The 72,089-nt window shown below is 37.9% G+C and overlaps 1 long non-coding RNA gene across 3 annotated transcripts; it reads right to left on the reverse strand.

Moving 5' to 3' along the window:
* Positions 1–8,920: 8,920 nt before the first annotated feature.
* Positions 8,921–38,524, reverse strand: LOC115287699. 3 transcript variants are annotated; one of them, XR_003906610.1, is made up of 5 exons: positions 38,436–38,524; positions 38,179–38,324; positions 12,450–12,667; positions 10,102–10,655; positions 8,921–9,191 (listed from the first exon to the last, which is right to left on the reverse strand). It is a non-coding gene; the product is annotated as an uncharacterized LOC115287699 (long non-coding RNA). The 3 variants fall into 3 exon arrangements; XR_003906608.1 differs by lacking the exon at positions 12,450–12,667; XR_003906609.1 differs by lacking the exons at positions 10,102–10,655; positions 12,450–12,667.
* Positions 38,525–72,089: the final 33,565 nt, after the last annotated feature.

Here is a 72,089-nt window from a genome sequence, read left to right on the forward strand (position 1 = left end):
AGTCAGATGCTTAACTGGCTGAGCCCCCTAGGTGCCCCAAAAGATTTTATTTTTAAGTAATCTCTCCACCCAGTATGGGGCTCGAAGTTACAATCCCAAGATCAGGAGTTGCACACTCCACCGGCTGAGCCAGCCAGGCACCCCAGTACTTCCATAGTTTAGCAATTACCAGGGTAGAAACATAGAGCACTCATTAATTTTTCCTACAACTTTATAATGTGTTAATCAAGTTAGCAGTAGTAAACATATTTCAAAATTTCTCATACTCTTTTTATCATCTAATTATCTTGAGTCTTTAAAGGAAGAAATATATATATTTCTGCAATATTGTTGCATGTCAAGGGCAGACATAATTTACTTAGGGATTGGTTGCTTTTGTCAACTTAACTTTTTTTTTAATGTTTATTCATTTTTGAGAGAGAGAGAGCACACCCGAGCAGGGGAGGAGCAGAGAAAGAGGCAGACACAGAATCGAAGCAGGCTCCAGGCTCTGAGTTGTTAGCACAGGGCCTGATGCGGGGCTTGAACCAACAGCCATGGGATCATGACCTGAACCGAAGTTGGATGCTTAACCGACTGAGCCACCCAGGTGCCCCTCAGTTTAACTTTTTGGAAAAGTTACTGGTTAAATTCTGGTTGGATTTATACATCTTTATAGTCTGGGGAAAAAAAGCCTCTTCATCTTTTTTTCAACTTGCAAAGCCGAGGACAAGGAACACCAAACAGGCTCTGCAAACACAGGGCTTATTAATCCAGGCTCATTTGTTGGCCCTTTTAATGTCGCTGGGCATCCAGTATTCAGCTGGGGACAGAAATCACTTTCTGTACAGACAGCACTAAATATAAGGGAAATGATGGGTACTTCTGGTTTGATAATCTGTTCTCTGTTCTTTTAGACCTTTTCAGGCTTCTAGCAAAGACATGTGAAGGAGTGCCTTTCCTTGTTTGAGCCTTCCTTTTAGACCTTGGTGGGTTAGCCACATTCATAAGACTTTTGTAGGTTAGCCTTCCACTGAAACAAATCACTCACCGGAGTGCCTGATTGGCTCAGTTGGTTAAGTGTCCTACTCTTGGTTTCAGCTCTGGTCATGATCTCAGTTTTGTGGTTTCAAGCTTCATGCTGGGCTCTGCACTGACTGTGCGGAGTCTGCTCGGGATTCTCTTGTCTGCCTCTCTTTGTGTCCGTCCTTGACTCACCCTGTTTCGGTCTCTCTCAAAATAAATAAATAAATTTTCAAAATAAAAAAAATAAAAATAAAAATTGTTTCATTAAGTGTCTTTAAAGTTGCTGAGTAGAAGGCACAGAGAGCAGTGGACCAAAAAGGCTCATGTGAGTGATTGTTTTTCAGAATGTACCGAAACCCAAAAAGAAAGATGAAATCAATGGTTTATGGGACATTTCATATATTGCTTATAGTATTTAACTGTGAAAAAGTTGTGATGAAATTGACTTGTATATATACTACTATAAGTTGTTTTTGGTGATACTGCCTATTTAAGACTCTGGGTGGCGTTTGTTGATATTCTCAGGTTTGAATGTTTTAAGGATGCTCATTATGTACGTGTGCAAAATATAGAGTTAAACATAAGAGCCACAAAATAATTCATTTTTTAAATCCATCATAATACTTAGAAGTTGACTGGACACTTTCAGTTATTTTCCTTGAATGAGAAGGGATTCTCAACTTGTCTCTTGACTCTCTTGGTTGACATTAAATGGATAAGTTATTTTAAAATAAGAAAAAGGATCAAGAAGGATTAATAGTACAGTAATACCAAAACGGAAATAGACATCACTGTACAGAAGGGAGACTTGCAGAATACTCAGAAACCGGTCATCCTGAATTTTTCGGACAGATGGCTCTGCAGTTTTCCGAAGGGACGGGGCCTTCCTGCCGTGCTGCCCCTCCCCTGCGGTTCCCGGTGTCTCCAGACAGAGGAGCTCCTGCTCTCCTTCAGTGTCCCTGCGTCTGCTTCCCACCCCGCTCCTCCTCCCCCCTCTCTTCCTCCTCCTCTGTCCTCCTCTTTGTCATCTTCTTCCTCTTTCTCTCTCTCTCTCTCTCTCTCTCTCTTCCTTTCTCAGGAAGGATGGGAGGGAGGGAGCAGTGACTGCACACCCATCTCAGAACGTAACTCCTATGGGGTGAGAGCTCATTCTGCTCAAGATGCCTTCTGATTTCACTCTCCTAATCAAAACTTTCCCTTCTGTTTTTCAAGTATAATAATTGACCTTAGGAAACAGAGGCATTTGAAAATATAGAAACATTTTTTGGAAATAATTTTCACTTAGTCAAAAGCTGATGGAAAAAATAATTAGCAACATTAGCAAAATGATATGTTCTAGGCTAATTTTGTTAAAACAGATGTGGGAGGCTATAGAAATGGAAATTGCTGTCAAATCGTAAGTCAACCTAGACTTTACCAAAGTAGTGCTCTCCCCTTTCTCCCCCAAGTAATTGGTCTTCCCCACCCCATAATGCAAATCTCCTTAGTTTTTCACACCAGCAGTAGGTTTGGGTTTCCCTTTGCAGCAGAAAGCTCTCTCAATTTTGCATCTCAGAACAGAGCTTAAAAAAGGTGATTATTCTGCAAACCTCCAGGTTTTGCTGCATCATGAACCAATAGCAGAACTGAGAGGAAGCACCTTTTCTGTAGAAAAGGGGGAAGAACCCTCATGCAGACAGAGTTGCTCTGTAGCCTGACCCTGAATGTCCTTAGGCACTCCCCCACCAAACAAGTACAGGAAAAGGAGCCCTGAAGGAAAAATCGAGGAAGTTGGAGAGAAAAAAATGTAAGCCGGGGCGCACAACTCAGATACAGATGGGTAACAGACAATAAGGAATGCCGAGGAATTTCCTAATTTTAAGTGTTGGTGTTTAATTTGGGCCTTTAAAAAATACTGTGTGGGACAAAACCTCCCACATCTTTGGGCTAATGGCAAAGCAACTCCAGGCCACTTGTAAATTTAGAATATTAATGTTTCTTCTTTAATAGTATATAAAGCAATAGAAGCATACTATTTCTAAAGTTTAAAGAGAATCATGTAAACATGACTTAGAGGGCATTCCCTTTCCTACTAGTCTTTCATTTTTTTGTTTTTGATTTTTTTCATCTTCATGTTCTGTGTACCTTAACTCCTAACACAATCTGTAAACTTTTACTTCTAAGACATGCGACACAAGTGCACATGCACGTGTGTACACGTACCCCCACACACATAGGGGGTTTATTTTAGAATTCTTGATAACTTTCTCAATTGAGTTTTTAGAAACAACAAAAGGTCTCTATTTTGTGAGGCACTGTTGTATGACTTTGCTACACTACAAAATTATAAGACTCATTCTAAGTTCTCCACTGCCTAGATGCCTTTTTAATTCCTTTGGTATCAGATTCTCAAGCTGCATTATCATGTACCGTCTCTCTCCAGCCTTAACTCCTGAGGCTGTTGTAAATATAAACTGTGATGGTTTGGCTGTAAATATGGCATCGAGTGCTTTAGAAGGAAGATCTTATCCCAAATCTACAAATATACTTTATTATAGTTATTGGTATTTGGACCCTGGAAAATGAACCATTAGAGAATACTTAGATTTAAATTAAAGTAACATTTTGAATATTGAAAATGATGTATTGAATAATTATAATAATTTGCTTCTAGAACTGTACTGATGAATAGAGTGAAAAATATTTCCTGGAAAGTCCACAAGATGGCGCTTCCCAACCGGTTTCCTCTGTTTTTTTCTATAGCATAACGATATTCATAACGATATTCAGCAACAAAGAAGGAACATCTAAATAATTTATCCTCAAAGTTTAGGTTTCCAGAAAGCTTGACTCCTTGAAATTGATGAGCTTCAGTTTAACATTTTGAAAAGTGTTAATTTCTATTATAGGTGTATTTGTTGAAGATTTTAAGGTTATTTTGAAAACACTAGGATCTGAGTAATACAAAGAGCTGTCTTCATTCCATTTGCCTTTAAACACTGATTTTTAAGAATATATATGATTTATGAGATGTATTGTTTATATGCATAGTTTCTGAGCCTTTAAAATATTGATGTTTATAAGGACCTGGCCATTAGTAATTGCTCTAAAATAATTGTTCTGTTGTCAGTTTAAAATCAGGAAGGTATACTTGGAATATAATTTAGAATGTCTAATTAAGAATTAAATTTAATAAGTGGAACAGTAATGAAGGGCAGCAGGAATCCATCCTATCATAATGTGGTTTGCATTAGGCTACTTTTTACCCCTGTACATTTAGCATTTAATTAGCACTATTTTACATGTTTACTGTTCACATTAACCATGTTGTTAGGGAAGGGAATTATATTGAAATTATGTTGAGGTTGCTAAGGGAAGTTTTATTTATTTATTTCTGCTGAGGGAAGTTTTCTATTTTTTTATTGTTTCCTGAAATCCTGATGATAATTTCAGTGAAAAGAGATATATAGCCACTAACAGTTAGAGCAAGTTAGGTTTAGGTCTATGGCATTCCATTGTCTGATTTTTCTCCACCTCATCAGACAGTGGTCAAGCAATAGAATCAAAGGCATATTATGGAATAAGAACAATAAAAGGAACTTTCTGGTGAAAATGAAATGAGACTTGAAAAAATTAAAGCTTAAACCAAATATTTCAGATGGTTGTGAAAGTAGTCACTTCTTTCACCATTCTTAGGAAGGTTTGGGAAGAAGAAATCTATTATATGTGAAGAATCACTAAAGGTTTCTTTTTTAAAACAATTATTGTATGTGCTAAGCTTGCATAACAAATACGTTCTGTGGGTAGGCCGCGCAGTGAACTCATTCCTTTGTTAGCATGCCCTTTTCTCTATCAAGGGTCTAGTGTTCCGTTTCATGTTGCCATCATTTACATCATACTGTTTTGCGCAAGATGTGCTTTAAATGGGCTTATAAAACACATTCTCTTTAAAGTCAGTAATTTTCACTGGATTTACGTAAACATTGAATTTAAGCTAACTCAGTCTCTGAGCTAAGGAACTTCTTGAGAACCCTCGGTCAGAGAAATGTAATAGGGAGCAGATGTAGCGGATGCACACATAGCACACAGTGCTGATTCACCCACTAGCATCTTTGAATACTGAGATCTTAAGATTTTATTTTTAAAGTGCTTTGATTTTCCATTGATAAAATGAAGATTGCACTTTCAAATGTGCCGGTTTCCAGTGTTAAAAAAAATTCAGCTGAGTAAATCTGAAGATGTAATTGGCTTTATTCAGAGATTCATGAATCCGGCAGCATCCCATCTAGCAAATACAAAGGAGCTCCAGAGAGCCGCAGAAGAGCAAAGGGTTTTAAAGGCGGAAAGGGGTAGGGCCAGGAAGTCACAAGTAGGTAAAAAAAAAAGAATTATTTCAGGCAAGGTCACCTTTTTTGGGGGGGACATAGGGCTCTCAGACGGTTTATCTAACCTGTGCTGACCAGGAAAATTCCACACTGATGGGTTAAGTTTTCATTCTTGGGGAAGGTTGAAACTGCAATTAGTTTTGGTGTTAGGTCTCAGTTTGGTGACGTGGACTTAGCACACGTGATTCCATTTTAGGCCTGTTGGCTTTTTTAAACACCAGTTATTTTTTTTTTTTAGAATTAAATTCTAGAATATTTCTGAAAATGAAAAAAAGAAGGCAGTATAATTCTTTCCTTCTGTCTTTAGATTCATATAGTACACATTGGAAAACAAGTGAAAATTAAGTAGCTTAAATTGAAATGTGTTCTTTGTGGGTCTTTTTCATCCCAGTTTTTGAAATTGTAGGTATGTATGTAAGTGTCAAGGAAAGGATTTGCTTTTTCAGTTAGTTGACTGATTGACTTGTTTTTTCTGAATGTGAGTTCCAAAGCTTGATTCTAGACTTAGATACATTTTTTTCTTATTTTTTTCTTCTATTCTGTAACTGTGGAATGCTAACTTTATGTGTGGAGCCTTCCTGAGATTTTTTTTTGGCCTGTGACAAGCACGTTTTGAAGTAATTATGTCACCCTCCTCAGACTTGGTCAGAAGGACGACCGATGTTGTACTAAGGAACAATGGAACTGTAAGGAGCCATACTTATTCCTCAAGGATTTTTTTCATTTTTAAGTGTATGTTACATGATACAATTTTAAAGTGTATGATACATACACATGAAAAATACATAATACATGAGCATATTTAAGTAAAATACACTAATCAGTAAACAAGGAAAATACAGAAGTCAAAAGCTTGGTGCTTTATTACAAAATGAACACACCTAGGTAACTTGTCCTCTGGTCAAGAAATGAGCATTACCGGCATCCTAGAGAGACCCGCTTGGAATTCCTTCTTGCCTCTCCCGTCATGTCTTCCCAGTTTATCACGATCCTCACATCCAACAGTAGAGACTACCTTTGCCCATTTTTTTCATACAGCTTTTTTTCTCCCTTTTTTTTGGTGATGATAATACTTTTTTATACTGGAGTCTTGGGTAGAATGCGGTTCAACCAAGTAAAGCACTTCTGACTATCATGGGAGGGGATATGTAAATGTAAGAGAACATTTTTTAAAAATACATTTTTAATGATAAATGAATACAGAATTTATTGGTATGTAACTATTTTAAACTACTGAAAGAGATCCGTAACAGGGGAGGGTAGGTGCTGTTGCCTACAGGAAAAGTAACTTACAGCAAGCAACATACCCTTACATTTGTTCTCATGCTTGCCACCAAAGGTAGAGGAGAATGAATGGGGTTAGAGATTGCTGGGAGACACTTCTGTGTCATAAAGTGCTAGAACTATAAGCATGATATTTCTTTGAATGAAATTTTATCTTAAAATTTTTTTTAAACATCTGTTCATTTTTGAGAGACAGAGCATGAACAAGTGAGGGGCAGAGAGAGAGGGAGACACAGACTCCAAAGTAGGGTCCAGGCTCTGAGCTGTCAGCATGCAGGGCTCGAACCCACGGACTGCAAAATCATGATCTGAACTGAAGTCGGACACTTAACTGACAAGAGCCACCAGGCGCCACTGAAATATTATCTTAAAAATTGGGAAATTTGGGAGCGCCTGGATGGCTCAGTTGTTTAAGCTTCCAACTCTTGATCTTGGCTCAGGTCATGATCTTGGCTCAGCCCATGATCTCGTGGCTCATGGGATTGAGCCCTATATCAGGCTCTGCACTGACAGCATGGAGCCTGCTTGCGACTCTCTTTTCTCTTTCTTCCTCTTTTTCTGACCCTCTCCTACTTGTAGGGGTGCATGTGAATTCATTCTCTCTCTCTCTCTCTCTCTCAAAATAAGCATTTTAAAAATTAGGGAATTTTGATATTCTCTGTAACGTGTCCATTTTAGATACAATGTTCTTCCATATTGGAAAAAAAAGTATTTACTATTGTTTTCTTTAGTTAATGGACAAAATGCTGATGAATTGTCACTTTTGGAAAACTGCACTGAATTAAAGAGTGTTCAGATTCATATACATCTGTTCAAATGGGATGAATTGTTTTATTGTTTGGTGAGATGTGTTCAGGCAGCCATCAGGAAGGGTGCTGGGTAGCTGGGGTAGTGTTTTTGTGCTTCTGTGAAGAGTTTCAAGAGGTGCCTCATCTGCTCAGAGGTAAACTGCTTTGTTGTATGGAAAAATGAAAGTCCCTTGTTCATAAGTTAACATTTTTCATCGTCTCAAAATTCCTTTGTTAAAGGAATACTCCGTGACAAAAGAGAATGGTTCTGTGAATGGTAAAGTGGCTTCTGGGGTGTCAGTGGCCTTGCTGACAAGCTTTCCACAGTTTAGCCTGTCTTCTTTTTAGCCCAATTACTGGATACATGCCCATGAATTGTTTTGTAGATCTCAAAACTCTCACTGTGTCATCAAACACTTTGCAAAATGACACGTCCGTGTAGATGTTATTATAAGTAGACGAGCAACTACCAAATTACTCACATTCTTACCCAACTTGAAGTTAAAGAGCCAGTTTAGCTTCCTCAGCCGCTGCTTAAATAGAACTTTGAGCACGTGGAAGGATGCCACTCGATGATGGCTCCTGGCTCTAATGTGGTTTCATCCGTTTGCCACGTGTGGATCTTACTACACCCAAAACACAATGTTTGGCCAAATTTTACATTTCACAGTGATTCTTAAACTTTTATGGCAGTTTTTAGTAGTTTTAAAGTTAGCTTGAGGTTGACCTTCTTTATTGTTTCTTGCTAAAACGTATTTATGGTTTAGTTTAAAAATATCTTTGGGATTTTTCCTTCCAAATTTACATGATTACAAACTACTACAATAATGATAGTTTAAAACATTTTTTAAAAATATTTTATTTAAAAATTTTTTAATGTTTATTTTTGAGAGACAGAGAGTGAGTGGGGGAGGGGCAGAGAGAGGAAGACCAGAATCCGAAGCAGGCTCCAGGCTCTGAGCTGTCAGCACACAGCCCAACGCAGGGCTTGAACCCACAAACCACGAGATTGTGACCTGAGCCAAAGTCAGATGTTTAACTGACTGAGCCACCCAGGCCCAGTATTGATTTGTTTTTGAGAAAGACAGTGAGAGTGGGAGAGGGGCAGAGAGAAGGAGACGCAGAATCCGAAGCAGGCTCTCCAGGCTCTGAGCTATCAGGACAGAGCCCAGTGTGGGGCTCAGACTCATAAATCATGAGATCATGACCTGAGCTGAAGTTGGACGCTTAACCAACTGAGCCACCCAGGCGCCTCAAAAGTGATAGTTTCATCTGCAGGTATTGTTTATCCAGATCTTTCTCCACTTAACAATGGGATTATGTTCCCAATAAACCCATTGTAAGTTGGAAATGCATTTAATACACCTAACTACTTACCGTCATTGCTTTACCTCACCTACCATAAAAGTGCTCTGAACACTTACATTAGCTTACAGTGGGGTAGAATCCTTTAACACAAACCTATTTTATAAGAAAGCATTGAGTATCTCATGTACTTTATTGAGTACTGTATGGAAAGTGAAAACCAGAATGGGTTGTAAGCTTATCAGCTGTTTGCCCTTCACGATCGCTGGCTGACTGGGAGCGGCCGCCACTGCCCAGCATTCCGGGACGATCCCCCTGGACGTGGCTGGCCCAGGAAGAGACCCGAATTCAAAACTCAAAGGATGGTTCTCCTGGATGCATGTTGCTTTCCCATCATCATAGAGTTGAAAAATCATAAGATGAACCATCTTAAGTCAAGGAGTATCTGCATATAAAAAAATGAAAAGATTCAGGTTCACTTTGTTAACAACAATTTGCTCATTTAAAAATCATTTTTTAAGTACATCTTATGCCTTTTGAGACGATGACTACAAATTATGACTGATTCATTAGTTGTGGTGAGGAAAAACCTAGCATCCTACTCACCAATAGAAAGCCAGTGTAGGGGCACCTGAGTGGATCAGTCCATTAAGCATCTGACTCTGGCTCAGGTCATGATCTCCACAGTTCATGAGTTCGAGCCCCACGTCAGGCTCTGTGCTGACAGCTTGGAGCCTGGAGCCTGCTTTGGATTCTGTGTCTCCTTCTCTGTCTGCCCCTCCCCTACTTGCCTTCTGTCTCTCTCTCTCTCTCTCTCTCTCTCTCTCTCTCTCTCTGCCCCTCCCATGCTCAAGCTCTGTCTGTCTCTCTCAAAAACAAACACTAAAAATATTAAAAAAATAAAAAAGAAAACCAGGTGTATACCTCATCTGAATTTATCTCTCTCTTTAAAATATTTATTGATTTTTGAGAGAGACAGAGTGTGAGCCTAGGAGGGGCAGAGAGAGAGAGAGAGAGAGAGAGAGAGAGAGAATGAATGAATGAATGAATGAATGAATCCGAAGCAGGCTCTGGGCTTTGACCTGTCGGCACAGAGCCCAGTGCGGGTCTTGAACTCACGGACTGTGAGTGAGATCATGACCTGAGCCGAGGTTGGATGCTTAACTGACTGAACCACCCAGGAGTCCCTGAATTTCTTTCTTTTAAATAATTTGTACTTCCACATGTACTGTAAGCTTAATTTTGTACTTTCTAACCATGCTTTCATTTGAAACCAGTTTTAAAATCATAATGAATACTGTAAACATTCACATGCAGAAACAGGACTCAGGTATTTTTATATTACAGGAACTCACGGCATCAGAGAAGTAGGGTTTATAAACCTGATGAAATGCAGTTGCAGCAGGAAATTGAACTGATGTGTGGGAGTTTGTGAGGGTTTTTGTTTCAAATAAATAAGCAAACAAAACACGGGTTCCTAGGGTGAAAACTTTTTTTCTTTTCTTCTTTATCTTGCTGTTGGGTCCTTCTGCTTTCTTGGTGAACTGAAGATTGCAAAGGTGGTGCTGGTCCATGTTACTAGCCTGTCTTTTTCTCAGAGCATTAGCTTTTATTGTTCACTTAGACTTGACAGCAAGAATAATACCCTAATAACAGAAAAGTGCCAGCGGTTCCAGTTAAGTTTTTGTTACGAAGTATTTCTATTCTTAGGGCTTTCATAACCTCCCCTTTCCCTAGGGAAGAGCAAGAGTCAGCTGGGATTACAAAACTTTCAAAGTTACAAATCTTAGCATAAAATTATTTTTAAAAAGACGTGCTGTGTTAATCCTGTGTACAGTCTAAATATTGCTTTGTACCCTGTGGGTTACGAGTGACTGGAGCCTGCTGATAGGCGGGTTTCCTGGGTTGACTGTAGAAAAAGAAGAACAGAGAGAGATTTTAGCTTGAGTGACATTATTAAGTTGATCTTGCTTTCTTTTAAAACACATACTTAGCATATCATCTGGAAAACCACCCATGACTCTTTTAGGTATTTTATCAAATGAAATAATAGCTCTGTGTATCAAGAACAAGTTATGGTTGATAATGATGATACCTCTCATTTTTCTATATCACTTCATAATTTTGTTACCAAAGCTCTTCCTCTTTTATTGTAACTCCACTGACTCCTACGTAAAATGTGCTGCATGTTCATAAAATTTAGTAAATGGCGGAGTCTGGGCTTGAAGTTGGCTCTCTTGGTATCCATTAGCAAGTCTATCATAGCATTGCTCACACATGACATATGTCATATCTTTTGTCAGCCCTAAACGATGGAATTCTCTAGCATAGGACTATGTTCTATTCATATTCCTTTCTGTCTAACTTAGTCCAAGGTCTCATCCATAGTTGGTATATGTTTGATGGGTAGGTGAATGAGATTCTATCTGATTGATGGTGGTGCACATTTTCTTTTCTTGAGTCACTAAAAGTTTGGCTATCACTTTGATTTCCAGGATATTTTGAAAACATTTTACATTATTAAATTATTCCAGTCAGTATGGAAGGGCAAGAGATAGTCTGTTGGGAACAATTTAAAATTCCTGTGTATCATTAACTACAGCTCACACCAGCTACTGTTTATCAAGATGTATGTGGAATCTAGAGTCTTTATTGCATTTTGACAAATGCTAGCGTAAGAAAAAAAACCAGAAGTCTTGATAAACTAGAACTGATTGGAGACGTATTTGACGTCTGGAATTAATATTTACACAATGGCCGTGTCTCCCAATGTGATGTGGTGGGCAGTCCACATCATCATCTCTGTGGTAGGCTTGCAGAAACGCTTAGCCTGAACCCTGGCTGGCGTGGTGGGTATGTGGACGTGAACAGTCGCACACTGCCCCACGCTCTGAAGACCTTGCTTTGCGTTTAATGCTGTGCTGTTGACGCCTTGCAATTCTTAATGATTTTTGAACAAGGGACTGGAACAGTATGTGACAGGTCCTGATCTGAATCATGGGGAAATAATCACAGAAATAGAGAATGTGGACCTTCTACAAGACAAGTGGTACAGATTTCTTACAAATGTCATTGTCACGAAAGATTTTTTTTAAAAGGTGGAGAGCAAGATTGTTCTTGCTGAAAGAACACTAAGAAGACATGGCAACCAAATGTGATGCTTGAACTTTGGATCCTGGATCAAAAAACTAAAGGACATTTTCACATAGTTGGGTATATTTGATGATATGTTTAAATCTTGATAGGCCATCAGAGTCCTTTATATTCAATATTAATTTTTGAGTTTCTTTTTTGGGAAGTTCTAACTATTTGTTAGGGATCTTCTAAAGAACAAAGGAAATTCTGCCTTTTAAAAAAACAGTATTTCACAACTACCGTATGGGTTTCTTTATACATCTAAGATACATGAAGGGATTTTTATGATCTGTTTTTCCTCTATCTTGGTAGTTGTGTTTTGTTAAAATTTCACTGAACACACTTTATTGAACACAATTAGAAATTTAGAATTTTTTATTTCCTGCGCATAATGGCAAAGAGTAGTATTTTGACAGAGGAAGACATTTCACACCTCTTAGATAAATCAGAAGGTGAAGAGATCGTAGTCCTCTAGACTTTAATGATGATGGTTAAATTTATCATACAGAAGAAACCTGAGAACATAAATTATCAAGTGATGATGTCCAGGGCTAGAAAGCCAGCTGACCTGTTTTCCGAAGTAAAGTTTTATTGGGAGAATAATGTTGTCTGGGGCTACTCCCCCACTGTACAAGCAGAGTTACGTAGTTGGGAGAGAGGTGGCTTGGCTTGCAGAGCTGAAAATATTTGGCCCCTTTCCTGGCCGCTTATAGGGGAAAAAAAAAGCCAGCTAATATGGTAGGTGAATTTTCTCAAACTCAAGAATTGACAATGAACAGTATGTATCTGTGGAGAAAAGGAAATCAGGTATTAATATCCAGTTAGTCGTTCAACAGGAAGGATTTCATTGCATCATATTTTGCAGCAAGAATCTGGACCATCCCATTTTGCTAATAGGACAGAGTGTGTGATTTTGTTCTTCTTTCCTGATGCCTCTGCACTGCAGCACACCTGAGACAGTTCTTGACACGTGCCCAAGACAGGTGTGTGTCCCAAGGTGACAGGAAGGAAAGAGATGATGTAGAAATGATCAACTTATTGTATGGATCATTTTAATTAGTTTTTATAACTCTAAAACATTTTGCAATTATGGAGCACAGAAGATGACTCTCTTCTCTCCGACAAAACTATGAGCCATCTGAGTTTTCAAAAGTGTTATGTTTTGAAGATGTAAGTGCAAGAGGAAGAACCAGAAATAGTTATAAGCTAGAACATTAACAAGATATTTTTATAATATGAAATACTGCATTTTGACAATGTAAGTGCAGGAAGAAGAGCCACCTCAGTGATAAGCTGAGTTCTGTTACAGATGTATTTGAGACCTGGGATCAGTACTTCCACAATGACTACGTAGACTGTTGGTGAGCAACTAGTTGCATTCAAAAAATAATATCAAGGCATATTATTTTCAGAGGAGAAATATACAGAATAACATTTGGGCTTGCCATGTTTAAATGTTTATTAAATTTATAGTAGGTTGTTTTTCACTCTCCTTTTAGTCTTGAGCTGGCAGATTATTAAGAAATGACTTAAATACACACACACACACAAGTTTCATGGACCCAGCTAGCAAATAGTTCTAATGGTTTTTCCTGGTTTACAGCGGGTTAATTTCTTGGGTGTGAGAATGGTATCGTGTACATGTAGGAGAATGTTTTTATTTTCAGGATATACATGCTAAACTATGTTTGAGTGAAGTTTTGTGATGCTTGCAACTCACTCTGAAATTATTTTGGGGGGATTAGAACAGGGAGGAGGCAAGAAATGGGGCGGATGTTAGCTTTTAGTGAATTTAGGTGGAAGATCCACTAAACAATGTACTTATTCTGTCATTTTTTTGGTAGGCTTGGATATTTTCAAAATAAAAAAATGGAGAAAAGAATTCACAGAAATGAAAATCCTCAAATAGATGAAAAACAAACCATTCCCCCCACACTTTTCTTTTAGAGGAAAGACTTGTATTTATATACAATAAGTACAAATATATATATTTTTTGACTATTAGTTTAGCTTGCTTCTGACCGTATCAGCATTTTACTGCTGAGTAGTATCTGAATAAAATGGGTGAAGGTAATAATATGCATTTGTTTGACACCAGTTTTCTTAGAACTTCTTGTGCTTTCAGGGGCGCCTGGGTGGCTCAGTTGGTTGAGCGTCCAACTTCAGCTCAGGTCCTGATCTTGCAGTTCGTGGGTTTGAGCCCCATGTTGGGTTCTGTGCTGACAGCGCAGAGCCTGGAGCTTGCTTCGGATTCTGTGTCTCCCTCTCTGCCCCTCACCCACGTGTGCTTTCTCTTTCTTTCTCTCAAAAATAAAGAAACATTAAAAAAATTATCAAAAAAAGAACTTGTGCTTTCAGAAGATATTGTGTACTAGTAAAATGCAAAGATTACCTTCCTTGTCTATCAGGCAAGTTTGTTAGGATGGTTAATGCCCAGTGCAGCTTCTGTCAGTATGTTCCCAGTCATTTTCATCATTTTTTCTGGCCTGTTTACATAGAAAATCAGGAGTTTTGTTGGTTTTTGCTTTTTTTAATTATAGGCACAAGGGTTGCCGGGTTGGCCCAGTCATTAGTTAAGCGTTGGACTCTTGATTTTGGCTCAGGTTATGACCTCACGGTTGGTGAGATCCAGCCCCATGTCTGGCTCTGTGCTGATAGCATGATAGCATGGGGCCTGCTTGGTATTCTCTTTCTCTGCCCTCCCCAGCTCGCTCGCTCACTTGCTCTCGCTCGCGCTCTCTCTCTCTCTCTCTCACACACACACACACACACACACAGAGTCACTCACTCACTCTCTCTGTCTCAAAATAAATACATAAACATTTAAAAAGTTACAGGCACATATTTTATGCTGAGAACTCAAATTTTCTGAAATTGTTTATTTCATGTGCACGTGTAATATACATGAAAGAATCCAGTCTCATGTATGTATATATGTTAATGATATGAATGAAATTACATTACCTTTAAATTTGAGCATTTCATTGTTGGGAAATCATTTACTACGTGCATATTTGCATTGACTTTCAAAGGAACACCAAATATTTTTAAATTTATGAGAAAACCGAATGTGATCTAATTGTCCCTTGTGAACTGTAAAAATTCATTTATTTTTGTTATATATTACAAGAATTTTGTCTTATTAGAGATAAACGATTCCTCTTTACAGACTGATAAAGGCACATGAAGTGGTTTTTCCTTTGTTGTCATTGCTCTGTGCTTCATGTTGATTTGAATCAGATACGTCTTTTTCATTTTCCAGTGACAGTGACCTTTTGTTCTCCAGTCCGTTGTACGCAGCGTCCTTGAGGGCATTCTAACAATGTTAGTGCAGTAAAGCATGCAGACAGTGTTTCAGACTAAATGCTTGTTCACCGCTGCATGACACGAATCATTCCATCTGCTTTTTCAGTAACAAATAATGTTGCTTATTAGAAAGCTGCATCAGGTCTGGAGTTAAACAAAGGAAGACTCTATTTAGATATTTAAAAATAAACTGATTATCTGGCTTTTCATTTTGGTAAAACTGTTGGACTGTAACATTTCATGTGTGAAGTGTGTTGGGCATTGGCACGGTATTCTTTCTGATCCTGAAGCAGAAGTGAGGGGAGAAAGAAGTGACATTTTTTACATAAGGACATTTGAAGTGTGGAATCTTGAGAGACTTCCAGGTACTCTGTTTACATGGTAGTAGTCCTCTCTTCCCATCAGAGCTGCTAGGAATTCACGGAGTCCTAGGTGTGTCTGGTTAAGGGATCCCTTCCACGGCTTTCACTCAAACATTTCTTCATGCAGCTTTCACCAGAACCTGTTTTTCTACTGTGTCCATCTTGATTTTATATATATATATCATTTATAATTACTGTATCTATAATTAATTATATATTTACAATACACTATTGGCATATATGTCATATGTTGTCATATATATAATTTCATGTTCATGGGGGTTGAAGTCTTACCAGAGAAATACTGGCTCGAATTGAATTAAACATCTTTGACTCCAAATCAAAGAATCACTTTCTGTTCAATTCTTTGCCACTTAAGCTACAGAAGATGTTCAGTAGCTTAGGAAATGCTGGTTGCAAGATGGCATTAATATTGTTATATAATGGCTCAGGCTATGTCATCTTACATGTTTTGAAGACTGTCTGTGAAAATCTCTAGTGACATCCACATTTCTTTCCCTACAGTTTTCCTTGATGTCAGTTGCTTCAGGAATCAAGTAAAAAAAATTTTATTTTCTAATAATAGCAGCTAGTGTTCATTTGCCCAGGGTGAGACGCACAGTTAGTAAGCACTAGTGGAACAGGTGCTTGTAACAGACTCCACACTTGTGACCAGTCCTGCAAAGCTAGTAGCGTAGCGCAGTGAGGCAGGTCCTCATTGTCCTTTCTGAAACTTAACACCCGCCTGGCAGACAATGTATCATTTCTCTTCTTCCTGGGTACTTGAGGGTCAAGCAACTGGCCATCCTTGTTCTTCTGAGTGTTTGATGTATTCGTAGAGAAATACCCTGCAACTTTGTTCCAGTCATTAACTTCCCAGACACTAGTGGATATGATGTTAGCTTCTGTTCCTGGTTTATGCCCTTCCTAAGAAAACTGTGTTTTGGGAATGGGCTCTGAGCAGCCTAGGTTGGTCCATTGCTGTCATGCAGGAAGACCGCAGTGTTCTGTGGAATCTAAAATACTAATAACTGTGTTTCATATACATGTTTTCTGTTTTATGATCCAGCAAAATGTTGACTTGCTGCAGTTCTCTATACCATATGTTGAAGCACAGGCAGTGAGGGAAGGAGGCATGATCATTGGACAGCAGCCCACTCAACTCTGGAAAATACCAGTGAGCATAGTCACTGTTACCCAGCATTCTCTTTCTGATCTTAGACTTTTACTTAGATGGTCCCATGTAGAAGAATTTGTGAGGAAATGAAGGTTTCTAGTGTTAGGATAATCCTCGCTCACTAGTGAAGCTATGAAAGCGCTCTTCATTTTCTTTTTATAGTCACTGAAATAAAATGAAGAAAGAAGACCAGAGAAAGAACATCAGTTATTATTCTTATCTTTTTATATCCTAGAAATTTTTTGAGATCTCCCAAAATTTTGAGAATATGCTTGTAAATTAATTTTTTTCATGGTTACAGATATTGTACATATTAAGAGGTTATATTTTTCTATTTCAGGTCTTCCATATGCATAGTTGAGTCCAAATTTTTCAAACCTCTCGGATAGGGCTATTAAGCTTAACTCCGCACAGTCTCAACACTGAGTGTATTAACACATGGGAACACTGTAACTGACTTTTGACCTCTGTCCCAACCGAGTGGGGAAAACCGTTCCCAGACTTGACTTTGCTTTGTTTTCCCTAAATTCCACTGTGGGTCTGAATGCCGCATCGCTACATCGTGGCTACTGCTCAACCACCCACTTCATCTTGTTTTCCTTCCCAATCCTAGATCACTCCCTTTTTAATCATCCTTAGCAAGAGTGATTCATGGTTTAAATATTACAGGAAGTAGAAATTTCAAGACTGTAGAAAAGTAGATCTGCGTATCCCAGCAGGAATTTTTAGCTTAGGAAAATTTGAAGCTCGGAAGAAATTGCTGTTCCTGGCCTTACAGGACTTTTTCATAAAATGCAGACATCAAGTGCCCTTCTTGTCACTCATCCAGTCAAGATGACAAAACTTCAGGATATCACTTTACTGTAGGCCTGAGAGGAGGCAGTTGGAGTCGATAGATTTAGCTCTCCCTGGTAGGTGGCAACGCAAATTGATAACATGGAAACTCTTTGAATGTGGCAACCAGAGAACATGCTGAACATTTCATTGAAGGTTAAACTCACACTTGAGCTACAGGGAACCTGATTGCAGTAAGAGGACTTTAATAGTGTCAGGAATGAATCTGACCTGAAGGGATTTATTATCCTTGGAAACTGGTCCAGAAGTGAAATAGACATCTCAGGGTTTTATTGTCCATTCTTCAGCCTGTGATCGTTGCTGTACCTTGTGGGCTACACTTGAAGTACTTCCTGAAACATGTGCGTTCTGCCTCCGAGCAGTGGGCCTGGCCTTTCTTCTGCTCACATGAACCTCCTTAGATGTCCTCCCTTCAATCCCTAACGCATTTCGCTTTTTATGTTGGCTCCTTCTCAGTGCCTTCATATTTTTAAGTTCGGTCACCTGGCTTCGCACCGCTGGTCTTGTTTCTAACGTCACGTACCTTTATCACAGTAAGGGTAGTGGCCAGAGGCCTGCGATCCCGAGTCTCACGATTTCAGCTCAAGGGCTGGCTCCACTGCCTCCAACTTGAAGCTCACGCCTGTGTCTTTCTCAAGTACTGGTTTTCTTATCTAGAAAATGGTGCTCGTAACAGTACCTTCTGGAGTTGTTTTTGAGGCATAAATGAAGTGAGAAAGCATTTAATAAGAGCCAAGCACAATGTAGGTGTGCAGTGCAATGAAATATACTGCTTTATACTAGTAATCGTCTTAGGCCACAGGCGCTCAAACTCATCCCAGTCCCCGTTGACACTCATAAACTTTACCGTGGAACCTAAGGAACATTTGTGTATGTGGGTTATGTGGATTTACTATATTTGAAAATAGAATTGGAAAGCTAAAAAAAAATTATCAATTGGTTTTAAAAGAATAATAAACCCATTATGTGTTAGCATAAAATATTATGAAAATAATTATATTTTTAACATAGTGAGAAGAGTGGCAGTCTTTTACTTTTTTACAAACTCTTTAGCTTATAAGAAAGCAAGCTCATATCTGTAGTCACTTGTTGTGTTGTTTTGATTAGAGAACATATGAAGAAAATCTGGCTCTATACAGTTATGTAGTTGGAAAAGAGGGAATTTTAATTTATTTCATTGAAAAATTTTTTAATGTTTATTTGTTTTTGAGAGAGAGAGGTGGAGCATGAGCCTGGGAGGGGCAGAGAGAAAGGGAGACACAGAATCCAAAGTAGGCTACAGTCTCCGAGCTGTCAGCACACGAGGAAAGAGGTAAGAGGTGAGCCTAGCGAGGTAAGAAGAACAGGTCTTCCAAGCTCTTGGGGGCCAGTGCCTCCAAAAGATCGCACGCATGCACGTCAGTTCGGGGTCTTGTGAAAATGCTGTTTCTGATTCGTAGATGGGAACTGGGTCCTGCAATTCTGCATTTCCAACAAATTACCAGGTGGTGTTATTTGAGTAGCAATCTTGTAGGGATTTGTAAAGAGTTACTCTGTGCGACATAGGAAGAGCCATTGGAGAGAATCTAGCAGAACAGTGTCCGCTATAAATGTTAATAACAGTAATGGATTTGTAATCCCTTATCAACAGATATGTGTTGGAATTTTTCAGATTTTAGAATAGTACTACATTTCATATATATGTATTTTATAACACTCCAGCAGTGCTTGAGAAAACACTCTAATCACACATTGATATTTCTGCAATGAAACAAATGAACAGTCACATTCAGTGGAATAAGTAAAGTCTGTCAATATTTAAGTTTATTTATTTATTTTGAGAAAGAGAGTGTGTGGGAGAGAGACAGAGACAGATGAAAAGAGAGAACCCCAAGCAGGCGCCACGTTATTAATGTGGAGCCTAATGAGGGGCTTGAACCCACAAACCATGAGATCGTGACATAAGCCAAAATCAGGAGTTGAATGGTCAACTGACTGAGCCACCTAGGTGCCCTAAGACTATAAATATTCTTCTATCCATTCAGGTGAGGTTTTTGCCATCAAATGAATTATAAAGAATTATGAAAATACTTTTAGGCTTAGGATGGACCAGTGTTGCCAAATGAGTTATAAAAATACTTTCACTTTTCAAAGCACTTGGAGCTTAGAATTGAGAAAAGATGGACCTTTGTTGCTCTTATACTTTCAGGTAGTTGCTTTTCATGTCCCTGCACTGTGGGACCTTTTAAGACAAATAAGTCTGTTACATGTTCATTTCAGGCCTTGTTGGATGCAGCTGTAGACAAGAGAGAGCTTTCATGCCCTGGGTCCTGCTCTCAAAGGAAGAAAAATAGGTACCTATGCATTTGGAACACAAGTTCTCATTTACAAAGAGTTTTTTCATCTTGGCAGCCTGTACTGTCAGGTGTGCACTTTTAATTAAAACATGCTGAGCATTTTATTATACCTTGGGACAGTTAGCATGTGCTTAGAATTATCCAACTCTCCTCATTTGTGGTTGACACAATATTACTTCCGTATCTGACTTTGCTATCTTTCCTACAGCTCTGAGCTGCCTTATTCCGCATTTGGCCCCACATCTTGTAACCTAAAGCAAACTTCTCTGTGCTCTTCACAATCCACTTCCTTTTTTTTTTTTTTTTTAAGCGACTGATTGGTTTTCCCAGAGAAGTCCAGTTTAAAAGAACTGCATAGGAAATTATCATGATAAGATGAGATATGTTGTGATCGTTTCCTATCTCCATTATCTGTGATGTCAAATTATTACTAATAGGAGCATTATCTCTCTTTTTCCCATAGAATTTCCTTTAAGGATTGTTACATCCTTTATGCTGAGTACCTGTCCTCTTGATAAAGCCTGAAAACACTAACGTGAGGCAAGATTTTCGAAAGGCTGCTGTTTTAATGCTCACTGGCAAAATGACATGTTGACCCTCATCACTGAGGAATCCTAACTATTAAATGAATCTGTGTCAAAAATGCACATTCTAATAAACACATTTTAATGCAACTCCTAAGCCTGAGAATATGGCAATAGACCCCTTTGGCTACAAAACTGTGTTGGTTTATGGGAAATGCGTGGGTTACGTATAATTGTCTGAAGGATGAATAACAACAAAGAGAAAAACATTTTTTTCCTGTAAGCAACATTTTTGCAGCTTTTCCTGTAAGAGAAGAACAAGGAGGATATACAGTGGACCCTTGGACGTTGCAGGGATCGAGGTGCTGACCCTCCCGTCCCCACACAGTTGAAAATACAGATTCCCCCAAAGCTTAACTACTAAGTAGCCTTACTCATAATATTTCGTAGGTTATATGTATTATGTAGGTTATATGTATCCTTACAATAAAGTAAGCTAGAGGAAATAAAATGTTATTAAGAAAATCATGAAGAAGCAAGTACATTTACAGTGTTGTACTGTAGTTATAAAAAACAATCCGTGAATAAGTGGACCTGCACAGTTCCCACATATGTTGTTCAAAGATCAACTTTGTGCTGTTTCCACTGGAGGAAATGCGGGCATTTGAGACAACAGAGTTACGCTTCTTAGATAACTATCTAGGAAGATCTCCACTCAAAGTATAGTTTTAGTTGGTTATTTTCCAGGACTTGTATTTAAAAAGTAAAAATTCTGCCACGAGTTTTCAAGTAATTCCATTTTTATTGTCTGTAACTTCAAGTGCTGTGGATGATTAAAAGTCTCAGTTATTGGATTTGGAAGAAGGCATATTCTTTATCCTTTTTGTGTGCGTGGTGAAATGTCTATGTCATATGGTATATTCTTTTAAGGATGAATTACAAGGACTTCATAAAAAGTTAATTCATTGCTATCTGATTTTAGATATGTGAGCTATGTAGAAATCAAGTAGAGGACTATATTATTTTTGCTATTATGGAGTTTTGTGTATTCTGTTTTTTGTGGAAGAGGGTTTTAGGAAATTGTCATGTTATTAAAGGTTTTTTTTTTTTTTTTTTTTTTTTTACTTAGCGAAATACAAATGAGAGCCATTTGAGAACGTTGAGATGTCATTGGGAGACTTGGCCGCAGTTAAGTCTCCTCTTGAAGTTCTCTGTTAGAGACCTGGTGGTTAAGTAGGCCTATCTGAGGACTTTCTGTTACTGTGCCAACATGTTGGATAAGCAGTATGAGAAATTAACAGATTCTTTAAAGAGAAAACCTCAGAGAGAGATGACTTGCTGTCTAGAAGAAGTAGGTTGGAAAATGACAACCCTTACCTTTGAATTGAGTTGAATGACCCAGTTCCTGTGTGTAGTTTTTTGTTTCTAGGCGTATAGTGAAAACTTTGAGTAAGCAGAAAGACCTTGTTTGTGTAGTCCGTTTGCGAGGCCTGCCAAGTTGGTTAGAGGAAACATTGCTTAGGTCTTTATTAAAGCCAAACTTGGGTTTTAAAAAGCAGAGGTTTCAAGTTTGGTTCACATTTCATTTAGGAGGCTTTGTTGGCCCGAGCGGTGGGTCCACGGTGAAGAGATGAACACTGCATTTGCAAAATATTTGTTTTTAGGGATCCTTAATGAAACTGCATGTGAGCACTCTCGTTACAGTCAGAGATTTTCTTCCCTGTATTAGCAGTTCTGGGTCATTATTCTCTGAAGATTAAAAACAATTATCTTTGGGTTTAAAAATAGTTTATTTCTGTCAGAATTGTATCATGACACATCAGTTTTCAACTTGGAACAGTTTTAAATGACTTTGTTTTTTCTAAGGGTGAGTTTAACTGACCTGATTTGACTTTGCAGAGTGAATTTTAATGATCTGAGTTGAAATGCTTCTTTCCCACGTTTTGAAGCATTTTCTAGGAAAGAAGTTTATAGTCAAGGTATGAGATACCTAGAAACCCAGTGAAGCACTTTTTGTTTCCTCGTTGAAAATTGTATGTTATTATGAGGCTCTTCTTACTCTGAAGTTTTGTATTCTAAGAAATGTCTTTGTTTTAGAGTTAGTAGTTTGGTTTTCTTTGTGACTCTTTCAAATATTAACAATAGTAATGATCTGGTATGTATTGTGGATTCTATACCTTTGTTCTTTTAAAAAGATCACTTTATAATAAAATAGAGTTTTGTCATCACAAGCATCTCATTATTTTAGTATGCCAGAATTTGGTACAAGAAACAGCATAGCAGCGAGTCATTAATGTGTTTCATTTTCTGATTATAGCGGGACAGGGAATCTCTTGCCAGTTGGTTGAAATGTGGGTCTTCATTTGAAGGCAAGAAAAACTCTTTTTCTTGTCAATAAAAACTTTTTCTTGTCAATAAATGTCATTCTTTTTACAGAAATCAAAATTGTTAATTTTCAAACCAGTCTGAAGCAAATGTGCTTTAAAACATTAATCAGTTTTTGAGTGTCCATGCCTCATTAATCTAAACTTTATTTAAAATGAACATAGTTCTTTTTGAGAAAAAATCATCATATTGTTAAAAACTTTTGGTTTCAGCCTAAAACAGCTGAAATTTAACATCCTAGTCTGTTCTACAATGAACCATTTATTTTTTAAATAAAAAGTTAAGCACATTTAAACTTCACAGTAAACTATTGTTCTAAACCAAAGAATTCATTTAATGTAACTATGTAATGATATACAAACTATATAATATAAACAATGAAATAATTTTGTTTTGTTTTTCTAAAGTCAGTCATTTTCAACAGTATCCATAAACTGGATGTAAATAGGATCCAGTAGGGGAGAGCACAAAGATTTACTCAATCATACAACGTTGAAAAAAACTTTTTCAATGTTTATATTTATTTTTGAGAGAGAGAGAGAGAGAGAGAGAGAGAGAGCGCGCGCGCGCGAGTGAGGGAGGGGCAGAGAGAAAAGGAGACACAGAGTCTGACGCAGGGCTCGAACCCACTAACTGTGAGACCATGAGCTGAGCAGAAGTCAGAGGTTTAATGGACTGAGCCGCCCAGGCACCCCAATCATAGAATGTTTTATATTTATTCTAAAAATTCAGAATATTAAGATAATTATAAATACATTTAATCATGTCAGTCAATAAATGAACATTTTGAGTACCTCCCAAATAGCCCTAGTATTGTAAATTATAATATATCCTATCAAAGATATTATCCTAGATATATTTCACCTAGATTTTTAAATTATTGCTTCAAGATACAGGAGAGCATTTTGAAATTTTTAATATTAGAGGAAAAATTAATGTCCTGAAAATATTAACGTTTAGAGAAAAGAGCATAGAAGAAAGTTATGGCAAAGACAAGTTTAAGATTGGGAACTTGCTTAGAATCTGTATCTTCAAGTTTTGAAAAGCAAGAAAAAAATTGGAATAATTTAAAAAAAAATATGTTTTTTTAAGGTGTTTTGTGTTTTTTTTTAATGTTTTATTTATTTTTGATACAGAGAGAGACAGAGCATGAGAGGGGGAGGGGCAGAGAGAGAAGGAGACACAGAACCAGAAACAGGCTCCAGGCTCTGAGCTAGCTGTCAGCACAGAGCCCGATGCGAGGCTCGAACCCACGATCGTGAGATCTGACCCGGGCCAAAGTTGGCGCCTTAACCACTGAGCCACCCAGGCGCCCCTGGAATAATTTTTTTATGGGCATGACAAAATATGTAATATATGTCAGATTTCCTTGGCTCACAATTCTAGCAGTTAACCAAAAATAAAAGAAAATTTAATTATGAAACTTAATTTTTCCTTAATGAAAGCTTGCCATTCAGAAGATTCAGTTAAAACAGGGAGAAGAGGTAAATGAAGACCTGCAACGAGATTCTGAGGGGAATTTAAAGACCAGAGAGGAAGAGAATGCCTTATCATGTGTAAATTTTCCCCAAAGCTCCTACTTGATTTCCAGGCCTCTCAGACTGGGAATATGATCTCTAGGGCAGTGTGTTCATTTCAAGAGCCTACTCAAAACATTTAATCTTGTGGAGTTTGTTAAATGGGACTTTTTTTTTTTTTTATCTGAGTCAGTTTCCATGGTTTTCTTGTCTTACAGATAGTTAACTTACACTTTTTGTTAACAGTTTTTTTTCCTCCTTAGCACAAATGTAATATATTCATTGTATACTTTTTAAAAAACCATGTAGTTATAGAAGAAAAGTAAAAAGCACCGTCTAGAGAAGCTTCATTCCTCCTCCTGGATCTGGGAAAAAATAATGCCCCAGCAGCCTCGGGGATCTGTTGTGTGTTATAAGTTAACTTCTCTCCGTGCTCCTAGGGAGACACTGGTTGTCCACCATGCAGGGGAGGACCGAGGAGATAGTCAGAACATTGTCTGTGCCAGGTGCGTCAGATGCGGAACCTGGGTGAGGAAGGCTGACGAAGGGCTCATGAGTGTTGCTTTAGTGACTGTACGTTACTCTAGATCTTTCACGTTCTCTCTCGTTGGTCCTCTGCCCCATATGAACGTACACACACACACGTCTTTTCTTTCATTTCTATAAGTGCGGTCAGACTGTACATACTAATGAACTTGGTCTTCATTTTCCATACAGTTTACTGATCTCTCTTTTTTTCTTATGGTTTTCTGCATTTGTTGGTTAGATTTTGCTTATAGTCCCAGAGGAGAATGTCTCAAACAGAACCTTTCTACTTTCCCACTGGCTTAGACACACCTGTGACTTCTGAGCCTGTTACGCCCCCTCCCTCTGAGTCTTTGCTCCATCAGTATTAACTGGCGATTTCTTCTACCGCATGAGAATTGGTCTGGGCCTGACTGCCGCACCCCTCTCTCTGCAGACACCCGAGTATTTAGTGGGAAGTGAGTACCAAGCAGAAGGAAACACTTTTCGTTACTTGTGGTTGCTTCCTGGGCAGCTCAGCCTGTGTCTCAGGCTTTCCTCAACATGTCTTTTACTTCAACCTGTCTGCATTATTTGCAGTTCCTCAGACACCTGTGAACTCTCTTGTTTCTGTGCCCTTACGACTGTTTTCCCTCTGTTCAGAACGGTGTTCTTCCTCTTACCTCCAGTCTCTTTTCCTTAGCCCCTTGACTTGAAAATCATCAGTCTTTGAAAACCCTCATCAGAGGATACCATCTCTGTTTTTTCTTTCTTGGCGCTCTGGCTAAAAGTGACTCCTTTCCTTCTTCTCTTTCATCAGTTCAGCAGATACTGAGGACCTGTTCCTCCCAGGAATTTTGACAAAATCATGGATTGTAAAACTCTTATTAAGTTTAAGAGTATTACGTATTACTCTTACTTTACGCTGCATATTACTTTTATCATCTTGTTTGTATAATAATGTCCATCTTATTTTCCTAAATAAGTAACATCTGGACCTACCTTGTAACTGACGTTCTTACCAGAAATGTTTAATATATATTTATTGAGTGAACAAAACTTTCTGATTATTTTAACATTGCGTATGGCAGCATAGCTTTTTTTTTTTAATAAAATGTTCTTTTGTGTAGATAGAAAAGTATTACTGACACTTTAAGGCAATGGAGAAAATCTTTTAATGGATTTTTAGGTGTGTACTTAATTTAAACACTCATCCGTACCATACTAAAATTATTTTAAGCAGCAAAGTTTTTTAAGATGTTTTTAAGGTGAGCTATCCCTCAATTACATGTTGTCTGGCTGTCATTTTCAGTTGTGCTCTAGTGATGGAGGTCTGTCATGTTTATATGCTTGGTGTGGCTGGTTTTTTTTGACAGAATCAAAAAGGGGTGAGGGGAGCCCTAAAGATGGCCAGGTGAAGGCAGAGCACAGACATTTGGTGCTTATTGGCTCAAAACTTCCTTTGAGCAAACTGAAAAGACTTTTAAAGTGCTAAAAGACCACATGATTTCCTCTTTTGTCTCTTCCTTACCTTTTGTATTTCTTTGCTTAGATGAGATGTATCTTAGCCCACCATACCCCATATCCTAGATATGACAAGGAGATCATGGTTTAAAACAGTTATTCTCAAAGTATGGTTTGGGGACCTCTGGGGGTCCTCAAGTTTTTTCAGAGTTTCCACAAAGTTAAATCAGAATAATACGAAGATAACATTATTTGCCTTTTTCACTCCTCTTCTCTCACAAGTGCCTACTTGAATCTTCCAGAAGGTTCATGGCAATTGATATTACAATAGGTTAAATATAGAGGCAGATATGAGAATCTGTCTTCAGTTAGACCAGATGTTAAAGAAATTTGCAAAATGTAAAACAAATATTTTGTTTTGAAAAATAGTTATTTTTCATAAAAGTGTTATAATGACCTTATTATTTAACTAAGCAAATAAAAATTTTGTTAAAACAAATGAAAACACAATTTGTCAGTTTTATAATGTGGTTAATATCAGTGGATACTAAAAGCTATTTATAATCTGGATTTTTGAAACCAAAAGTTTAAGAACCACTGGTTTAAGAGATGTAAAATATTAAAAAAAAAACAGACTTTTTAAAGAGATGTTTTAATTTATTTCTGAGACAGTGAGAAAGCACGAGCTGGGAAGGGACAGAGAGAGAGAGAGGGAGATAGGAACCGAAGTGGGCTCTGCCCTGACAGCAGAAAGCCTGATGTAGGGCTTGAGCTCATGAGCTGTGAGATCATGATCTGAGTCAAAGTCAGACACTTAGGGGCGCCTGGGTGGCTCAGTTGGTTAAGCCTCCGACTTCGGCTCAGGTCATGATGTCACCTTGGTAGGTGTGAGCCCTGTGTCGGGTTCTGTGCTGACAGCTCAGAGCCTGGAGCCTGCTTCAGATTCTATGTCTCCTCCTCTCTCTACCCCTCCCAGCTCATGCTCTGTCTCTCTCCGTCTCAAAACTAAATAAAACATTAAAAAAAAAAAAAAAAGTCAGACAGCCGACTAAGCCACCCAGGCAACTCAAGACTTTCTTTTTTATGTCTGTTTTATTTTTGAGAGAGAGCTTGGCGGGGCAGGGGCAGGGAGAGAGGGAGATAGGGTCTGAAGCAGGCTCTGTGCTGGTGGCAGAGGGACCATTGTGGGGCTCGAACTCAGGATCTGTGAGATCATGACTGAGCTGAAGTCAGGACACAACTGACTAAGCCACCCAGGGGCTCCAAGAGAACAGACTTAACAGACTACAGAATGAAGTCCTTTTGATATAGTCAAGGTAACTTCAAACCAGGATATATAATAATTGAACATACTGGTTTCTAGTTGCTGGCCATTTAGATTGAGTCCAGTTTTTCAGTCTTAAAGGAATATTGCAGTGATATACTTCTATATGGCTATTTTCCAGACATCCTTAATTGTTTTACAATAAATTCTGAGAGAAAGAGAACAGAACCACTGGATCAAAAGGTATGCAGAAGGAACTGACATGACCTGTTATATAAATTCAGGGGCCAAGTACGCTCCCTTGTTTGTTGTTGGTGTTGTTACTCAGTGCCTCAGTTATCGGTTCAGTGTCTTTCTCTTCAGACAACCTGTTCCTGTAGGTCTAAGCCCCAAGAGTTTTATTCAGTCCCGCAGTGGTCCCATCCTCTTCCAAATGCAGAAAAAGAGCTGCAGTGTAATAGTACTCTGTCTTCCTTAGCACTTTCTGTCAGTGTTGAAGACCAGCCAGCCCCATGCTGTTTGTGATACTTGCTTTCCTAACTGCTGCTGGGATCCTGTTTCTGATCAGACATGGCCCAGGTCACAGTAGTGACCCCACTTGGAGGTCCAGATTGCAGTTTGTTAGTTCATGCTCTTAGTGACCTCAGTGATTCAGTGTGCCAGGGTGGCTGAGGACACTTCGTGCATCAGCCTCGTCCTGGGTCGGAATCTGTCCTCCCTAATAAACCCATAAGCCCTTGTGTGTGGCCCCAGGTCACCGGTTTCACTTAATCCATTTTCAAGGTCATTTTATTTCAGGAGTATCTCTGCCTTTTCTTGCCAGTGGATTTGGATTATGAGTTTCTTCTCTAACAGAACTCCCTAACTTTGAATCTGAGGAATCAAAGATTGGAGTAACGTTTCTTCCCTTCCAGAAGGACTTAGGGTCCTGGAAAAACCAGTCTCCCCAACTCTAGCAACTAACTGCCCACCAAGAGATTGGGACATGTTTCTCTACGCCGACTAGCCGTGCCCCCTCCATGGGCTTCTTTACCCTGATTCTGAGGACAGTGGTGCTTGGGAACACCACTGGGTAACAGTCCTACCTTGGTCAACAAAAAGACCAAGGTGACCTAAGGCTCCCTAAACATTAGAACGATTGTCATAATTTTTAAGGGTTTTCCTTCAAAGAGCATCTTATTTGAGCTCTGCCTTCACAGATACCTGTTAAACACTTTGAAAGGCTTAGGATAAGTATTGCTAATTGCTGTCCAGAGAGGTTGTGCCAGTTTACACTGCCATCAGCCAAAAAAAAAAAAATAAATAAATGGCTGGGCAAAGACTTAAAACCCAGACATCACTCAAGGGGGGGCTGGGTGGCTCAGTCGCTTAAGCATCCCACTTTGAGTCAGGTCATGAACTCACCATTTATGAATTCGGGCCCTGCATCTGGCTGTGTGCTGACAGCTCAGAGCCTAGAGCCTGCGTCAGATTCTGTGTCTCTCTTGCTCTCTCCGCCTCCCCCACTTGCACTCTGTCTCTCTCTTGCTCTCTCTTTCAAAAATAAATAGACCTTTAAGAAATCCAAACAAAAAACCCCAAACATCACTCTTAAAAGTCACTAATCGTTACCTTTGTTTTAATATTAAAGGAGACTCAAACTCCCACTATTTCTTGGTTATTTGCTAAATGCTCATTTGGCTATGTAATTGTAATCTGTACCATCCTGAATAATGCCTTCTGTAATACAGTAGGTATACAGGGAAGAACAAAATAATAAGAGAATGCACAGCTGAAATCATTGGCAGTGGCCTGAGGCTACTATGGTAACATCATTGTGTTTCTAAATTCACTTTTGGTGAGGGCAGGAGAGGGTTTGTACTAATTTTTACTTATTTACTAAAGTTCTTCTAAGTGCAGGGTGCTTTATGTGTCACACCTAATTTGATCCTCACGTGAAGCCTGTGTTGTTACTATTTTAGATGATGATGTTATTCCACTTTATAAATAAAGAATAAGATATAGAGAAGTAGTAAATTTCCTAAAGCCACACAGCTTTAAGTAAAAATTGATGTTTCCCTAAGAAAGCCTTATGTTGGACTAGACACACAATTCCCCAGAGGCAGGATTTTGAGAATTAGCCTCTTTCTCACCTTTTCCAAAATCAAAGCAATCTACAAAAGGCTATCGCTGCTTGGGTACAGGCTTTGTTCGGGGTCTGTGAGGAATTAAGGCCACCTACAAAGTTAGAGGGCACCGTCCCAAAGGCTTCCTTAATTCTTTTTTTTAATCTCTTTTTAAAAAATTTGTTTATGTTTATTTATTATTGAGACAGAGAGAAACAGAGTTAAGTAGGGGAGGGGCAAAGAGAGAGGAAGACAGAATCTGAAGACAGGCTCCAGGCTCTGAGCTGTCAGCACAGGGCCCGACACAGGGCTCGAACCCACAAATGTGAGATCATGACCTGAGCTGAGGTTGGATGCTCAACTAGCTGAGCCACCCAGGGGCCCCGAGGCTTCCTTAATTCTGACACCAACTACAACTAGGAGGGGGGTTCCTCCAAACTTCCCTCAGGTTTGATAATTCACTAGAAGGACTCCTAGAACTCACTCACAGTCATGATTTATTATAGGGAAAGACAGAAATTAAAACTGGGAAGACTGCCTGGCAGGCTCCAGGTGAAGGACAAGATGTGGAGCTCCCGTTGTCCTCTCTGTTCAGAGTGGCCCCACACACAGTGATGAGGTGCTGTCTGGGGCTCCGAAGCTCAAGGAGGCAGTGATGTATCTCACATAGAAGATACATGTATTGGATGAACTTCACTGAGGCATGAGTTACAGTGCTGTTGGTTGCAAGTTCAGTGCTAATGAATCACAGTGTTTACTAAATAAGATGTCTTTAAACAGAAACAAATAAACAAGGTTATGTATTCATGGGTTGATGAGAATGTTGTGACCAGAGGCATACAGGACACTGTATTTTCCTTACATTTTCCCCAAGGAGCAGTGGTTCAGTATTCACTAATTGAGTGTTCAAGGTGACTGTAGAATAGAACTATGACAAATAATGAAAAGCAACTGTATTTGCTGTGTTACTTTGTTGCTCATTTATTCATGTCATCTTTTGTTCATTAAAAAACATTTTTGAACACTCCTACTGGCTGTCAAGCAATTTCTGCATGACTTAGAATTTCCTTTTAGTGTTTGTATGCCTCTCGTTAGTAGTCTTGCTGTAGCCCTCTGACTCAAATATTTGTGTGGTTTATGATCACATACGTGAAGTGTGGGCATTTTAAAGGTTGAGGGGAATGTTTTGAGTCTACAATCTTTTTTTACTTAACCTACATATGCTAGGTTCAGCCTTCTCAATAAACTTTCCATAAATTTTCTTACCTCCTTGGAGACGAAGATTTTTGGACCAGATTCCTTAATGGGTTCATGTCGGGGGCCAGCAGAACCAGATAATATAGCTGGTCACATATTCCCATGCCAAGACCCTGTGTCGGCTAATCTGGCTCCATGGTCTTGCAGGCAGAGCTTCTGGCCAGTAAAATTATTACTGAGCTGTGCTTACTGATGAGATGCACACTGGTACCTCTCCATTTTCTAATGCTCCCATCTCCACATGTGTTTTTATTTCCATCTCTTTCCACCTCCTCTTCTACACTGTCTCCTAAATCCTCATTCAAGCAGAGTAAGAGGAAATGGACTTGAAGAGCAGATGTTCACCTCATGTTCTTTGTGGCTCCCTGGATGCTCTCTCTTCCACTGAAGTGTGTCTCATTTCCTGGTTTTGATTGTTCATGATATACGAAGACTAAGTACCTTGCTGTTCTTTTCTCCTGAAGTTAGTAAAGCCAGTTACACTAGAATCCCCCAAATGCGATGGAGGGATACATTTCTGAGGTTTAAAACTGTTAACTGGTGACTTTGACTGAAAAAGAAAAATTCCAATAATTTCAGGGATCTGAAAAATCTCTTAATTGTAGAATTAGGCCCAAAGATACAAAGACTTTATTGACTGTTAGTGACTGTGAGAAATGAGTTCATGCCGTAAAAATTAACCTTGCTGTTTTTATGTGCTCAATAGTTGAATAAATACAGTAACTTTCTTTGAACATCTTTGTGAAAGTATACTCCCAAGAAAGTAAGGACCAAGACTAAAAAGCCTAGGATGCATAGACATCAATAAATATATATTAATATAATTTAATGTATATTAACTATATGTAATTAAAGTATAAATATTCAGTAATGTTAATTTGTTTATTCTTCCAGATACAGATGAATATAGACCTCCTGTTTGGAAATCTTACTGTAAGTATACAAATAATTGTAAATTGGGTGGATTATAGTGCTTTATCAGTGATATAGAAATATTAAAATCATTAGATATGAAGATTCATTTCATTTTGTACGTATTATTGAAAACTTGATTTGTAGCAGGATTTGAGAACAACGTGTAAGAAGTAATTGTGGGAAAACCATAAGGTCTGTCTATGGTTTGCATGTCTGGAATGCATCTCATCTCTCTGAAGTTCCATCTCATCTCAACATGAACTTCCATGTTGAACTTGAAGCCACTTGTTGACTTTGGCTGATTAAAAACTAACGAAAGGAGAAGCTAACCAAGAATTCAAGCAATCTAATATTTCTTGGATCCTAATTCTTTATATGGAAAAGGACTATGGACTATATAAGTGATAAGTCAGGAGGCTGTCTTCATAGAACGAATGGATGAAAACAGGCAAAAGAATGTGGGTTTTTTTGGTTTTTGTTTTTAGGAATTGCTTTCCTGAATTTGAGAGAGAGACCTTTGAATTCTATATTGCTCTTTTTTTTATATAGAATTTTAAAAATAGTTTATTGTCAAATTGGTTTCCATACAACACCCAGTGCTCTTCCCCACAAGTGCCCTCCTCCATCACCACCACCTCTTTTCCCTCCTCCCCCCTCCCCCTTCAACCCTCAGTTCGTTTTCTGTATTCAATAGTCTCTCAAGTTTTGCGTCCCTCTCTCTCCCCAACTCTCTTTCCCTCTTCCCCTCCCCCTGGTCCTCCGTTAGGTTTCTCCTGTTCTCCTATTAGACCTATGAGTGCAAACATATGGTATCTGTCCTTCTCTGCCTGACTTATTTTGCTTAGCATGACACCCTCGAGGTCCATCCACTTTCCTACAAATGGCCATATTTCATTCTTTCTCATTGCCATGTAGAATTCCATTGTATATATATACACCACATCTTGATCCATTCATCAGGTGATGGACATTTAGGCTCTTTCCATGATTTGGCTATTGTTGACATTGCTGCTATGAACATTGGGGTACATGTGCTCCTGTGCATCAGCACTTCTGTATCCCCTGGGTAAATCCCTAGCAGTGCTATTGCTGGGTCATAAGGGCTCTTTAAACTTTGCATTAGAGTAAAAATCTTTTCAAAAGAGTCTAAGTTCTTTGTCCTTTGTTTTCCCTCCCTTGTCCTTGAGAATATTATTTCTTCAAGTAAAATATATTTCAGATTTTTTTAAAGTGGAAATAGAATTAATATAATAAAAGTAGCTTTAAAAAGAACTCCATGAATACACTACTGCTGACACCATTACCAGAAGTTTTCATTTATCTATGGAGTTGCATAAGCAAACCTGAGAAACCTGTACTTTAAGTATACATTATCAACATCTTTGTAAGTATTGAGTTATCCTAAATTTTGATATTTGTAAGTTGCTGAAATTTGCTTCCTGCAGTAGAAGCAATTCAAGTTCTTGGTTTTATGTTCCCAGAACGACAGATAGTTTTATTTCAAAAGGTTGCTACTTTGGGATAATTATAGTAAGCAAAATATGAACAATCTCTAAAAATATTGCCATAGAGACTTTTTCGCCACCCCTGCCTGTGCCTTTTTGTTTATGGGAAGTGTAGTTCAAAGGATGTATAGAAATGACTAATGTTCTTAAAGATTTTAGTCTCATAATCTTATTGGCTAGAAGCCTATTTAAAATTCTTGTCTGCATTTTCTGGTTTTCAGTTTACCTTTGTTCTCTTTGTTCTGATGTGTACCTTGCACATTTTTTATGTAAGAACATCTATGAAGCCTCACACTGTTATGGAATCATGGTGATGATTTTTTTCCTCTGAAGAATATTGATCACTAAATGTAGTGTAGACATTTTGTATTTTTGTATCTCTAAATGTCTTCTAGTAGCTTTCATTTTTTAAAAATGGAATTCTTTCTTTTTTTTAATATATTTTTGGAGACAATTCTGCTACTGAGTTTTATAGTTTTTTTAGTAACCTCAGTGCCTGAGCTCCCCCCAACACAATTCTAAAACTTTACAAATATGAACCAATAGGAAAATAGAACTAGCAAGAAATCTAAATTGAGGAATCTCTATTTTTTATTAATTTTTTTTAATGTTTGTTTCTTCTTGAGAGACAGAGTACAGGTGGGGGAGGGGCAGAGAGAGAGGGAGACAGAATCTGAAGCAGACTCCAGGCCCTGAGCTGTCAGCACAGAGCCCAACGCGGGGCTCAAACCCACAAACCGTGAGATCGTGACCGGAACCAAAGTCAGACAGTTAACTGACTGAGCCACCCAGGTGCCCCGGGATTCTTTTTAAATATAGTTTCATTGCTTTTTGATACAAATTGCTTGACTTAAACCGGGGCCCTAACCTGTAATAAGTGAAGCAAATGAGCCAAGTGGAAACCAGGAGAAAGTAGAGCAGAGATGCCCTGCTTGTAGGGAGGAGCTCATAATGAGCTCCACTTTATTGAGCTCTTGCTCTGATGTTATCAGATCTTATGATTTTCAAAAGAAGTCTAATTCTGTTTTGCCTTTGTTGTTGCTGTTCAATCTCTTAATTTTTAAGTGTTAAAAACATTTAAATTTAGAAAACAGCAAACCAAACACATGTGAGCCAGTTTTGACCTCAAGACACCCATTTGTGGTCTCTGAACGTGATGAACAATGTTTTGTTAATGTCTTCAGGTATTGAGATATTCATTAGTAAGTGTGTAATCATTGGTACTTCTGAGATTATTAAAAAATGTTAAGTATTTTAATCATATATCTTCTCATATTGAATTTAACAATTACTTTTTGGTGAATCATTTAATGATTGTGCAATTTAAATTTTAGCTGAGTTCCCGTTTAAATTACCAAGAATTCTAAATTGAGAAGAGCCTGCAGTAGTCTTTATTGCAGTGATCTCTTTAATGATCTTTTTGATCATTTAAGTCATATGTTACAAATACATAGTAACTGTACAGTTACACAGTATCTGAAGGCCCCCCTTTATATATTACTCATTAAAAATGAGTCTTAAAAGATAGACTAATCATTGATAGCAAATGAGGAGGCATTTGTGTAAAAATTACTCTTCTCCACGAAGCACAATTGTACCCTTTGAAAAACTGATTAAAACAGTAAAATTCCCACGTGACACTATTGTTACTCCTTTTTTCAAATTGGCTTATCTTAATGTTTACTTAGTGAATAGGTAAATCCATTAAGGGTGATAACTATATACATACGTACGTATTTGTGCTTTGAATCATAATCAACATTTTATATTCTCTAGTCACGTTTATGGGCCTTCTCGGCTACCATTTAGTTCTCATAATTGAGTTTCAATAGGTGACTGTACTTTGCCAAGCATTTTCTTGACCAAAAAAACCCAGCTGATCTTTTGAGGATTAACGGATCAAAGCGGAAATGTGAACTGAATTTTCCCATTGAAAAGTTACCAGTATGGAGGAGTGGCCCTGAAGAATCCTCCCTGTGTTCAAGCATGTGGCGGCTTCTCTCAGGAGGATGGAGATTTATCTGGGTGTGTCTGTCACTCTCAGGTGGCTGGACAGACAGACGTGTTCTCCATGCTTCTCCTTCCTTTCCCATCTCAGACCCACACCCTCCATACCATCGCTGTAATCCATAACAACGTAGTCTCAGGAGTAGTTTTGAAAAGCTAACTTTCACGATTAAATGTGACTATCTAAAACCGTTTTTAACGTGTGACCCCTCTCTGAGGCAGTTTTGAAACCAGGAGAAAAAGGCAAAGGAATGTACTCTGTCAGTGGGCTTTCAAACATTACTAAATGAGGGAGTGGGCTTTGTTTATTTTTTTATTTTTTAAGTGGTAAAGCTGTGTTGTCTTGGTACCTTTTAAATGATAATATCCTGGTGTTTTGTTTTGGTGGTGAATTCAAGATGCATCCTAGTAACCAAATATTAATTTTAAATAAATAAAAAACATTTTAAATATTAATATTCCTCTCATGTAAGTATTAATAACTAATCCTTATTGAGTGTTTTTAGGTGTTAGCAACTATTTTAAGTCTCTTTCATGTAACAAGTTATTTAAATCTTTCTTTAATTTATGTAGTAGAAACTATTATCATTTCCCTTTTACAAATGAGGAAAACTGAGGCACAGTATGCAGGGTTAGTGGCAGAGTCCCAGTGTTCAAACCCCAGGTGGTCTGTTTCAAGAGTTCAGGTTCTTTTTTTTTTTAAACTGTATTCTGATTTAAAAAAAATTTTTTTTAATGTTTATTTATTTTTGAGAGAAAGAGACAGTGTGAGCGGGAGAGGGCCAGAGAGGAGGGAGACACAGAATCAGAAGCAGGCTCCAGGCTCCAAGCCGTCATCACAGAGCCTAGTGTGGGGCTTAACCTCACCAGCGATGAAGTCATGACCTGAGTTGTAGTAGGACGTCCAGCCTGCTGAGCCCCCCAGGCGCCCCTCTGATTTTCCTTTGTAGAGAGAGCAAGGGATAGGGGCAGAGGGAGGGAGAGAGAGACTGACTGACTGACTCTCAAGCAGGCTCCCTGTTCAGCATGGTTCCCAACACAGGGCTCAATCCCATCTCCCTGGGATCATGACCTCAAGAGTTCAGATTCTTAGCTGCCATGCTATATTGCCTTTACAGAGCAGTACACAGAGTGCAGTGTACCTGTAGATGTGCTCAGTCTATATTTTGTGTATATGCCTGCATTTACCTACCAGTCCAAGTTCTAGTGATTTACCCTGATGAATTACCTGTACAAATACCTACACATGTATATAGTCTAATTACATGGGTGTATATAAGTGTATGTGTATAAATGTATAATTGTACATATTTATGTATGTCCCAATGATATATATGAGTGAATATGATTCGAGGTGGAGTCTATAAGGATGTCCCATTGAAATCTGAGTCATTCATTATCTCAGAACTGTAGATGTCTGGTTAGTTTGATGTTATGTTGACAAATGTCTAACTATTAAAATATTATTATTTTAATGTTTATTTTAGAGAGAGAGAGAGAAACAGAGCATGAGTGGGGGAGGGGCAGAGAGAGAGGGAGACACAGAATCCATAGCTGGCCCCAGGCTCTGAGCTGTCAGCACAGAGCCTGACACAGGGCTCAAACCCACAAACTGTGAGATCATGATATGAGCCGAAGTCAGATGCTTAAACCAACTGAGCTACCCAGGCACCCTTAAATATATTACTAACTTAAATTCAATTATATGTGATTATATATGTAGCAACAGAAGAAAAATTCCCTCCAAGACATAAACTTAGATATGCATAAACATAACTTTCTCTGATGACCACCATGTTGTCTTCATTCTTTCTTTATTACAAATCAGAAAGCCTGAGGTGAGGCTAGAATGTCATGGTATTGGTAGAATTTTCACGGACTCATTTTCAGACACCCTAAAAATTGTCCTTTCCTTGACAAAATATTTCAGTATCTGAATTCTCTCTTTTGCTGCATTTACTCTAGTTGAAGAAGTGGTGGTAACTTTGGCTCAAGAGAAATTTTGTTTGTAGGGGAGATTAGCTTTGAAAGATAGATGTTTGCAATATAAATAGGGGAGAAAAACACATAATCCTAATTTTAGTTTCAAGTTTGACATGTAATAATGTGCTTTAAAAGTATATAAGCATTGGGATGCCTGGATGGCTTAGTTAGTTAAGTGTTCAACTTTGGCTCAGGTCATGGTCTTATGATTCTTGGGTTCAAGCCCTGTGTTGGGCTCTGTGCTGACAATTTGGAACCTGGAGCCTGCTTTGGATTATGTATCTCCTCCTTTCTCTGCCCCTCCTCCACTCATGCTCTCTCTCTCTCTCTCTAAAAAATAAACATTAAAAATAAAAAAAATACATATATATATATATATATATAAAACCATTATTGGCTTATATTAGAGACATGCCTTATGCAATACAACCACCAAGAATTCAGGAAAATAAAGGACCAGATTGTGGAGAACCCAGCCAAGTACCCAGTACTGATTTGTCATAAGGTAAAAAGACATTTGCGTGGATTATGATTTTTCTGTCTATGCTTGCCTTTGGACTTTCACGAAGTTTAGTTTGTTTTACTTTCTCTTAATTTGTTGCTCTTAACACATTTTAATTTAATAAAAAATAGAACTGTACCACAGTTTTCTTCTGAATGTAAAAAAGCAGCCAGTTTGTGATTCCTAATATATTCATACTTTCTTCATTAGGGAAATTTAGGATAATTTGTAATAGCAGAATATTAGAAGAAACCTATATGTCTGCCATAGGAGACTAACCGAATAACCTATGATACCAAAAAGAACGGGGAAGAGATCTGTGAGCTGACCTGGAATGATTCGCTTTCTGTCTTCACAGTGTATCAGCTGCAGCAGGAGGCCCCTCACCCGAGAAGAGTCACCTGTACTAGTGAGGTGAGTGTGCTGGCGCCGGTGGAAGAAACATCTCTGGAGGGTGAATCATGATACTCTGCTCCTGAAACCAATATTACACTCTCTGTTAACTCACTAGAATTGAAATTAAAATCTGAACCCAAAAAAAACGTGACAAACAAAAACCCAAAATGTCTCTCAATCATTTGTTTACCAAACTTTGACTTTCCTCAGGGGCATGGTTATGGTGGGTTTGCCAGTCCTGTTAGTTAGCTTCATAAAATTGTACTTGGATGCATTTTTCTTAACATTCTTTTCAGTTGAAATAACTGTCCCTTTTTAATGGACTGTTTGGAATGCAGTATAGAATGTGACGGTGTTGTTTTAAGTGTTGCTAGGATTCTTCTCGGTTAAGTCACACATTCGTCAATAAAGTTTGAAGGTATTATTGAAGTAACTTTTCCATTAAAAGAAAGATTTATAGTGTGGTTTTGAAAATGAGAAGACATGACAGTACTTATCACAGTATATGAAGAGCTGGTCAACTTCATAAATGATAATTGAAATGCAAATTAAAATACACAGATCATTTTTACCTTTTTAGGTAAAGTTTAGATTATGCTTAGTTGGTAAATCTGTGAAGAAACACACACTCTCATACATTGCTGATGTGAATGTGAAGTGCTACAATTTTTGAAAATTTTGTAATATCCAACAAAACTATATCCATATTTACCTACCCGTCCAAGATTTACCCTGATGAAGTACCTGCACAAATATGGAACTATATATGCCCAAAGTTTTTTATTAGAAGATTATTTGTAATAGCAGAATATTAGAAAAAAAACCTAAATGTATGTCCATAGGAGACTGAACTGTGATATTAAAAAGAATAAGGAAGATATCTGGGGGCTGATACAGAATGATTTCCAGATAGAAAATGTATATACAGACATACCTTGGAGATACTGTAGGTTTGGTTAGACCTACTGCAGTAAAGCGAATATTGCAATAAAGAGAGTCAAATGAATTTGTTTTTTAGTATATATAAAAATTATGTTTACACTATACTATAGTCTGTTAAGCATACGATAGCATTATGTCTAAAAACACAATGTACATACCTTAATTTAAAACTACTTTCTTAGAAAAAATGCTGTCATCTAAGCTCTCAGTGAGTTGTAAGTATTTTGCTGGTGGAGGTTCGTGCCTCCATACCGATGGCTGCAGTTGATCAGGGTTGTGGTTGGTGAAGGCGGGGGTGGCTGTGGCAGTCTCTTAAAATAAGACAACGATGAAATTCGCCACATTGATGGACTCTTTCTGATAGTTTGACCTTCTGCCATGAATCATGTGTGTTCTTCATGACATGTAGAACAGTGAATCCTTTCCGGAAGGTTTTCAGTTTACTTTGCCCAGAGCTTTCGAGGAATCACTATGTATGGCAGCTATTGCCTTATGAAATGTATTTCGTAAGTAATAAGACTTGAAAATCCAAATTACCCCTTGATCCATGGGCCACAGAAGAGATATTGTGTTAGCAGGCATGAAAACAACATCATTTTTATCATACATCTCCATCAGAGCTCTTGGGTGTCCAAGTACATGATCATTGAGCAGTAATATTTTGAAAGGAGTCTTTTTTTCTTGGAAGTAGGTCTCAACAGTGGGCTTAAACTAATCAATAAACCAAGTTGTAAACAGATGTGGTGTCATCCAGACTTTATTGTTCCATTTACAGAGCACAAGCAGAGTAGATTGAGCATAATTCTTAAGGGCCCTAGGATTTTGAGAATGGTGAGCGAGCATCAGCTTCAACTTAAAGTTGCCAGCTGCATTAGGCCCCTAACGAGAGTCAACTTGTGTTTTGAAGTTTTGAAGCCAGGCCTTGACTTCTCTCTCAAAGTCCTAGGTAACATCTTCTTCTAATCTAAGGCTGTTTCATCTTCCCTGAGAATCTTGTTTAGTGTAGCCACCTTCATTCATGACCTTTGCTTGGTCTTCTGGATACTTGCTATAGCTTCCACTTCAGCACTCACGGCTTCACCTTGTACTTTATGTTCCAGAGACAGCTTCTTTCCTTAAACCTCAAGAACCGCCTCTGCTAGCTTCCAGCTTTTCTTCTGCCGCTTCCTCACCTCTCTCAGCTGTCATAGAATTGAAGAAAGTTTGGGCTTTGCTCTGAATTAGGCTTTGGCTTACGGGAATGAGGTAGCTCGTTTGATGTATCCAGACCAGAACTTTCTCCATTATCAGCAATAAGGCTGTTTCCCTTTCTTATCATCAACGTGTTTACTGAAGTAGCTCTTTTAATTTCCCTCAAGAATGTTTCTTTTGCATTTACAGGTTGGCTAACTGGCCTAAGAGGCCTACCTTTTGGCCTGTCTCAGCTTTTGACATGCCTTTTTCACTAGGCTTAATCATTTCTAGCTGTTGATTTAAAGTGAGAGATGTGCGACTCTTTCCCTTGAACATTTAGAGGCTGCTGTAGGGTTATTCATTGGCCCAATTTCAGCCCTGTTGTGTCTCAGGGAACGGGCCCAAGGAGTAGGAGAGAGATGGAGGAATGCCGGGTTGGTGAAGTCAGAACACACGTAGCAACGAAGTTTGCTGTCTTCTATGGGTGCCGTTTGTGGTGCCCCAAAACAGTGATAATAACGTCATCAGAGATCCTTGATTACAGATCACCATGACAAATATAATTATAGTGAAAAAGTTGGAAATATTGTGAGATTGACCAAACTGTGACACAGAGACACAGCGTGAGCATATGCTGTTGGAAAAACAGCATCCAGCCTTGTTGGATGCAGGGTTCCCACAAACCTTCAACCTGTGAAATCCATAGTATCTGTGAAATGCAGTCAAAGTGAAGGATAATAAAATGTGTGCTTGTATAGTAATTATGGTCCCTTTGTAGTAATAAAAAAGGGAAAATAGGGGAAAAGTTAAACTTATTTTTGCAAAAGAGAAACAAAGGAAGGATTAAGCCAGTGATCAGTGAAATAGTTCCTGTAAGGAGTGGGGCTGGAGTGGGCAGAGAGGGGGATAAGGATGCAAGTGAGACCTCTCTGATGATATTTTTATATAAAACATCGAACTATGCAAATATTTCACATATTCAAACAACAAAACTAAATAAAAAATGATTTAAAAAGCAGACCCTAAAATTGAATACAAACAAATGAACCTGAGGAATCCATAACACCCTCACCCCAAAATTAATTTAAGCAGCTTATAAAACATTATTCTGACTATACAAACTTAGATGGAAATATTCTAAGAATCATAACCTACACAGATCTTTATACTTAGCAATTTGTTGTTGTTAGGAGCACTTTGTGCAGTAATTCTGAAATTATTTTGTGTGTAATACAGGATAGAACAAATGAGTAATTGTATTAGATTTTGGGGAACCAGTTTTCTTAGGAGATATGAATATGAGCTTTGAATTTGAATTGGAAGTATAAATTTGAATTCACAGATTTTTAAAAATACATTTTTCTATCTCAGTCCATGGAAAGGGCTTAGAAGCAATGATACCCCTCATAATAGTGAACATACGTGATGCCCAAATTTGGTTTCCAAATATGGTTTCCTACTGAAAGGAGCCAGTGTTCCTGATTTCAGAACATGGGGCTATGAGTTCTTAGAACATTTTATATCAGAAAGGAAGAAGAACTCAGACAGATGGGGACATGTCCGAAGACCCTAGGAGCCCACTTGAAGGGTTATTACAGATAACACAGAAAAGGTTATCTGTTGGTCCGTAAAGATGCTTACCACAAAAACCTACCCCAGTACAAAGGAAAAAAAAAAAACAGGGGAGAGGGACAGAATGTAAAGTCCTTTACAGCAGAAGGGTAGCTAAACATGTGGAATGAGTGATGATGTTTGTGCTGATAAAAGGATCATCACTGAACATTAAAACCATTGAGTAAAAGATTGTGGGCGAAGAGAATGTTGACATGGTTTTAAGGTGCCATCCTACCAATTATTTATGCATTGCAAAGAGAAAGGTATATTTTTTTGGTGGAGAGATCTGTACACCCTTATCAACACGATCAAATTTAGCATGACCTGTAATGGGACAAACTGACATGTGTCTCTGGAAGTGATCTAATGAGGCACACACAATACCGTCTAGATAGTTATTTCTGCCAAAAATACTTAACTTAAATCTGTGTATGAAGTATGAGTCAGACCAATCCAAACTGTACATTCTAGAAGACATCTGCCCTGCAAATGTCCTCTTCATAAAAGAAAGAACAGTGGTGGGGACATTCTAAAATGAAGGACACTAAAGAGATATGCCAACTATATACAGTACAACCTTAAGAGGGTTGTAGAGACAGATCTCTCTCCCCCTCTCTCCCTCTCTTCTGTCTCCCTCTCTCTCTCTTTCCCTCCCTCTCTCCCTCCCCTTCTCCCTTTCTCTTTAAAGCTATACATTTAAGGTATAATTAGAGAAATTTGAATATGAACTATATATTAGGTAATATGGCATCATATAACTTTCTTAGATGATAATACTATTAAGAAGAATTGCTTTTCCATTGTTTAAAAAAATGTGAAATGGATTTTGTTATTGTGAAAACTGGCTAAAAAACATTGAACAGCTCTGAAAGTATATGGTCATAAAGATCATTAATTTATCAAATTAGTTAGGGATTTCATGAGATTATCTTTAAAAAATTTCTTTAAGTGTTCATTTTTTGAGGAAGAGAGACAGACAGACAGACAGAAGGTGAGTGAGGGAGGGGCAGAGAGAGAGGGAGACACAGAATCTGTCAGCACAGAGCTGAGTATGGGGCTTGACCTCACAGACATTGAGATCATGACCTGAGCTGAAATCAGATGCTTAACCAAGTGAGCCACCCAGGTGCCCCTCATAACATTATCTTTTAAATGTCCTGCTGCAGTTTAAGTATTTGTAGACGTCCAGCCTGCATGTATGTATGTACAGGGTGAGTGTGTAGTGCTTGATGATTGCATTTTATTGCTGTTGTGCCATGATCAAAGACGATGAAATAATTTTATGTGTGGTGACAACTTTTGAAAAATACTATTTAGTAAAATGTTTCATTTTGTTATAATCTGGCTGGACACAACTTTTTAAACTTTTAACAGAAAGTAAGATATTGGCAGTAGGTGTGTGAAAACTCCGGAAGTATTATTAACATAATTATCTTTATTGAACAATATCTGTACTTTGCCCATCTCAGAAGAATTTGAGGCCATGTAAATGAAGACTATAATAAAAGGAATACAGAAAGAAAAGATGAGGAGAATAAAAAAGAAACTCATATATACCAGTTGATAGCAGTGCTGATTGAGGATCAATAAAATTGTGTGAAAGGGAATCATAGTAATAAAGTACACAACTCTTAAAGATCATACAGGGTAATAAGATCCAGCTTTTACCTGAACTAAATTCTTTTTTAAAAAAATTATGTAGCTTATTAAATGAAATACATTTATTGATGTGATTTGCATTGACCAGCCACAGTCTTACAGCAAAAGTAAGTTTATGATCGTTTCTTATAGCAGCTGGCATAACATTAAGGAGCAACAAATTTCTGAAGCTAATTGTTAACAGGTTAAACTGTTGTGGTCCAAGTATATAGCCTTCTGATGATCCACTTTGATACAAAGAGATGACATTACAATACTGGGAGATGGGCTGGCTCTTAGAGTCTCTGAAAATAATTTCTCTTGATATAGTTTTGTGTTATAGTTGACAAAATACTGCCATCCCCTGAAAAAACAAGAGAGTCAGATTCTAGACTGTTGGTTAAAGGACGGCATAAAAGCACTGGAAAACAAGGGACACAACTGAGATTTTCTTATTTAAATTTTCTTTGTTTTTTTAAAAGATGAATTTCTTTTCTTTTAATGTTTTATTTATTTTGAGAAAGAGAGAGAGCGAGAGAGCGAGTGAGCGAGCAGGGGAGGGGCAGAGAGAGAGAGGGAGGAAGAGGTTCCCAAGCAGACTCTGCACTGTTAGCACAGAGCCTGACATGGGGCTTGAACTCAAAAACCATGAGATCATGACCTGAGCTGAAATCAAGAGTCAGACGTTTAATGAACTGAGCCACCTAAGCACCCTTAAATTTTCTTATTTAAATTGTTTTCACTCTGCTTAGTTTTCTTCCACAAGAAGTTAGTAACCATGTTCTAAGGGCAAATTGGTGGGCAAGGAATGGTGCTCCGTGGGCAAGAGGACTCCTGTCACACCAGGACCACCTCACACATGGTTCAAAACTGATAACCTAGTAGCTAGTCAGTGTGGATTGCTTAATAAAGAGTAGTTATGTATGCATAAATTATGTATATTTAATTAGAAAATTAGTAGTGATAATAACTTGTTTCTATATTTGACCAATTTCTATAATACTCCACAACATCTTTCTGTTTTCACCAGTTGATAACTAAAGGACTATTAATAAATAGTTGGAAATGGCCTCATTTTAAAGGAATGTTATTCTCACTCAATATTGTTCTAATGTTAAATTTATAAATATCGATGTCAAGAGTATGTCACTAATGCTAGTAACCTACCTTGAGCAATATTCAGTCTTATTAAATTCCTATAAAATAATCAAATAGCTTAGATACCTATTCAAAATGAAAATAAAGCATTAGTGAGATGGAGCTAACATAAAAATACTTCTTAGATAAAGAAAGTTTCAGTCTTAGTCTTGATTAAATGATAAGTAGTTGCTCTGGAATAGTTGGGAGAATTAAATATCCTTGGGAGTGATGAGCACTAATGATAAAGATGTACTGAGTTGATGTTCAACCTCAAATATCTACCTGAGGAATTGGATTGGGGACATTAAGCACTAAGTGGCCACTGTGTTTTAAGGGGGGAAGGCAACAGGATTTAATTATCACTGAAATGTGGAGAGAAAAAGAGAAAAGTTAATGCAGTAGATAAACTGATGGTTCTTTTAAATAAAGCTTAATAAATTCTATGGGCACTAATTATAATTATAAAAATGGTCCAATGCCATTGTCTTTAAGGAAGTTTCTACAGTCCTAAGAAAGGGAGAACTGACCCTGTCCACGTGTACATGAACATTTCCATTCCTTTTTCTTCTAACCATAGCATTATATTGCAGATTATAAATTCAGAGGCTGGGGAATTATGCATACCAGCCATGTTTTGTGACCTCCTCTCATGGTCTAAGGCCTTACTTCTGGTGGTGAACTCCATGTTTTGCTCTTTCTCATCTGGATTGCTATTAGCATTCATGAGATCAAGACACGTAACACTTTATTTTAAAACTTGAATTATTCAACTGTCCAATCAAATCATAAATTATTGAAGGCAGAACTCTAAAACACAGTATATCTAATAGAAATAACATAATTTGACAAAGTAAAATAGTAACACTTTTTTTCTAATTTCGGAAGATCTTTCCAGCTGGCCATTATGAGTGTTAAGATATAGAACATTTTAAAAAATATTTATTTATTTTTGAGAGAGGGAGAGGACATGAGTAGGGAGAGGCAGAGAGGGAGATAGAGAATCCCTAGCAGGCTCCCTGCTGTCAGTGCAGAGCCTGACGCGGGGCTTGAGCTCATGAACAGTGAAATCATGATCTGAGCTGAAATCAAGAGTCAGGCTCTTGACCGACTGAGTCACCCAGGTGCTCCCAAATATAGAACATTTTTTATTAAAGGCATTTGTTAGGAGAAAAGTTTGAAATTTAAATATAAATCATTGTTTTTAAAGGAAAGATGTCCAGGTCCACAATTAAGTATTTTAGGCATGCTTTAGAGACTAAGCAAATACTTAAAAGCTTGAAGATGATTCTGAATAATATTGTTAGAGTGCAGTTTTATCTTACAGTGAAGTTAATTCTGAATTTAGCACATGAAGTGAAAGTCTTACATAATCAGAATTCCCCCTGGAAATCTCTTATCCCCTATAAAGTACATATGTTTGTGTATGCAACTCTGGATCAATGTAGAACTGAATAAATATATAATGCAATGAAATATAGTTTATAATAAATATATATCAAATATATATTTGTGAGATTTTCAGTTCTGTAAAAAGTGATTTTATTATTTTTTTAATGCTTATTTTTGAGAGAGAGAGCATGAGTAGGATAGGGGCAGAGAGAGAGAGGGAGAGAGGGGATCTGAAGTAGGCACTGATGTCAGACACTTAACCAACTGAGCCACCCAGACACCCTGATTTTGTTATTTTATGTCAAGCACCTAGTTGATTTCAAGTAAATTGTGTGTGTGTGTGTGTGTGTGTGTGTGTGTGTGTGTGTGTGTGTGTGTTGGGAGGTTTATAGAGAGACAGATACAGGTATAAATTATACAGGTATACAATATGTGCATTTGAGTAGAGATACCAACTTCCACATCTTTAGTTGATTTGTACTAATATGATGTAAATCAAACTAGTGTGGCATTTGACGCATCCTTAAGCATGAATCCTTAAAATGGGTATACTTTTTATTTTTTCTGACAGCCGAGGAGTGGGAATGTAGTTATGACTTTTAAGTCACGAAGCCAAATCTCTGCTCTTCGTGACACATTTGGGAGCTCGTGTTACTGGGAGCTGGATAGCATTTTTGAGGAAGCTTCTTGTTGTAACAACCAGTTGTGTTTTCTAAGGTAATGGGTAAAGCAGACTGAGTCTGGACAGACTGCACCAAACTCAAGTTCAGTGCTGTTAGTGTAATGAGAAATAGAAAGTTACACATTTCACGATGTATTCTAATTCTAGTCACAATACCGGTTAGATGTATATTTGATATGTATTTTGCCAGCACATGTTTTAAAACTCTCTCTTTAAATCTGGTTATTTAAGTACAAAATTGACTGCAACCATTTTTTTACTTACTGTCTCATCCCAGTAGATTGTATTCAGCACCTGGCTGTGATGACTTCTGTGTAATAAAGGCTCATAAATGTTTGTTGGATGAATGAATGTTGTTGTGTACTTTATTTTGCAACATAATCCTCTTATTATATGGTTTGCAAAAAATATGTGTATTAACATCTGTAGCTCTTAGGCTCCAGTTCTTTTTGTAGCATGTGTGTGTTTATTAATTAAGTCAGTATTCTCTGAGGGGTTTCTGTTAAGTCTTTTTTTTTTTTAATTTCTTTTACATTTATATTTGAGAGACAGAGAGAGACAGAGTGAGCTGGGGAGGTTCAGAGGGAGGGAGACACAGAATCCGAAGACTGGCTCCAGGCTCTGAGCCAGCTGTCAGCACAGAGCCCGACGTGGGGCTCGAACTTACGAACCGTGAGATCATGAACTGAGCCGAAGTCAGACACTTAACCGACTGAGCCACCCAGGCATCCCGTCTGTCTGCTGTCTTCAAGATTCAAGTCAAATAAAGCAAGTCCCATCTTCTCAAGGAGCTTCTTGTCTAGGTAGAGGATGGAGCAGATTTAGTGGCAATTGTCTAGTTACGGGCATGTCCGGTTCCTGTGGGCAAGCGCAGAGTACTTATGGAGCGTGGCAGATGCAACCACAGAGCTGAGCAGGCATCACTAATAGAAACTTTTGTGTTCTAAGTGTAGCCCTTTGAAGTTTATCCTGATAGCTGTGAAAGTGTGTTACTGTGGTCGGATTTGGGCACAGAAAGCACAGTCTTCTGCAACGCGGAAGATGGATGGGAAAGGAAGATGGACATTATAGAGACAAAAAGACTGGTTTAGGGGGAACTACAGCAATCCTAGTGAAAAGCGATGAAGGTGTATAATTCGACACTGTTCCTGAAAATGACCAAGAAGGGCAGCAATGGGAATAGGTAAGCAGTAGAATTCACAGGACTTTGGTGAGTAGTAGACAGTCATGGAGCTGAATGAGAGAGAGAAGTCTAGGCAGATGTTGGTGAACCAGTCAGCTTCCCTCTCGTGATCTTCTCTAATGTCATACTTGCTTGGCAAAACCACAGCCCTATTTAAAATCTACTTCTGCCTACTCCACATGTACTTCCAAGAAACTGAATACGGCTGGAGAAAAATGAAGTGCTGAATAGGCTTCACAATAAATTTATGAACCTCAAGTTGATACTTCTTGCTCACTGGTGATCATACCGTGTTTTCCCCTCAAACCTTCAATACCTTTTTCCTCCCCTAATTCTCACCTCATAATTTTATATCCTACTTTATTCCTGATTGAAGCAATCAGAGGAGAACTTCCACAGACTTCTGTGCCGCATCTACTCAGCCATCAGCATTTGGGTCCATGTATTCTGCATTCTTGCCCATTATCCTAAGCTATCCACTACACACCATCCCATTTCCTCTCATCTACTTGAGGACCTAATCCTAGCAATCTCCCGTCTCTTTTATCATCAACAGTTTTTTGCTTTGTACATCAGCCCACGAACCTCCTGTTCTTTCTCCCATCTTATAGAATTGTCTTGACCCTACTTTTTTCATCTGCCCTACCCAATTTCTTTGTTCCCCTTTGTAAAAAACATTTGAAGCTGTTATCTATACTTGCTCTTCCAATCCTGCTCCTCCTATTTTCCCTTAAACCCACCTCAGACAGGTTGCTACCCACTACTGCTCCAGTAGCACTGCATAGGCAAGGTCACCAGTGAGTTCCAGTTTGCTCAATCTAATGGCCAGTTCTGCCTATCCAGTCGGCAGCACAGGACACAGGTGACGACTCTCGCCTTGGTACCCTCTCTTCGCTTCATTTCCAGGACGTTACAGTCTTGGTTTTTCTCCTGCCTTCACGGTTGCCTTTGCTTGTTTGTCTTCTCCCTGGCCTCCCTGATTCAGGTATTCTAGGGCTCCATCCTTGATCTTCATTTTTCCTTTGCTTCTGTTTATTCCCTGGTGATGTTGCCAGTTTCAAGTTTTAATAAAACTTACATTTCCCGGTCCAGTCCTCTTTTCCCAAATTCTACACCATGTAATCAATTGCTTATTCTACATCCTCCCTTGACGTCATCTTAAATATAACACATCTAAAACAGAACTGACCTTTACCCTCCTCCCCAAACTTGCTTTACCAAACAAAACTTTCCACATGTTGGTTAATGGCAGTTCCTTCCAGTTGCTTAGATCAAAAACCACACATCTTTCTTGAGGTTTTTGTTTTTGTTTTTTTTTTCCTTTTTTTTCTTCTCACCAACCCATGATTAATTCATCAGGAACCATACTGGGTCTGTTTTCAGAATATGTGCACAATATGTCAAGAATCCTACCACTTACTTCCATGGCCACCATTTGGGTGTGAACTGTGGGAACTGCTAGATACCCACCAAAATCCATTCTTCCTTTCTTTAGCAACCTGGTTGGACTAAATCTCTCCATCTTTACCTATATGGTTATGTCCATATGACCGTTCTCTCTCGTGGAATAGAGGTGCACTTGAATGAGGGATCCATTAAATCTTCCTAATTCCTTCATGTTATGTTCCTTTCTGCTTGGATTCAGATAAAAACAGGGGACCCCGAAAAGATAGTGGTAAAGCTAAAAGATGGAAGCTGTCTAGATGTTGGACAGTAGTCTTCCTGACCTGAATACTAATCCAGGGATGTTATACAAGCAGAAGATAAACTTCTGTTGTGTCTGGTTGGCATATATTTAAGTCAGTTTGTCATTGTAAATTATTTTACCCTAACACACAGTAACCTCTCAGTTGTGTAACTGAAATAGTTTCTTAACTGATCTTTCCCCTCATAGTCTGCTCTCATCACAGAAGCTTCCTTTTAGAACTGCAGTCAGAGCTCGCACTTTTCTCCTCAGAACTGTGCAGTGGCTCCCCATTTCACCCACAGCAAAAGCCAAGTCCTTACAAGGGCTTCTGAAGCCCTACCTATATAATCTTCCCGTCTGCTTTGTTTTTTTGTGCTTATCTCCTACTGTTTTCCTGTCCCTTCTTCTCTCCCCCATCCTGCTTCGACCTGATCAGCCTTCTTGTTTTCCACATGCTCCAGCTGTGCTCATCTCTCCAAGCCTTTGCACCAACTCCTCTTTCTGGAATGTCCTCCTCTCTAATATCTCTCTTCATAGTCTTCAAGTCTTCTCAAACCTTCCCTTTTCAGTAAGGCCCATCTTGGCCACTGTGTTTAAAATTATACTTTATAGCCCACCCCAGCATTTACAGTTATCACTTATTCTATGTTGTTTTGTAACACTTTTAATTTTGTAACATACTAGATAGTTTACTTATTTATTATGCTTATTGGTTATTGCTATCTCCTTTCCCTTGAGTATAAGCTCCGTGAGGGTAGGATCTCGATCTGTGTTGTTCATCAGTATGTCCCAGGTGCCTTGAACAGTGTTTGACACATAAGTAGGTGCTTAATAAAGACATTGGGTTACGTGAGTGAATGAATTGGAGGTATAAAGCATTTGTTTTATATTGACTCTGTTTTAGAGGACATATTTTGCTAGGTGGGAGCACAAGAGTTTGTTTCAGAAGTGGGAAGAAAGCACCTGAATTGAAATTGCAGCTTCACAACTGCACGCTGCTGTATGCTGACAGCCTATAGCTGAACTTTGGATTCTAAAAATAAAGGTTATCATGCTCATAGATCTCTGGGGTGTTGTGACCGTCTGTTATTTAACACTTCAAGTATGCGGCTGGAAAGTATTTTTTAAAATGAATGCTGAGTAGTCCTATTGAATTAGTAAAACCAACTGTTTATTTTAAAACCAGCCTATTACTCAAAAGCCTGTTTTCACCTTATTTTACTTTTGAAAGGGCCCCTTTCCTGTGTCCTCTTTTGCTCTTGTTTAAAATTCAGTGTCCGTAAGCGACTAAGTAGTAAGATACGCTTTGATGTCAAAATCTATGATGCCTTAATGTAGAAGTATATTTATAAAATTGGAGATCACAACTACAGTTCCAAAAAGAACTCCTTTACCAAGTTAACTGTTAACATAAACAGATTGTGGTTTCTACTTCTTTATTCCCGTTACCCACAAGTTGCTTGAATCTAGGGTGGGAAAGTAGTAAACAAAGAATCTTGTGTTTTTAAACTTAACCTGTTATCCTTGTTTATAGTTCAGTCTACTAGTAAAAATAATAACTAGTATCAGGAAGCTGAATAACTGGTGTTTAGCAAGTCACTAAGTAGTAATTACAGAGCTTAAGAAAAATCCTGTAAATACATATTCTTCATTGAATTTGTGAAGCCTGACAGTAAATAGAGAGCTTATCTGGCGTGCTGAAGGTTAATGGTTTGCTTGGCTACGTCTAAAATACAATGGGAAGCAAGCTGCATTCCTAGCACCTCTCACTTGTATCTAAATATCAAGAATGCTACAGAATTGAGGAGGAAGGCAGGTACCTAGAAGTTTATCTTACTGTTAATGGAGGATAAAAAATGAAACAGTCTTTGTAAGTTCTATAACATTTCCGATCTTTAAAAAAATTTTTTTTTAATGTTTATTTTTGAGAGAGAGAGACAGAGGTGTCAGCGGAGAGGGGCAGAGAGAGAGGGAGACACTGAATCTGAAGCAGGCTTCAGGCTGAGCTGTCAGCATAGAGCCCGACATGGGGCTCGAACCCACAAACCGTGCAATCATGACGGGAACCAAAGTCCGATCCTTAACTGACTGAGCCACCCAGGCGCTCCTCTGATCCCTTTTTGCTCCCTTCTTCCCTTTAAGTCCTTTCCAGCCATGTAGTTATTTGATGAGTACTTACTCTTCCAGTATGCTAGCACTGTTTTTTGTTTGTTTTTAAGTTGTTGTAAGTTTAAATTATTTTGGTTTGTTGAAGCTTAACTATTATCCATGTCGATATTTTCGGTGGTGTAAAGTGCAGTTAAAAAAAAAAACTAGTTATTTAGAAAATGTAGTGAAAACATTTGTGCTTCAGTGGAAAACTATGCATTGTCTACATGTAGCACATCCAGGTTATCCAGTTCCAGTAACTTATTTATTTGTTTAGGGGAGGGAGAGACAGAGAGAGAATAAGTGGGGGAGGGAGACAGACTCCGAAAGCAGGCTCCAGGCTCTGAGCTGTCAGCACAGAGTCTGATGCAGGGCTTGAACCCACGAACCGTGAGACCAGGAGCCACCCAGGCGCCCCTCCATTTCCAGTCTTTGATTGTCCTTGAGCTGTTGTAAAATTCCTCCTCCTGTTCCTCCTCTCCCTTCCTTCTTCCTCTTCTCCTCCCTGACTTTAATACAGGAAACTAAAGTAGATCCAAAGTTAGAGTTGAGTACTGAGTGACTTACTAATTCAGAATCTACCATTGTACGAAGCAAATACCAAACATGCATTTTCCTCCCTTTTCTCCTCTTCAATGTCTCTAAACAACTGAGCCTCTCTGAAAACCAATGCAAAACAAAATCTTGACACTTGTAAACGTTTGTACTTTTGTGTGTAGCCTTTGTATATATAGTCTAGACTGTTGCCTGAAAAAAATAGTAAATATTTGGCCAGGGTTCTGTTATTTCTTACAGTTTCACATATGTATACCCTAACTTTTACAAGCATCATAGACTTCCAGACTAGGTTTAAAGTACCTGCCTCCAAGTACTATTTTTATAGTGGGAACTAGAAAGAGATAATGATTTTCTGTGACTTCTGACCAGGTCAGTACCGCTGTTAGAAAAGAGCAGCATTAAACATTTTGGAAGTTTTCTGAATTTTCTGCTTCACTGTTCTCGTGACATTGCCTTCAGAAGTACATGTTCTTTAAATTTGAATTTAAATTAGAAAAATTTGTGGGTGGGGAACAACTGTTCTGATTTATAGCCATGGGAGAAAGATGCCTTAGTGAAAAAAGAAATAATTTGAAAGGTCAGTCTATAACATTGTAGGGGAGGAGGGGGAGAATGAACATTTATAATACTTTCAGTGTTTATTTCTACAGTTTTCAGATTTCCTTTGGAGAGCAAGAAACATTAAACAAGTTTTTCTTGTTTTTGTGGAGAATAAGATAAGAAATAAGACTTCTTTACTTTGAAAGAGTGTGATTGGTGAATTTGATTACAGTGTTTTATGTATGAAGAAAATAGTTCATGGTGGCTGGATGGTTCAGTCAGTTGAGCATCAGAATCTTGATGTCGGCTCAGGTCAGGATCCCAGGGTCATCAAACCAAGCCCCCCATTGTGCTCCTCACTGTGTGTGGAACCTGCTTAAGATATTCTCTCTCTCTCTTTCTCTCAAACTATAAAAAAAGAAAGAAAATAGTATATAACCCTGTATGTTAAAAAAAATAATCATTAAAAATAGTTCATTAGTTACAAAACTACAGTAAATGTTAATTTAACAAATTCCATTGATATTTAAAACATTGTAAAATGGCATCTACTATTTATTGAATTCTTACACTTTGCACTTTATATCGTGTTCAGTAATGGTAGATTAACGTAAAACTTTCTCTCTGGTGGTATGACATACATTTCTGCAACAAACCACAAAGCGTTTTATGAACATCTTTTATTTTTAGTTGGAATCTTTTTTTGTTCCCCTTGTTTCCCATTTTTCCTACCCGTGATATGGGATCATGAAAAAGATGTTAACTACTAAAAATAGAAAGTTAGAGAAAGCAAGGCATATAGTTCAACACATGTACTCATTTAAAATAAGGTCTTACTTAGTCGTATTGATATCACACAGTTTTAGTCTATAAAAAGTCTCTCAACTATTATTATGAACTTTATTTTTTAAATTATTTTATTAGAAACTTAGAAGCCTATGCTTATACAAATGCATAAGCTTACACGAATGTTTGCATAAGCATAAATATATCTTTATTATTGCATATAACATTTAAATTCCCAGTTTGAGGTATTGGAAAGTACATAAGTTGGAATCATTAATAATCATTATTTTTATTACTAACCCTTTTTTATTTGATTATGTGTCAGAGTAATGCTATGCTATGAGTTCGAAAAGACTGTCCCAGGTCACCACTTAAATAATGACATCTTAGACATCAGCAAAAATGTAAATGCTACTGTGGGGAATGAAAACCTCCTCCTTAATCCTCTTAGGTTCAGTGTCCAGGGGCTACAAATTGAACTGACGAAAGAGAGATCAACAGCAGAGAAGTTCTGGGGCGGCTGCGGGGCTCAGTTGGTGAAGCGTCCAGATCTTGATTTTGGCTCAGGGCAGGATCTCAGAGTTCATGGGACGGAGCCCCTCTTTGGGCTCTGTGCTGACAGCGCAGAGCCTCCTTGGGATATTCCCTCTCTCTCCTTCTCTCTCTCCCCCTCTCCCTCCCTCCCTCCCTCCCGGCCCCTTCCCTGCTCTCTCTAAAAACCAAACCAAACCAAAACAGTACAAACCATCTATTTCATGTGCACACAGGGGAGGAGGGGCTCACAGCAGCTAATTGAAAACCCCAGAGAGGCTTATATACCCCTTTAGCACAGGATGATAAAGTGCGGAAGAGAGCAGACAGGAAAAGTGTTTGGGCTCTAGAGGGGTCAGGGTGAGTTGTGGGAAGGTGACTGGGAAATGTGTAGTATAGCGGTGCAGACTCAAGTCATCTCCGATGATAAGAGTTGTTCCTGGAGTCATTGTGTTCTTCTCTCCCTGCTCTCTCTCCCTTTTGTAAAGGTATCCCCTCCCTTTACAAAGGAATATGTATGCCCTGTTTTGAGTTGGAAAGGGGGTGGGCCGATTGTTTCTAACATGTTTGCTGTTTCTTAATTGCCTTCAGTGCAAAATAATCCTTATGCTAAAGTGGCATATTCTGAACCCCTTCACTATCTAGATAAGAGAAAAAAGAATTCATTTAAACTTGTTTTATTTGATATTTCCATTATAGAAATGCAGAAAAGGTGTAATTGGTTTGTCAAGTTTATGTTGCATATTTTAACAGTACCTTATTAATCATCCTAAGAAAATTACCTAATTTCCTTTAATTCAAATAAGTTTTCAGTAAAGCAAAATAATTATTCAGCAGTGTAAAACCTAATCACTTGTGTTACAAAGATGACTACTTAGGCAATCAATGGAAGCTTATTGTGCATAGTGATATGCAGGACATAGTCACTATTTTTTCTTGGGTTGTAACACCATTGGATTGCTACAGCATTTATGGCCACCAGTCCCTCGGCCACACCACTTCTTTGTACTTGTCCAGAATTTTCATCAATGAGTAGAGTGTATTCAAGAACTTTCCTTTCTTTTCACTTCATTCCCATAGGCCAGATAAAGTGCTTTTACCTTCAGCCACCTGCAAAGACCTTATGATTTGAGGGACCCCATTGAGGGATTATATCCTAATGTGTCTGAGACTCTAATACTAAATTACACAAAAGTTATCTCAATTTCTGTTTTTTAAAGGTGATATCGGCTATATCAGCAATGAATATATGCATTCTTAAAAATTATATTACAGGGGTGCTGGGGTGGCTCAGTCAGTTGAGCATCTGACTCTTAATTTTGGCTCAAGTCTTGATCTCAGGGTCATGGGATTGAGCCACAGGCTGGGCTCCATGTGGATTAAGATTCTCTCTCTCTTCCTTCTCTCCCTCTTCCCCCACTTGTGGCCACTCTCTCTCAAATAAAAATATTTTTTTAAACATATAAAAAAGAAATAAAAATTAAAAAATTATATTACAGATAATACTGAAGCCTCTCTTTTGCCTTTCTAATGGGCCTATCAGTTCATTTCCTCCCCAACCTTCCTGGAAGGAAACTATTTGAACTTGATATATATTTTTCCAGATCTCTCTCTATGAATATATATAAAAGTATTCCATATACATGTGCTTTTCCTAAATGGTGTCATACTGTATAATTATTTCATAACTTATGTTTATATTCAATGGTTTGTCTTGGTGACTTCTTCATGTTAGTCCCTTTGTGGTCCCTACACATTCCTCCAAGCTTTGCATTTACTATAAATCAGCTTACTTATTTCCCCTATTGGTGTATATTGGTGTAAATATATTTATTTTCATTTTTAATTTTTTATTCTTAAAATTTTTTCTAATCTTTTCTTTTTGAGAGAAAGAGTACACAAGCATAAGTGACCGAGGGGCAGAGAGAGAGAGAGAGAGAGAGAGAGAGAGAGATGGAGAGAGAAAGAGACTGAAGCAGGGCTCACCTGGGGCTCATGCTCACCCAAAGTGGGGCTGGAGCTTACCCGATGTGGGGCTTGAGCTCATCCAAAGCAGCGTACAAGTTCACCTGATGTGGAGCTTGAACTTATCAACTGTGAGATCACGACCTGAACCGAAGTCAGTTACCAACTGAGCCACCCAGGCTCCCTATTTTTTATTTTTTTAATTATTAAAGTATAATTGACATACAATGTTATATTAGTTTCAGGTGTACAACATATTGATTCAACAAATCTGCAGGTGACTCAGTGCTCACCACGATGAGTGTAGTCACCATCTGTCACCATAAACCTTATTACAATAGTGTTGACTACATTCCCTGTTATCTCTGTGACTTATTTTATAACTGGAAGTTTGTACCTCTTTATTCTCTTTATCTATTTCACCCATCTCCTCCCTTTTGTTCCCCTCTGGCAACCATGAATTTGATCTCTATAGTTAAGAGTCTGTTCTCTTTGTTTTTTAGATTCTATTTATAAGTGAAATCATATTGTATTTGTCTTTCTCTGACTCATTTCACTGTCCACATATCTCCATATTATTGCAAATGGCAAGATCCCATTCTTTTTTATGGCTGAGTAATATTCCATAAGATAGAAGTGCGTGTGCGCACGCACACACACACACACACACACACACACATGCGCTTAATTTGCCACAAATGTTAAGTTAGGTTGTGGACATTTGCATTTTCACAAATATCTTTTTCTTTCTTCCCAAATAGGTTGAAAACAGACCAAAGTATTATGGAAGAGAGTAAGTATGGATTGTGAGAAAACATTTTATAGATTGGAATATGTAAGAGAGGCAGGTAAATGGGTGCTTTTAGTAAAAATAAAAGCCAGATGAAGGAGGTATTCAGGTTTGAGTGAGTTAAATTATTTTTTCATTACAAATAGAATTATTCTAATTAGTGAAAATATGGAAAATAAAGATAAGTATAAAGAAGAACATAGTATGGAAAAGATGTATATATAATGATGTTAAAGATGCAATTCATATAGATAAGTAATAGCAGATGTATGTGAGGAAAATGTATATATTTATGTGTGTATGTATATGTTAAATATATCGATATATATTCACATATGTACATACAGTGGGGTGGGGTGGGTTTTTGTATACTTACACTTTATTTTCTAAATTTTCTAAATTTTCTGTAAGTGAATTTATGCTATGCAGAAATAACTAATGTTAGTTTGAAATGTTATCTTCTGAGGCTCTGTTGTCCTAATGGTTTTACAAAAATGGGATATTATACATATAATTTTATAGCCTGATTTTTCCACTTAATAATGAGCAGTTTTCTATTTTATGAAAAATTAATAATTTTTAAAGTCCTATTAGTTCTTCTGATTATTAAAAAAAGAAATATATTTTATTCTTCAAATAAAATCATTTTTTTACAAGACTTAAGATCATACCAGATACACAGTGATGTATATAGCAAATATTTTAAATTGTTTTCAAAATTCTGTTAAAGTTTTCAAGACTTGTGAATAGAACACAGACACATGAGTTGGGGGGAGCCACTGCTGTCTTTTATAGTTGTGCCATAATTTAGTCACTTTGCTGCTTCTGACATTTAGTTTGCTTTTAAACTATATTATTAAAAATAATATCATCAGAAACATCTTAGTGCGTAAAGCTTTTTCTGGGGATGAAATTTTGGTTTAACTGATATGAACAGTTTTACAGTTCCTTAAATAACCTTGGTGTCAGGTTCTTTTCCAAAATGTATATACTTTAATGAGATTTTCTTTCAGTTGAGTTTTTAAAAACCGATACATACTACATTTTACTAATTTGATTAATTACTGTCATTTAAACATAAACCAAAGTGGCAGCGTGCTAATCTAATTGTACGTGTTACTACCGGGGATAAGTTACCATCTTCTAGCCTCCTGCAGAGTCTGATGGACTCGGTTCTGAGCGATTGAGGAATACATGGAAATAAGAGATTCCAGGAATCTGCTTTCAGACCTAGCTGCTCTGGTTGTCATGATTTGAACATGTATCATGAACAGTTTTCAAGACTTGAATTGAGAAAGACTGAAGCAGTCCCCTGAGAAAGACTCCGGAAGCTTGGCACTCACCCCCTAGTATAGTTCCTAACTTATTAAGGTGCCATTTCAGGGCCTTTTAAATGTATCATTCCAAAATCAAGTAATTTTTGTTTCTTTCATACCAGTAAAAACTGCAGTTTGACTTAAGCAGTCTCTCAATTCAGTTATCCTTGAATTTCTGAAAGGCTGTAATGTACATGTAAGTTCTCTGCAAATTGTAGGTCACCATACAAATATAAGGTGGTTTTTAATTTTTAGTATTAATCATCAGTCACCACTAGCATTTTCTTTCTTTGTCAGTGCTTCCTGTCAGAATGCTACAGATGAATCCACTGCCTTTGCTTAAAGAATGTGTTATTTATGTTTTTTCTTCATGCTTTTTTCCCTGTTAATCAAAAATAGGGTTTTAGCAGCGAGTGAAAGCAAGTATTCCTGTTGTTTGCTTTTGGCTTGAGTATCCAGTGATGCAGATTATGCACATTATTGGGCAATCATGCCAATTAAGGGCAACCCAGGGTCCTGGAAGATTGCCAGCATAGACTGTGAGCCCAAATTTTGGAGCAGTGCCACCAGTGTGAAGGGAGGAAATGGGACACATTTCTGTATATTTTCTACTATGCCCATATGGTCAGCTGGCTACATGAGAAGGAAACTGCCCTCCTGAGAGAGGTGGTTTGATCTTCCCTTAGATGGATGTGAATTTTGATTTCACAATTGTTAAATGGATTGGAGAACTACTTTGGTGCCGCAGAGAAGCTGGCCAGGAGCCAGGCCCCGAGAAACACAAGCAGAGTTAAACCCAACTGTTACCCTTCAATTCTATGGCAGTACTTTGTCTAGGTGGAGGGTTTTGTTTTATCTCGCTTTATTGAGAAAGGTGGGAAGCATTCAGTTTCTGCATTGACTTTTCTCTTAGGTTTCACGGCATGATCTCCCGAGAAGAAGCAGACCAGCTCTTGAGTGTGGCTGAGGGGAGTTACCTCATTCGCGAGAGCCAGCGTCAGCCAGGAACCTACACTCTGGCTTTAAGGTTGGTCATGGACCTGTAATTATAACGGTGCTTCGTTTAAAACCCTCTTAATAGAGGGCTTTAAATTTTAAAAGCATCCAGCATGTAATTGAATTGGTTCTTGTTTTCTTGGGACCTAATTACCATATTAATAGCTTTGAGACCCTTAAAAAATTTCTCATGAATGGTAGCACTCAGTAATTAAGAATTGAAAAACTTTTAAAGCATTTTTATTGTAGCTGCTTTCTTGTGTTTCATCTTACCCGTTCTCCCCCATCTGTCCTGCTGTGTCAGCTTCCATCTATTTCTTGAATAAGGAAGGGAACTAAGAAAAGATCTTTGTAACTCATAAAATTAAAGCCAGTATGATTTCTCTTAGGATGGCTTTTGGTTGAAGCAGCTTTTCTAGGGAACTCTTGGCTCTTTCCTATCAACAAATCTTTGCCTAGTATTTTGGCTGTTCTTATAGTACAGTGCCCAAAAACAAATATTTCCATTAACCCTGCAATAAAAACTGAACAGTAATACAATAGCATGCTTATCCACTGGGCACACCTTATGTCAGGCCTTGACCCTCATGTAATCTTCTCAGCAACTCTAGGATGTATGTTCTGTTACTTTCGCTACTTTACAGATGAGGAAACTGAGGACCTAGTGATTGAATAACTTGGCCAAGGTCGTACATTTAATAATTAGTATAGCTGACACTTGAACTCAGATAATCTGGTGTCAGAATCTGTGCTCTTACTCTCTACATTGCTGCCTCTCCAAGGGCTTGGAATGCTTACCTATTGTCTTGTTCATTCATTCATCTATTCTTTTGAAAAGACTTAGAAGCAGAAGCTTCCTAAGAAAAAGGTAAAAGACATGACAGTTTCTTTTGGTAGCTACAAGGAGAGAACAGAAAGATGATGTTGTTGCTTTAATGTGAACGTGTCGAACACCTTCTCCCATCACTGATGCCTGTTTGAGTGAGCAGGGACTGGTCTTAATCTCACCCACAAGACTTAGTCTTTTGGACAAGAAGAACGATATAATTTGATATTATTTCCTCTGAATTCTGGATTAATTGTGTACTTGGAGAATAAAGCTTGTTGCAGGCATGGAAATCGGCTTTTATGGAAAATTATAAAGTATAAATCCCCCTTCAATTATTTAATTATATTGTTTTTCAGGTCTAAATTGTGGCATACAGGGGAACAACTCTGGGCTGGGAATTCAAGTACTTATTCTATTACCACTAAATGAACTAAAAACTGATTCAGCATAAATCACATAGAATTTCCTAAAGTCAGTTTTTTTTCTTTCTACTCCTAACGTTTTGTAATTCTTGGATCCTCCAACACCCCATTTTCAAATAGTCTGGTTATCTGTGTGTCTGGGTAAATGAGCGTACGTGTAAAGATTTATGGACCAGAATAACAAAGAAGAAAGGGTGGGAGGTGAGGGGGAGACAGGTGTCTGCACAACACTCTCTTCCTTTCCCCTTTATTGCCATCTGCCCTGAATCCCTCTGAGATCACATAGTAAGTTACAGAAGTGAATTTGAGCTCAGTGTTGCCTCATGCAAGGTTCAGGGACTTTCCATTATGCCATATAACCACTCATTTTCTAGCGTGACTGTCACTCAATTTTCACGGAAGGACGTCAGTAAACACCCTAGGGTCAAGGGTTTAATGTGAAGAAAAGTAGCACCCAAAGCCCCTAAGCTCTGCCTCATTCCCACCCTCTCACCCTCTCTCATGCTACTCCCAACTAATTTTATAATCACTTCCCATCCATTCCAGCCCAGGAATTCCTAGAATAGAAATTGGAGAATAGATGAACATTAGATTGTTGGGAATGTTTTGAATTCATATGTCTGGGGGAAACATACAGCCTTCCTTTTGTTACTGAAAATGACCATAAAATTGTCACATGGAGAAGAAATAGGAATGAGTAAAAGGGGCAGTAGTAGGAGTAGGGAATTTGTGAATACACATTGTGAGTAATTTATACACTGTAATACGATCTTCCTTGCTTTGAGCTAGATGTACAGCAGGGAAGTGTTAAGAAGAGTATGAAAATAAATCATACTGATGTGTCTGATACTCCTCATTTCAACTGGTGATTGTATCAATTCACATTAATTTCCTTTGTTTTTAACATTATGCACAATCTCTTGGGGAATCAGTTTTATAATTTGCAGCCATCAGTGTCCATTATGCATTTACTGTGTTAACCGTGGGCCCTAAAGTTAGGAACACATCCTTGAATTCAGGCTGCCCCATTGGCACCTCAACCTCATTGTGTCCAAAACTGAGCTCATGAGTTTCACTCCCAGATATGCTGTAACCTCTGTATTCCCTTTATTAGCTGGTGACACTACGAAGTTGTCAGTCCACAAGACTGAAACCAAGACATCCCTTTTCTTTTTTCTCTCCATTTTAAGATGTTTGTAGGCCCTGGCACTACTGTCTTTAGAGGCCCTCCCCTCACATCGTAGCAAACTCTATATCCCATATCAAATGTCTGGTTTTTGGTGTTAAGATTATTTAGGGTTTTAAAAATACTATTGCTTTTAAAATTAACTTTAATGTTGAGTTTTCCTTTTGTATTTGGGAGTGCAACTTTTTTTTTCTTTGTATTTCATATCTTTTCATAGACCGGAAAGCCCAAGGTACCATGCCTCTATTATCTCCTGGTTACAAGGACTTTTTCTTCGTGCTCATCTTACACCGCCAAACCCAATCTTTTATTGTTTCAGGATTTCTCAAATTTTACCCTTCGTTTTAATCTCATGCTTAGTTCAGTAACTACTTGGAAACCTCCCTCTCCCCAGCCTTATCCCTTCGAAAGTGTCTTACACAGTATCATTAATGACCAATCTTAAAATCTCATGCAGTGCTCAGCAAAGCTGTGCTGTTGAGTGGGGCACAGGCTTTCAGAGCGCACGCCTCCCTCCGCCATCGGATTTCCCCGTGGCCGTGGGGCCTAGTGCTGCGCGGGTGATCGTGGTGTACAACGTGAGGTATTACAGAGGGGAGTAGGTATTGTGCGTGTGCTGTCACAATACCAGGTTTTCTGTAGTCAGGAAAGAGATTCCCCTTGCGCCGCGTGGGCGGTCTTCCGGAGTTACCGTCTCCTGCCGTGCCCCGTCTCAGCCTGAGTTCCAGGCCAGGTGTGTCTGGCTCTTTTGCCTTTGTTCATGTTGACCCTTTGGTTCCATAAAAATGATTGTTGCTCAGTGAAAGTTTTTTGTGCACGGAAGGCGTACAGACAGGCATCCACGTGAGGATAAAAGTGACTTCAGAATTTTCTGCATATTGATTTGACGTTTAGATTAGTTATAGTTTTAAGGATATATGGCAAATACCACTTATAAAAAAGGTCATTTAAGGAGTTTGGTTTTGAAAACATTTTTATGATTTTCATAGCTTTGCAACTAACTCTTTAAAAATATTTTATGTCAGGGCACCTGGATGGCTTAGTCGGTTAAGCTTCCGACTTCAGCTCAGATCATAATCTCACAGTTTGTGGGTTCAGGCCCTGCATTGGGCTCTGTGCTGACAGCTCAGAGCCTGAAGCCTGCTTCAGATTCTGTGTCTCCCTCTCTCTCTCTGCCCCTCCCTGACTCATGCTCTGTCTCAAAAATAAATAAACATTAAAAAAATTTTTTTTTAATTTTACGTCATTATATAATTTTTCTCACTGGAAAAAAATAGGTTTAGTGTTATATGTACAAAGCGGTAAGTGGAAAGGGAAGGGATAGGACTAGTGAATGTTTTCTATTGTCCTTTTTATTCAATGTTAGAAATATGCAAATGAATATAAGAAATATAAAAATTATTAACTAACATGTTACTATAACTGTTACATGCTCAGCCTGTATTTTAATAAAAGCCATTGCCTTTGGAGTCTCCTTTGTACTGTATATGCTCCCCTGTTCCTTCCTTTTTCCTCCTATCCCTCACACTAGCTAACTTATGCTGATTATCATTCCCTTACTTTTCTTCATTTTCTTTAATTTCTTTTAATGTTTATTTATTTTTGGGAGAAAGAGAGCGAGACAGAGTGGGAGAGAGGCAGAGAGAGAAGGAGACACAGAATTTGGAGCAGGCTCCAGGCTCTGAGCTGTCAGCATAGAGTCTGACATGGGGCTTGATCTCATGAACCACGAGATCATGACGTGAGCTGAAGTTGGACGCTTAATAGACTGAACTACCCAGGTACTCCCACCCCTTACTTTTCTTTATAGGCTTATAATATATGTTTGTATCCCTACATAAAACAATGTTTAGATTTGTTCATTTTTGAACTTCAAGTAAATGTAGAATGTATTCTTCAGGTTTTTTCACTCTATATTATATTCCTGAGATTTTTTTCTTACTTGTAGAACATGGCTATAATTCATTTATTTTCAATGCTATATATCCATCCTATTATTGATGGACAGGTGGGTAGTTTCTAGTTTGGTGCTGTTAAAAATAGTCCTTCCATGTATAATAATCTTGTAAATGTCCCCTGGTATACATTAACATTTTCTCTAGAATATTTACTTAGATGTAAAATTGTCACTTTTGATTTAATCAATCTTTTGCTTTATTAAATAATGAAAAATTTTCCAAAGTAGTTGAGCTAATGTTTATTCCACAACACTGTATAAGAATTCCTGTTATTTTCCTTTTTGTTTTCACTTAATACTGTCAGACATTATGTCAGTCTGATGGTGTCTGCTGATTAATTTGAATATCTCTGATTCCAAAATGAGATTGAGCATCTTTTCATATTTATTTACTATTCACATTTTCTTTTCTGTGAAATGTGCATTCAGACATCTTACCCTTTCTTCTCCTGGGTTGCATGTCACTTTCTTGTTGACTCATGAAAGTCCATTCGTTCTGGATACCAATCATTTGGTTATGTATGAGTTGAATTTGTCTCCTTCAAGTTTGTGACTTGTCCTTTATTTCTATTTATGGTGTCTATTAAGCTTTTAATTTTAGCTAAAGTATATTATCCATTTACATTTAATTCAATTACTGATATATTTTGGTTTAAATTCTATCTTATTTATTTTCTACTTAACTGTTAAGTTTCTTCTTTGTTGATTTATTTTTATAAGTCAACTTTTTTATTCCATTTTTTTCTTCCTGTTAACTTGAGTTACATACTATTTTACCGTTCTTTTTATGGTTAAACTAGAGATAAAACGTGTTTTTGACTCATTTATATTTAATATAAATGCTTGTTTCTATCGCTTTCACCATATTGCTAGAATCTTAAGTCACTCTAAATTTCATTTCCCTAACTCCTATCTTTTGTCTTGTTATTTTCAGATATTTTATTTCTACATACATCTTAAATCCTGTAGTACCTTATTGTTATTGTTTAATCAGAAAACAGTCAGTGTTTGTCCATATTTACTCATATTTACTCCCTCATTGTTTTTCATTCTTTCCTGTAATTTTATATTTTCTTAGAATTCTCTTCCTTTTACTTGGAAAACTCTTTTAGTATTTCTCTAACTATAAGTTTATTCAGGATAAATTATTTTCTGACTTTGCTTTCTGAACTTTCTGACTTTTATTTCTCTGAACTTTAGTTTGGACATTTTCTGTTGACCTGTCTTTCAGTATACTAGTCCTGTATTCTACTATTTTTTATCAGCTGTTAAACCTATCCATTGAGTTCCTTGTTTCATATACTGTGTTATGTAGGTGCAGAATTTTCTTTCTTTTTTCTTTTTTTAAGGTCTTAATTCTCAGATGAAAATTTCCATATTTCCTGTATATTCTTAATGACTTATCAAAACAATTGTTCGCTGCAAGTAACGTAGAATTATGTGAGCATTGCACCATGAATTCTTGGAAATCATGAAATGAGGAGAAAGACTAATGAAGACTAATATAAGTGATCATATGAAATGATCTTTTAAATATTTGGTATCTATTTTTCATTGCCACTGCTGTACCTGATAAGAGTGTAAACAACTTCTGCATGTAGGTCTAATCACAACACATTCAAAATTAGTTTTTTCACTGTGTTTATTTGAAAACTTCATATTTTTATAGAATTGATATGAAAGCAGAAAGGTCTTTACTATCTCTGCAAATTTATAAATAACATTGTGACCCCCAGTAGCTGTTTACCATGTCTGCATTAAGTGTACAGTACGTGAACCATAGCTCAACTCTAGGACCTCACTATTATTCTTACTAAGCTCTTAATGTGGGGCATACTTGTTTGGATTCCATCTAAGAATTTTCTTAGAAATATTAAAACACCTTTTTATATCAGTGTTGCACATTTAATATGGCATCAGGATTAAAGTTATGCAGTATTTTGATTTATTGTACTCTCTTTTGACATTGGTTCCCTTTGATATAAAGTATCTCTTTTTCTCAGTGGCCTGATCTGCTAACTTTGTTCATTCTTACTGACAAGACATATATAATCTTAAGTATGTGTTTTACTAAAATTAGAAAAGAAGGCTGGAGGATGAAACATTTAAAATGCTAATGACAGGGATGGCAGGATGGCTTAGTTGGTTAAGTGGCTGACTTTGGGCTCAGGTCATGATCTCGTGGTTTATGAGTTCAAGCCCCTGATTGGGCTGTGCACTGACAGTGCGGAGCCTCCTTGGGATTCTCTCCCTCTCTCTCTCTCTCTCTCTCTCTCTCTCTCTCTCTCCCCCCCTCTCTCCCTCCTTCCCTCCCTCCCTCCTTCCCTCCCTCCCTCCCTCCCTCTTTCTCTCTTCCCTTCTCCCACTTGTGCTCTCTCTTTCAAAATAAATAAATACACTTAAAAATATATATAAAACACATTAATGACCTAAACAGTAAAGCTTTCAGTTAAAGTATAGGTTGAAAGAGAAGAAAGTTACAGAGAGACTAAGGAATTGAGATTTTAAAATGTTTGTCACAAAAAATAACTCCACTTCCCTACTCTCACTGTTGGAACTTTGGAAATAGTTGTAGTAGCTTAGAGCCTGGCAAACATGAGTTCTCGTTGCCTAACCTTATTATATATATTTAGCCTCTCTGAGCTTTAGCTTCCTATTTGTAAAGTAGAGATTATAACCCCATTAGTTTGCAAAAGAGACCTTTTAAAAAGTCTTATAGTTAGCAGCATCCTTCTTTTAAGAATCAAATTCTCTATCCATTGAGATTACTTCAGCTACAAGTATTATCTGAAATTCAAAACAGATAAACTCTACTGGCTCAAACAATAAGTTACTTAAGGAAATACCTCATATAATGAGAAATTTAGAAACGAAATAACATGGATGATCAGTATCCCAGTGGTGTTATCAAGGACTTATTTTCTTCTGGTTTTTATTCATGGCCACTCATAACATCAGCTCCAATCTAAAGCTGGCTTTCCTTGTGGTCAAAAGGTGGCCGTCAGGGGCAATTAGAGTTGTATGCCTCCTTGTTTGTGCCTGGTAGGAGAGGACAGGGGAGCCTCACCTTTCTCATGTAGTTTGCATCCTTCCCGTCAGGCTGACCAGGCCTCTGCAGGTCTCCCTTTCCAATCCCTGAGCCAATAACAGTGTGCAGGGAAATGCATGTACCATTTGCTTGTCTCACCGGCACATGGTTCTAGAGCCAGAAGAGGGGGTCAGTTTCTTTTGCAAGATAAGGCTTGAGAGGAAGTCTCGATGACCAAACAAAATCTTTTATTCTTTTCTTGTTTTATTTTATTAAAATTTTTTTTCTAATGTTTATTCATTTTTGAGAGAGAGAGAAAGAGACTGAACATGAGCAGGGGAGGGGCACAAAAAGAAAGGGAGACACAGGATCCAAAGCAGGCTCCAGGCTCTGGGCTGTGAGCACAGACCCCGTTGCAGGGCTTGAACTCAAAAACCATGAGTGCATGACCTGAGCTGAAGTTGGATGCTTAACCTACTGAGCCACCCAGACACCCCTCTTTTCTTGTTTTAAAAGAAGGAAGAAGATTGATGGGGAGAGAAAATGGATACCAGTTACATAGAAGAACAAAGTAGGTATTCATTAAAGTTTCCTTGTTAGCCAGTGAGGATCATTCTATGGTATAATTCTTCAAGTCTTTTAGTCCTGATCAATCTCTTATTAAAGTAGTATATCCAATTTTAGCTTTGGTAAATAGTAAGAAAATATGGTATTAGCTCCAAAGAAAGTTTACTATGAAGCCAGGCAGAGTTTTATGAATTCTGTTGTAATGATGTTCTTTTGGCTATAATATTTTCAAAACTTGATTTAAAATATTTTGCAAGCTGACTTTAAACATCAGTATTTTAGGGGCGCCTGGGTGGCTCAGTTGGTTAAGCGTCCGGCTTCAGCTCAGGTCATGATCTCACAGTTCATGGGTTCGAGCACCACGTCAGGCTCTGTGCTGACAGCTCGAGCCTGGAGCCTGCTTCAGATTCTGTGTGTCCTTCTCTCTGACCCTCTCCTGCTTGCACTCTCTCTCTGTCTCAAAAAAAAAAAAAACCCATAAAAAAATCAGTATTTTAAAGGTGATTGGAAAACCTAATTATATTAATAATTTTAGCACAGTGAAATCCATCATACTTTGATACCTTAAAATATTTATCCCTGGGGTGTCAGGGCCTTTTGTTAGGGGCTTAGTCTTCGTTGTTAAATTTGGGAATTAAAATTATCCCTCTGATAACTGCATACTCAAAAACAGTAGCATTTATTGAGCTTCTGTTTTCTGCCAGTGCTATCTACATGGGTCAAGAATGAGGACCTTTAAGTTGGCTCTTAAAGGTAGACTAGAAGTCCGCCAGGTGGAAGAATGGGATGTGATCAGAAACAAGCATTGGGGAAGACCAGCCAAGGGCGTGATGTGTACAGCAGTGTGGAGCACTAGGTGCATGGCGGGCCGCTGGGGCTTGAGGGTGCAGGCAGTTGTAGCAGGAAGTGTGCCAGGGAAGCCTGGTATTTCATGCTTACGAATTTGGACTTTATCTGAAGGAAATGGGAGTCACTGAACTTTTAATAGAAGAGGGTGATGGTTATATTTATAATTTGGAAGGATCATTGTAGGAGCAATAAGAATAATGAGTGGAAAGTGTGATGAGACCTAATTATTTTACCAGAATTATTTAGGTAATTAATTTAGTGAGCAGTTTTCATTTGCCTGCTGAAAACTGACCTTTGAAAGGGATTCTAGGGCGGCGTCTGGCTGGCTCAGTCAGTGGAGCGTGCCTTTTGATCTCAGGGTTGTGAGTTCAAGCCCCACATTGGGTGCAGAGCCTACTTAAAAACAAAAAACAAAAATGAAAGAGTTTCTAGATACCTTACAGGTTTTTAAAGGGCTTGGTTTGAGGAGAAATGTTAACTACAGATTTGGCAACTCCAAAGGCGTTTCTTTTGAGTCTGACTCATTTTAGCTTCTCTAAATTGGGAGAAGAGTGAGATGACGTATGTGCAAGAGTCTTGATAATCCCCCGATTTTGTATCTGGATATTCCAGAGAATGCTTTATGCCCACAATTTGGCATTTTCCTGTTAGTTTTGTGCTCACCATTTAGATAAGAATTATATGGAAAAATTTTAGATAATGAAGAACAGATGAGAATTTAAAAACTGAGAAAGCCATTATAACTGTGTTTGAACATATATACTATATTTTCTTTTAAAAATATTTTATTATTTGATAGGTAAATTTTGAAATATGGTTTCATTTATGTTAATCTAAAAAATAACATTCATTATACAGAACTATATATGTGATATTATACTAATTAAGTAAAATTATGTAACTATTCAGTATATATGTAAGCAGAGAGATGTCTAAAAGAACCTTTCAGGGGCCCCTGGGTGGCTCAGTCGATTAAGCATCTGACTCTTGATTTCAGCTAGGGTCGTGATCCCAGGGTCATTGGTCAAGCTCTGTGTCAGACTCTTTGTTGAGCTTAGAGCCTGCTTAAGATCTCTCTCTCTCTTTCTCTCTCAAATTAAATTAAAAAATATATAAACTATAGGAACCTTTCTGAGTTGCCTGATTTTGTTTTTACAATGCATGTATATCATTTTTACAGTCACACACAAAAAACTCAATAGTGTTATTTTCATTTTGGGACAAAAATCAAAGATACTAGTTGCAACCTTGGGTCAAAATGGAAGGTAATCAGTCCCAAAGCCCTGAAAGTTTCACTCTAAATGGAATGTATCACCTTACTTAAATAATTGGGCAGGAGAGGAATTGGTTAGCTTTGGGGGCAAGAGAAAGGGAAGTTACAAAAGATGGCATTCTAGAGTCCAGGGTCTGTGAAACGGGAATGTTGGCCAGCATTGGCAGTGCTGTCTCTGGTAGGGCAGTGCATTTGAGGAACCATGTTGAGTGTCTTGCCATTAAACATGATCAATTGGATTTCTTTCATGCAGTACTTTTCAGAGCATATGAGTATTGTTTAAGAACTATAGTGCATCTCCCAAACTCATTTGGTGATGAGACCCTCTTCATGAAATCTCTCTGTGGAACATACTTAGAGAAATATTCCATTGAACATTTGATTTACTTGCTTGCTCTTGTTTTGGACTCCATGCTTACCAAGCACTCTGATTACATGGCTTTTCAAGTGATGTGTCTACAGGGAGAGAAAACTTTATTTTATTTTATTTTAATTTATACTTTACTGTCAAGTTGGATTCCATATAATACTCAGTGTTCTTCCCCACAAGTGCCCTCTTCCGTGACCATCACTCCTCTTCCCCTTCCCGCTCCCCCTTCAGCCTTCAGTTTGTTTTCAGTTTTCAAGAGTCCCTCATGATTTGCCTTCCTCTCTCTCCCTAACTCATTTTCCCCTTTCCCTTCCCCATGGTCCTCTGTTAGGTTTCTCCTGTTAGACCTATAAGTAAGAACATATGGTATCTGTCCTTTTCCACCTGACTTATTTTGCTTAGCATGACACCCTCGAGGTCCATCCACTTGATACAAATGGACAGATTTCATTCTTAGGGAGAGAAAACTTTAAAATATATAGGTTGAGGGGCGCCTGGGTGGCTCAGTCGGTTAAGTGGACAACTTGGCTCAGGTCATGATCTCACAGTTTGTCGGTTCGAGCCCCGCATCAGGCTCTGTGCTGACAGCTAGCTCAGAGCCTGGAGCCTGCTTTTGATTCTGTGTCTCCCTCTCTCGCTGACCCTTTCCTGCTCACACTCTGTGTCTCTCTTTCTCTCAAAAATAAATAAATATTTAAAAAAATTTTTAATTAAAATATATAGGTTGAGAATTAAGGGCCTTTGATATATTTCTCATTTTCACTTAACACATTTTAACACATTAGAATTAAAAGCTGAGAGTAGAGGAGATGAAAAGAAGGGAAAAAGAATCTACCAGGTTTCTTCTGTTCGGTGAATCGAGATAGACACCCATCCCATTTTTTTTTTTTCTTTTTCATATGACTTTTTCTGATAAATGAACCTAAATGACTTCTTGGTAAAGTGTTAAGTTGATAGAAGAAAGACGTTAAGGGCTAATTGTCTCACCGGTTTGTGTTCTGGTTGCTGTTGTTGTTGTTGTTTTCCTGGATGGAGAAAGAGTTACCTCCTGTCCAAAGACTGTTCTGAAACTTCTATCTATATATAGCCACCAAGGAGTTTCTGTGTATTACAGAATTGCAATCCCCCCCCCACCATTTTATTTACAAACGTGGCCTTTGCATGTTCTTATATCTTACTTTAAAAAAAAAAAACATTTAAAAATATATTTACATACCAATTCATCCATGTAGAGTGTACAATTCAGTAGGTTTTGATGCATTCACAAAGTTATGTAACACAATCCGTTTTAGAACATTTAATCACCCTAAAACGAAACTCCACATCCATTTGTAGTCGCTTCTCCCTTATTCTGAACCCTTCCAGCCTGAGGGAACCATTGGCCTACTTTTGTCTCTAAAGATTTATACATCCTGGGTATTTCATAAATAATACGATGGTTGGTTTTTTTTGTTTTTTTTTTTGTTTGTTTGTTTTTTGGTGAATGACTTCTCTTAGCATGTTTTCAAGGTTATCTGTGTTGACATATATATCACTACTTTACTCCTTTTCATTAACATATAATATTGGAAGAATATTCCAGTGTATGTGTCTATAATACATTTTATTTCTCTGTTTATCAGTTGATGGACATGAGAGTTGTTCCACTTTGGGGCTATTAAGAATAATATTGTTATAAATAATGCTAGTATGAATAATGCTGTACAGGTTTTTGTGTAGATACATGTCTTCATTTCTTTTGGGCACACACCTAGGAGTGAAATTGCTGGATCATATTGTGTCTCTGTGTTTAACATTTTAAGGAGCTGCCAAATTTTTTTCCAAAGTAGTTTTACCATTTTACAATCCCACCAGTGGTATAGGAGGGTTCCAATTTTCCACTCCTGGCTAACGGTTGTTATTACGTCTTTGATTTAAGCAGTAGGTATGACATCCTAATGGGTGTGAAGTGGTACCGCATTGTGGTTTTGATTTATACCTTACTCTTGAATGGTACTTCATTTCTCATATTTTTCTGCTTGGTATGGTTTTTATTCACTAGTGTACTGTCTATTCAAGCTTTAGTTCCATCTCAAAAATATGCATACATTGCAGTGGGCTTAAAACAGAAGGTAGAGAAAGAAAAAAATATGATTTCAAGATATTTTTGGGTTTTGTATTCTTAAGGCACAGCATAAGGCAAATTCCACTGAACATTTCATTTAGGGTGGAGTTGAATTTCAAGTATATTTCAGGGCTTATTGACAGGAACTTTGATATGAGAGAGATAACTCAGACTCTGATTA

Source organism: Suricata suricatta, chromosome 3 (assembly GCF_006229205.1).
Source record: "Suricata suricatta isolate VVHF042 chromosome 3, meerkat_22Aug2017_6uvM2_HiC, whole genome shotgun sequence".
Classification (NCBI taxonomy): domain Eukaryota; kingdom Metazoa; phylum Chordata; class Mammalia; order Carnivora; family Herpestidae; genus Suricata; species Suricata suricatta.